A 71,460-nucleotide genomic window follows, 5' to 3' on the forward strand; every position below is an offset into this window, starting at 1 on the left:
GGTGTCCCAGACAACGTGTCGCCATTTTGTTCAGTACCTGGTATTGAAGCCATGTCATCTGTGGTACAGTTTATGTAGTGAAGACTGCAGAATTAAGAAATGCAGCTGAGTAGCAAAAACGTTTATAGGTGAAATACATAAATGAATGAATAATCAAATACATGCCCATCACATTAACCTGATGCAGCTGGTACCGCCTTCTACCCTCGAACATTGACACTGTGGGTTCAAATTTTATTCGCTTATGTGTTATCTTCTGTTTTGTAGGAAGATAATCATCCTCTTACTAAATGTACCACTTAACGATATACAACTTTTGTAGTTGAATCAAAATCGCTAAAAGGTAAACATTATTTCTTAATATTACTCCAAAATAAGGCCCACTCCAAATTGTTTACATCGTTCGTTAAAACATGTAGATCGGTATTAAGAAAACCTTTAAAAATTAAAACACGTGTTTGAGAAGTATAACACAACCATATTAAAGTCTGGAAGAGCACTTAATTTATCAAAACAGTTTTAATTGCTGCAATAAATTCTCTAGCGTTCTGGTGGTAACAGATGATAATTCAAAGAAAAAGATTCTAAAATACAACGTACAGAATGAACTGAGTACATCTGAACTGAATTGATGTAAGCCATCGTAAGATCCATTTGTGGGCTCATGTAATAATAGTAATGCACACTGACGTTCCATGGAAAGAAATCCGTTCATAATTAATATAACCACACACAAATCAATGAAACTCCCGCACCAAAGACACAGTAAAGAAGAAAAAATAAGTAGCAGCACACACGACAGATATGAGAAACGGTTGGAAAATTATAATTAAGAAATCTTAACTGAAAACCCACATGGGATGTTTAGGCGTAGATCGAGGGATAATACCTAGCGAATGTTTCTATTGCGTGTACTGAATTCAGCTGGCTAAGAATAAGGTATAAGCTCCTGTGAATATGGTAATGAATCTTTGGGATCTACAAAAGACAAAGGATTTCTTGACCAGCGAAGGAGACCTGTGATCTAAGAAGTTATGAGTAAAATCGGACTCTGAAGCAGAGTGGAATTCAAAGATGAAATTAACGAACCCAAATGCGATCAGCGCAATGAGCAATTTTCTCATTTTGAAACGTTTCAGCTTCAAGCATGTAAAGGCGGAAACAGACACACAGTGGTACCTGGCTACTGTCCAAAATGATGAGGTGTGAGGATATCTCTTTTAAGCACGTGTTCCTCGCTAAGGCTGTTATTTTTTAATTGACCACGGTTTGGAAATGTTAGTGAGAAAGAGCATATGGTTATGGATTCAGAAGAACACTCCCGCTATCTGTTAGACCTGATCCAGCATTAGCCTATCTGCTGTAATGGTTACGTTACTTTGAATAGCGACAAGTCGTATCCTGGATTTCGAGACGAGTGGAAAATCCTGTACGTAACCACTAATGCTGGAATACAGACAAAGGTAAATGAATTCACATATGGAACTGGTAACGGTAAGTAAAAATAATTAATAAATTCAGTTGTGAGCAATCAACACGCAATGGCACCATATGGGGGCATGGAGGGGAAATTTCATGTACACTTAACCTCAGCCTTTGGTAAACGCTATAATTCGTGTCCTAATACGTGCCATCATTAATCAATGAAGAGGAGACTGATTTCTCTAGAGCTGGTCTGGACGTATTAGCGAAGGTAAACAGTAGTCCCGTCCATGAAATAGAGACCCAACTCTCCTGATCTTAGAGACTTAGTGACTGAGGAAAACCGGCCAAATAATTATGATAAATAAAGCTGTCCCGCTGCACGCCATGGAGGCGATTGTGGGGAGATAAGATACAGCTCCTCGTTCTTGACCTCAGCACTAGATGGAGGTGAGTGGTCAGCTTCATGCTCCGGCCACGCTTAAACCCGAGGACAGGATTTCAAAGCCGGTCTGAATGCTGAGTTTAGAAGAACATCCTTTGTCCCTGCCGGAAATAGAACATCGGTCTAGTCCGACTCCAATAATTAAATACGTTTAGTTATCGTAATTACAGGAACAAAATTCACACAGCCACTAAAGATTTATTTATTACAATATTTTATGAGCGCAGTTTATACAAGAAGAGTCTGCAGGCGACGGAGAAATTTAGATTGAACTGGTGAAGGTAAATGTGCTATCTCATGAACTATTGAATGGAATTCTACGATCGGCATTTCGGATAAACACCAAACTTATCGTGATAACTTCATTTTCACATACTCTGTTAATTATGATCTATATATTGTATCAAACGCAAATGTGACAAAACAGCTTATCAGAAGGTAACGCACGATAAAGGAAAACATGCACTTAAACTACAATGGGGTTAGCTCACAAAACATTCGTATGCCATTCAAATAAAATCAAGGCTAATAATGTGTACGAAACAGCAAGGAATTAATCTGGAAAATATGTTCACTCCACTGGAATATACGTTTTAAGACATGACCTTGAATAACTCATAAAAAGAAGAGAAAAATATCGTTTTAGAATTAGCAGTCTTCTATTTAACAAACAAACTGTGAGGAATCTGTACATTGTCTTCTTTTGGAAATTTTTTAAAGAAACTGTCTACTTCCGCTCTGTCCCCAGCTGAGTCCTGCAATATATCCATCTAATCATCCTTCCAGTGGAATTTAGTAAGAAAAATCTTCAGATTATTAAAATGAATTTCCCTTTGTAAATTACAATATTTCGTTACTTATTCAGTACCACAGGAAGATAACTTTGAAAAACTGAGTCGCTTAATGAACAGTGCAAAATGCGTAGCAGCTGCAGCACAAACAGAAATTCTACCACAAACTGCGGTTAAACCGAAAAGTTTAGTCGATTACATTCAGGCTATTTACTTTTTATCCCGTAATATCCAACGGTTCATACTTTGTACTGCGAAAGCGGACCCTAACAACGTTACAGTCTTACAATTTTCACATTCCTCAGCGAATTTCAACCCCAGGACAATGGTTGCACTGCGTTGTAATTTCCCGTGCTTCGTTCCTTTTACACAGCAACGGAAAAGACTTGAACGCACATCGTTTAGTTCTACGCTTCATCACACAAGTAAAAAGCCCGTTGGCATTAAGCAGGGAATGATACTTTTTAATATTTTAATCATACACCCTTTGCCTTCGTTTCATTAAACCCTATCTCCCGTAGCACATCCATACACATACCTTCCACGTTCCGGCATCTTTTAACATTCTCATATTACCTTGCTAATACATTTTACCTTTATGATCGTACATCATTTTCCATTGCCTATATGAAATTTTTTTAAATTATAATCGCAAGAACTCACAGAATTTTAGCCGATTTATAATAACCATCACCAAATTCTATACTTGAAGGCTGCAGGACAATCGTTGAAATGTAACACGAACAGCGAAGCCCAGGTCAGTGCAGACAGCACAGAACTCTCAGAGTAGCAAACCCAGCAACGCTATAATCTTGACTTAGAATCATGGTAAGCGGCTAAAGTCCTTTAGTGGCCTTTCGGTTAACAATTTGTGACAGCTACTTTACCGATTGTACACTATAAAACAATGGGTTTTGCATAATCAATTGGGTGCAAAGAAAAAGCTTGTTTTCAAAAAGACACGATTTCTCTCAAGCGAATTTGCTTTGACCTATCTCTGGATAACTCGGATCCTGATGGTATGACTCACCCTGTACCCTCACCACTGGTCACAATAAGCGTGTGGACGTCGAGCCCCGCGCGAGGCAGCAGAATCCGATCCGATCCGTCCTCCGCGCTGTGGAAACGCTCACCCGTGCTCTGTGAAATGATTCGGTACTTGTGTAATTGAGCAGCGGGCTGCTATTCGGTCGGACATTATTGAATTGTACTATGTGATGACTCACAGCTGCAATTATGAGTTGGAGTAACACGATTACTATTATTCAACGATGTGCTGTTGACACAAACCTAACGACATGTGTAATAAGCAGGCGCTTCAGTTCAACACCCACATTATGCCACATATTCTGAGGATTAGATACGGTTCGTAGGTAATTTAATGAAGATCTGTCAAACTGAAGGCGGAAGTCACGGTTGAATTTCTTAACATTAATTAGAAGCAGGAGTGATAACCACACAGTAGTGACATTTGTCAGTTCTACTATCCTAAAATAAGGGGTGATGTGAATAAATCACGAAGTTCTTTAAAACTCTTTACAGCCGATAAACTTTAACGTTAATAAATGACAATGTCTTGGCCTCACGGGTCAACAGCTCGTTCAAAGAGAACTGCTGAATATCGAAAAGGCTTTAGAAAGCTGACAGAACTTAATCTGAATACACAGTTTGCTACTGCACATACAGAAATTAAAAGTGATCTAGACGAAACGATATTCGATTGCAACTCAAATTTCACTGCACACAAACACCTGAATAAATACATTCCTTCACAGATGGTCCCCGGAATTGGCCACCGCGGTTACCGGACTTAACTCCTATAAATTTCTTAGGGATAATTGAATAACATGGCGCGTGAACGAAAAGTAAACATAAGAGTGGAAATACATAATCGCATTTTTATGCTGCAAGAAAAATGAATTACAATAATATTATACGTAACGTTCAGATCATCTTGGATTTAAAATATCCGTAGCCTACAAACAGCTGAAAACCTGACCCATTTCCATACGTTTCTGACTGGGACTGACTTTAAAAATAAGATGTTAAAGTACAGACATAAAATCACCGGACATTCTGTATAGTATTATCATCGTCATCAGTAGTGGTAATAATGCTTGGGCCTGAATATTCGAGTATTTTACTCAAATGTAACGACTGATAAAAATTTTTATCTGAAACTAAATGTCCATTAATTTCTGGTTTTATGGCCCAACTTTACTGTTAAAAATGATTCATACATATATCGACTGATATTAATCAGTGTTCCCTGTGTCGTACGGGAAAAAACCAGAGGATGACAGTGGGACGAAAGGTGACGGATGTGGTAGACAGGTGATCTGTCGCACACAAATTTCATGAGTGGTTTTTGCTGTGATAAATTATTATATGCAATTCTCTTGCATGAAATGGGTCATCAGAAATTATATTGAGTCACCTTGCAGCTTCAGTTATTGTTCTTAAAATACCCGGGCTTATCTGTTTCCAGGCAACGTAAATATTTCCTTCCACTGACGTTACGAAATTTCAGATAAATATTTAAAAGTCCTACAAATTACGGGTCGAAAAATTTCTGTGTATTGGAGACAGCAAAATTGCTACTTCGCATTTCCGAGATCCTGTTTAAAAAAAAAATTCCGACCCGATTCTGAAAATTAAACGATGTTCCTTTTGGGCCATAAAGAATTAAAAAATGTGGTTAATAAGACTTGACATACGTGAGTGACAAGTTTCAAGATCCGGCGTCTTTACCCCAGGAAAAGAGGAAACCCCGTGCCCTTGTACAGAATGTTTGATAGATTTCAGAGTTGAACTTCAGTACCCTGAGAACGAGGACGAAGATGCTTCTCGAAACTCTAGTGTTTTCTCCATCCAACCACCTGACACGGCTGGTAGCCCAAGAAAAACTCATTATATACTCAGTCGCCGTGAAAGCTTCAGATCAAAGCATTTTTATTGATTTTTAAAGCAGATATACCTACATACTTCAAGGATTAATATACATAACTTTAATTGTGCATATAAACTGATGTAGGACACGTTGGCATTTGCGAGAGTGGTAAGTCTTAAGGATTACAATCCTGTCAGCTGTACTGTTTAATATAATGTCCCAGCGTCAAATGTACAGTGAAAAAGTGATAAGAATTAATTCCCGTTGTCATGGTTTCATATCTGCGTCAAGTAATTAAATATAACTCACCCACCTAGGAGTTTGAAATCACTCTGATCAGCAGACATTCAAGACACTCACCTGAAAAAGAGCAGAAGACACAAATAAATTACAGTTTTACGTGTTAAAATTTCTACAGTGACGTAATAATGTTATTATAGTTGTACAGTATTTGAAACAGAGTTTGCAACGCGTTGTTTCAGAATTTGAGTAAAGAGCAAAAGTTGAAAACTAGTCCCAACACGCTGCAGGCTGACATAAAGCAGTCAGCGCCAAATGAAATTCGCTCTGAATTAACTCACTAGAAGTTGCATAAAATTCAACAATTAGTTTCGCCATATCTGACCACGCATTAAGTTGCAACTCGAAAATCCTAAAATAATTTGCATAAAATCTGATAGGCTTATTGCGGATATTAACTAAAATTCGTCGACAAACACCAGATCTGATTAAAATCTAATATGAACAAATTTGCATAACTTTTGGATCAAAACTTTTGTAAAACAAATTGATCATTCATGCCCTTTAAACTTTCTCCAACTTTTACAATTTTCCAAATAATTAAAAAAGCTATTTATATGGTGTTTCATCTCATAATTCGGAGGCCAATTGAATGATTTTGATCAAACCACATGAACCCCCCCTGAAAAGGGGACTGCCAGATTATGTTACTGAGGCCACGATCGTCTGATCAGGGGTTCGAAGCCTCCGACTCCAAAGAACACGGAGAGGGAAGATAAGCCACTTCGAGCCATGAGGCATGGCTCACACATTTTGGGGGACCTTGATTGTCCTCCACTCTTGTTTTAAGCAGTCTCTGAAGATTCCTCGCTAGTTAAGAATCCAGACGAAATAGCAAATTGAGAAATTTTCGAACATCTTTCAGGGTTCAAAGGGACAAACTTATTTTGGTCCAAAATTCTTCACGAACAACCCCTTTGGAACGTTTGCACGCCTCTACATCGGGGAAGGGGTGCTCCACAGGTTAAAATCAGTGCAACATAGGCAACACGGAGCTTCTAATCTTGCTCCGTGGAAACATATCACTTCTTGAGCCAAAACCCTGTCCCCTGAGGGGGTCACAGTAGAGAGCATACTGAGGTCTTGGCTAACGTAATCATTAACTGGCGGTAAATTATATTTCCCTCGTAAAGACAGACAAGTAATACTTGAAAGTTTGTTTCAGAACATGATAAAGTCTGTAACGATAGAGCTCAGAGCTCTGTGATTTCTTTTGTTAGATCCCTACTAGAGACTTAGGTTTTGCTTTGATTGTTCTGTGACTCGCCCAAGACACATGAGCGTTTAACACTATTATTCTGGAAAAAGTCTCTTTCTCAGCTGTGAGTTGCCGAGTCAAATGTAGAAAAGGTAAACTTTGTCGGAATGGACGTGCTAAAACAATGTATGAACAGAGAATGAACCAAAGCAAGATTAGTAAAAATGACTTGTTTAAGGAGTCCCAGGGGAGACCATAAGCACAATGGCTAGACCAAGATACAAAAGCTGGTTTGGACAGGGAACGAGAATAGTGGTCGGCAGATAAAATTAAAAAATGTGCAGTTGGTACAGCTGAGACACACAAGCGTAGGAAAGACATGAAGTGAAGGATTTGACCATGAATTACGTTTCGGCAGTGTGTTGTACTGCCATCTTCAGACGATGTGTTTCCGTACTTACACGTTCATATCGTTTCGTTTTGTATTAGATATAATACATGTGAAAAGAGAACATTGGTTGAATGTGTTATGACGTCTCTGTATTCAAAGTATAAAGAAAAATGGATTAATTGCTTCTGGATTGTTGGTGACTTCAAACAGTGACTGGACTGAGTCATAATCTACAGGATAAGAATTGTTTGTGTCCGTCACATTTTAATAATATGCTCGGAAATTATATAGACGCTCCCACGGTTTCGGAAGACCCGGCTTACACAAACCGTCCCATATAGCATAAAACACAATTTTCTGCATCTTAAAATTAAGTGTTTTGTCGTGCGCTGCCAGAATATGATTAAAATGTAAACGAAATTTTGTTTTTATAAACGTTTCCTATCCTTACTAAGGCGTTTCTCCGCGCTAGCTTCATCTTCATGTTTTCATTTCTTTTCTACAAAGCAGAGACATGTAAAAACGCGTATACATACGTACCTACGTATATTACAGCAGCTATTTCGATTTACACAAAATTCGGGTTACACAATACCTTCCAGAACGGAATGATAGCGTAAGTCCGGGAGGATCTGTATTTCGTAACGGAATAAACATAATTTCCTCACGCTTTCCTTACAGCGTGCTTTTAGAGGTACGAACTACGGTGCTGCGATGTGGTGCTCACTATGGCCACCAGATCGCATCACCTCACGAACTTCCTCATACGTCATTTATTTTCATCGCTTGTAGGATATCCAAAAAGTACAATTCTGAGACCGTGCAGGATGGCACAAACGCCATGTAAAATTTTATCGAAATATGTCCTTCTCGAGTTGAATGGATTAGACGGACGGACGGAGACACGAACTTTGCGCAAAGAACGCGTAATAACTAGCACAGACGGGCGTTTGCATGACTGAGCTACTTACTCAGGAAAATAACATTTACTTAACGTGAACGTGCAGAAGGTAAGAAGCCTTCGTTGAGTGGTGGGGCTGGAAGGTCTTGTTAATGTACCAGCGTAACATCTGATAATGTACGTGTTCCTAACAATTACGCGAGCGAGCTTGGAATAAACCATGCATTTAGTGGGAAGGGAAAATATGAACTTGTTTGTTGCCAAACACATTACATAGATTTTCCAGACTGATCTCTTTTCTTAACTTAAGCATACTTTAAATGTATTAATATTGGTAAACTATTGTCATGTTTCAGTAAGTACATATATATCTCATTTCCATCATTAATAATAACACGACAATAACACCAACAGTTGGCACAGTATCATAAAATAAACTACTGAATTAGCTGTCCGTCACAGCTCCTACAAGACTTGTTCGTTAATATTTACTTATTTCTCTCTCCCATTCTTTTATTGCTGATGAGGGTGTGAATAATGACCATCACAAAGTCTAAATTTAAAGGAACGAGAAGGTTGGTTGTCTTGTGCACTGAAAAAAAGTCGACGAAACTCCGCCCTAAGAGAAACCTTGCATAGGAATGGTTTTGCTTTGTACTGCAGACATCTGTTCTTGAAGACGACAAATTTGCGATAAAAACACATCCCACGAGATGTAATTTACACTCCAGTAAATGAATTCTGGTGTGTGTACTCAGGACACTTGTCAGTATACCAGCGCATTAATGGCCTGTGCTATTTAACCTAAAGCTGTGATATCAATGTAGTCACTGCAGATTGGATTCCTAAACCGAATGACCTCGTGGGGGGTGTACAGATTTTCAAACTCTGTATTCCTGAGACAATAATTTTACTAGAGATATTCAAATCCTCCATTTTATTGTGCGTAAGATTTTCACAAAGTAACGAAAATGGCTCCTCAAATATTCATTAAGCACTCTCAAAATTCGCAAAAATATCAATCGGTTTCCACCTCCAAGATTTCTAGGGCACTGGTAAATCCATAAAATTGAAAAAAAAAAAGTACTTAACGTTCAAAAACATATCAATAGATTTCTGCCCCCCCCCCCTTCCCCATAGTACACTGGCAATTAGGAGTTCCATAAAATTAATTCTAGACTCAACTATTAGTGGAAACACACTGACACACCTATCAATCAATTTAAGTACTACTACACTGCGTGCAAATACGTCCACTACAGCTACCTGAAAGCTAAATAGATACGCCATCTGTTGAACAATATTACAGCCTTCACGGTTTATCGGTGATTTGATTTTGCGAAGTTGGCCGCTCTGCAGGAAGCCATCTTGGATCGTAGTTCCGTTTCCAGCCGAGGTAGTGCGAATTTGCGGTCGGACCATAACATAACCTAAAGGTAGATTCCTTTCAGTTCAGAACCTTTTTCTCTATCTAAAATAGTACAATTAACAGTATTCAAAACCTTGATTTTGCCCATAGTTTTTTATGGGTTTGAAGGTTGATCTATAACACTAAGGGAGGAACGTGGACTGAGGGTGTTTGAGAACAGTGGCTGAGGAGAATATTTGGACCCAAATGGGATGAAATGCTAGGAGGCTGGAGAAAGTTCCACAAGGAGAAGAAATGGGCAGGGCATGTAGCCCCAATTTAAAAGACACACGGGGTTTTGGTAGGCAAACCAAATGGAAAGAGACAACCAGAAGATCTAGACGAGAATGGAATGGCATGGACTGGATTCATCTGGCTCAAGATTGGGACCAGTGGCAGGCCCTTGTGAACATGGTAATGAACCTTCAGGTTCTATAAAATGTTTGCAATTTCTTGAGTGACTGGAAAAATGTTGACTTCTCAGGAAGGACTCATCGTTTTGGAAGAGGAGGGCTATGTGACATGTCCTATGATGCTGCCAAAAGTACCTAATGGAGAAGTCCAGGAAGATTTTAAGGAGAATTGTAAGGAAATTCTTTATTGATGTATTTGGATTTAGAAAAGAGAACCATGATAGTGGCAGAACTTTCTTTTACAACATTATTGCCTCTGTAAGTGAATGATTCATAAAAGCATGAAAATATTTAGTGCTTTTCACAAGAGTGAATGAAGCAGCTCTCCATCATCCAATGTTCTTGTAGCGTATCAATCAGACTACAAATGTAACAGTGATTTAAGCGGCACTCATGGTTAAGGTCGATATTGCAGTTATTGTACAAAAGCTGTTCCTTTTAAGGTTCATCCATTCTCCCCCTCCTCATGGTGCTCTGTACTCTCAAAATGTCGGTGTTTACTCCAGTAAACTACCCTACATGGCTGGTAGCCCTAGAAGAATTAATTATAGGCCATAGTCAATGTTGGTTGAAACATAAAACCATGAAAATATGTACCAAATTTATATTTATGTTATCTTTTCAATTATCCTAACTTTTAAAGTTGTTTTCCTGTGATAGCATAATAGCATAGCAATTCAAGTAAAAGATTTTGTGAAACCATATCCATGTTGTGGTGTTTTCTTATGCATGCACATGCCATTGAAAATAGTTGACAGGATCTGCACAGATTGTTGAAGCTTGAGAAATTAGTCTTAACTTCATACAAGGCACATATTTATACATGCCAATAACTTCACTGTCATGAATATTCCTCTTAGTTATATGTCAGATTATTTTCTTTGTACACTGAGATTGAACTTCATGTAGATAATACGAAAAATCTGAGTTTTTGTTACATTGAATATTGTTCCAGTCAAGTGTGTTCTGGCATGCAGTATTCAACTTCTTCATTCATGGTTTATTTAATGATGCTTTCAGTTGTTCAGATTATATACTGTCAGATGACATTGACCTGGAGAGACTGAGGAAAATTATGAAGCACCTCTGTCAGGATAGCCTGCCTCTGGCTGAGATTTAAACTTGGGGTTATCATGAATATAGAGCAGAAGTACTAGCTGATTGACTGCATCATTCAGTGGCTCTCAGTAAAGCTGTTGCATAATATAATGTTATAATTTGTCGAACACTGAAAGTTGCTCATGTAGAATCAAACAGATTTCATCATTAAATTATTTGACTGTCACCCAGCTTGTTAACTTAATTCCTCTTATTGCCCACGTGATAATTAAATTCAGTTACATACTAGCAATGCTTTTTCACTCCCTGTTATATGTTATGGGCATTTCAGGAACATGAACTGTAGTCATTTTCTTTTCCATGTTGCAGGTAGAATGGTTCTAGTGCTGAGTGGCGTGCTACAGGAGGAGGTGCCTCCCAACACGCGGACCTTATTTCACAATCAACCATTTTATAAGGACTCGGCATCACAACTGCTTGCTATTCCTACAAAGGTGGTAGGATCTGTTGGCCTCCTCTATGTCCAGCAAAGGGAATTGGCAGTTACTGTACCCCATGACAGTATGTATCAGGCATTTAAGTGTGCATTGTAAGAATCCTCATAACTTTTATGCTTGAAAAGGATAGGCAGTTTGTGAGAATCAAGAAACAGAATGGGTACAAGTAGACATTATAAAATTCAATTTGAAATGTGCAACAAATTGTAGGATATATATTCATGTGTCTCTGAGTTTATGTTAGCCTGACTATGTCACAACACCTGTATGCTTCTTAGTAAGATTGTATTATTTGGAGCCAAGTGTGAATACGTAGACTTGGTTACGTTAATGGTGGCTTTTATTAACTGGCTATTCTTCCTTACACTTCAAATATGGATGTTTTGGTGGAAAGTAATGTTTTCTTTTATTTTAGTCCTGTTAATATCTGACTGAAGTCATTCAAATGTTTCTTCAGCCAGAGTATGACATATGATTCTTGAAGGATGTTGTGACTTTGAATGATAGAGGATGTTATGGTCTATTTTAAGACTTAATTAGTTAACTTCTCATAGATGTAAATTCACAAAGAACTTCTTTTGTTTTTGTAATTTATTGGTGTGTTTACTACTAAAACTTACTGAAATGCATTGTTTAAGTTAGACCATATTTTTCTGTCTGCCTGTCCACAATTAATGTTCACGAACTGCTGAACAGATTTGTCCAAAATGAAATATTGGGAAATTGTCTTAAAATTTGTCAGCACCTTTCAATTGTTGCTTGTTTCGGACAATATTAACAGGCACTTTGCACATGGTAGTGAGTGGATGTGGAATTCCTCATCCATTCACAATGGCCAAAGGTAAAATTATAGTCATCAGAATTGTTATGTTGTGTATATATTTCCTAACTTGTTTGTGATCAATTTCTTTGGTGGTTCTCTCATAGGTTTGATTACATGTATTTTTTCCATTGTTCATGGTCTATTCTTTGTTCAGTCAGTATTTTGAAAACTTGATTGTGCATACAAATTAAACTTTTCTCCTTTACAGAAAATGTAAATATTCTTGGGTCAGATGACGTCACAACATGCATCGTTGCTCTCCGTCATTCAGGTAAGTGTTTAAATTATAAGTTGCAGTAACTGTCATACTGCAGCACAACATATTAGACAGTATAATATGGAGTAAAATAGGCAGCGGAATTCACCATAAATCTGTCAGTGCCCGAAACATATTTATACTGATCTGAAAATCTGATGTATTGGAACCTGTCCTTTTTGAGATGAATCCAGTTCACATCCTGGTGAGACAGGTAGTAGATGCTGAGGAATAAATTAATGCTGTGCATTTCATTGTTTATGTAATTGTCTTTAGTTAGTGTATCTGGCACAGTCAATTTAGCAGAAACTTTATGTAGTTACAAATTGATACACCGTAACCAACATCCAGCTTCTCCTGTTGAGAATGCCTGTCTCTTCACCTGACCGCTCTTCATTCTTGGTCTTCCAGTATGTTGTCTTGAAGGCGTAGTTAAAGAATGATGACTGGCTGTCATTACAGGATCAGGAGCTGTGGCAGTAGCGCATTTGGATGGTGCTGGAACAGATGAGGGTGTTATGAACGTGATTCATAGAGTCCAGGAATTAGCCTTGGGTTATCCTGAGGGACGTCTAGAATTGCAGTTCATTGGTGGTTTTTTCAGATAGCCATAATTATTCGGAAGGGTTGTTCCACAGTATCATGTGTAAGTCATTATTTATTTTCCTTTGGAACAGTTTCATAAGTGTTGCTTGCCATATACAGTCTGCTTTAGATTTTAAAGGCAAATTGTCAGTGATCACATTAACATATCCAAATTGAATGAAGTTCTTAACATGCTTCCTCCCATATGAAGCTATGCAGACATATAGAAGGCTGTATGAGGGTCACCCCAAAAATAATGCCTATCTTTTTAGGCACATTAAAATCCCTATAGAGAGCCTATTAGAATTACTGTAAATCCATTTGTATGTGTGACAACTTGAGGAAATCTGAACAGATTTTTTTAAAAATTTAGTATTGTGAATTTTAAAAAAAAAATTGTTGAGCAAGTTCAGTTTTGGTTTGAAGTGAACATTGATAATGATCACTGTATATTTTCTATGAAAGATGTGATTACAATTGAAATTTGTGGTTCTTATCACATTTTAAGCAGGGCGATGTGATAACATTTTTGATTGTGAAGTGATAAGATCCAATAGAGATGAAGTTGTATAGAGATGATGGTGATGTTTGTGTGCATACAATAGAAAGATTGGTACAAAGCTCGGGGTCCACAGTGGCCGTGTCATCTGAGGTGTGGGCCTTGTTCCGCTTGGTTGCTGGGACCGTGGGTTCGAATCCCACTCAAGCCATGGATGTTTTTCCGCGTTTTTTTGGTGTTGTGCTGTCCTGTGTACAGGTAGAGGCCTTGTGATGGGCCGATCCCTCTTCCAAGGAGTCCTACCGAATGTCTATAGATCAAGCCAACGAAAAGTTGGGACCTGCAGTGCTCAGGCACTTGAAGAATGGGTCGTTTCCAGTATCCCCAGTATCCAGGTACAAAGCTCAAATTGGTAACAACTTGGACCTGAATTATAATTAATATTAATTTTATCATTAAATAAACAGATCTGAAATATGTATATTACCTGATAGTGGTCATATGAAAGTCCAATGCATTGTAAATAATTCCTCTAAAGAAATTATAAGAGAGTTGTAATATTTTTAATCACTTTTTGTTTCTATGGCATAGAACTGAAACACAGACTTCTTTCTGTTTCTTTATTTCAGCATCTAAAACATAAAGAGAAGTGTTGGTAAATATCTGGTGGAACATTTCTTCAGCAAGTAGCATATAAATGTTACTGTTTAAAGAACATGTTAAAATTGATTGCTTTTATTTATGGTTTGGCTGTTTTTCTGATCAGATCAGTGTTGACTTTGTACCAGCCAATATATTACTTAATTCTCATGACTTTATCACTATAATTTCCTTAATTGCATAATAGTCCTTCATTTTTCTGACAGAATATGCTGAAATTATATAGATAAAGCTATGTTAGAACAGAATAGAGAAACAAATTTTCTTTTGACTTATAGGAAGAGAAGTTTAGTAAAACCACTAAAGGTACGGCCTAATACCTGACAGGATTATGATGATGGTGATTGATAACAATATTTTGTTCTGTTTCGGAGTTACTAGACTTTTTAGGGCTTAAATGCATTGTGACTGCCTTTTTTACCCCAGAAGGAAAACTGATTTCTTTTCATGTTTATGAACTTGACAGGAGGTCAGAAAGAGGGCCTCATGTTATCATTATGTACAATGCAACTGACTACATCATGATAGCCACGATTGTGCGTCAAGGAGAAAAGCAGGACAGTAGAAGTTAATGTACAGTGGAAGCATTATGTTATATAGAAAATGTGAGATCATGAAGTGTTGTTAGACTTTTATGTATTCCATCATAATATACTAGCCAAAGTACATGTTGGCTTGACTTTTTATTTATAAAATGCAGAACCACTCTTTTCAGTAATGAAATAACAGATTTTACATAAAATTGCAGAAGAAACTGGAAATACTGCATTAAAAGAATGAGGATCAGAAAAATAAAATTAATATGTCAGTTCAGTGAAGGGAATTAGTGACGTTGACCCCTAAAGTGTTCGAAGCTTTTTTTGATTTTGATTTTGGTGTATCCTGTAATTTGTTTTGTTTGCTGACGTGGTATGCCTCTAAATCATGATAGATCCAAATATCTTTTTATACTTATTTTGCTAATGCAGTATTAAATAATCCACTGATCTGTTAGGCAGTCAGTCATGTATGTGGCTCCAATGTGTGACATTCAGAAAGCCTTAATGTACTTAATTAAATGTAAGTGGTTGCATAATATATAAAGCAAAAATCTTATTTAAATATTTTGGAATATCTCGAGATATTCCAAAAGCAGGGAAACTTGTGAATTAGAAGAGTCTGAACGTTTTTTGTTCTTTAGGCAGTGTTCTGATTAACACAGGTACTTCCTTTCAGATAAAAGAAATTACTCACTACATGCCCAATATAGTTATGATCAAAATCACAAGTCCATATTTGATTTTACTAGTGTGGTCTACTAGGTTATGTCCCTGAAGATAAACATGATATGTTCAAAATTATGTGGAGTAACATATTATCTCCAGTTTCAAGGTAGAATATTGAAGTGATATATTATTCCAAAACCATACAACCATTTACAAGACTGCTCAGCATCCTAACCTAGAGGACCACAATCCACACTGTCACCACTCTGAAAACCTAAAGGTTCATACAAAAACTGCTGATTTAGCTGACTGAATTAATTGAAGAGTTTGCCCACAACAAAACTGCCTTAAACAAAAATGTGTTATAAATACCAGATTAAGGAATCAAAGTTTGTATTATGTGATATTTAAGGTTCTCACAGTGGTGGGTATGAAGATGACTGTCTCCTGGGTTGTTGCACCACGTAATGTTGTAGACATTTACCAGTGTTCCAGAGGTACTTGCTGCCTCCATCATCAGGGTTGATCATTGTGATGATAAAAGCAGCAAGCACCTCTGAAACACTGATAAAATTCTAGCAGAGTACATGGTGTAACAACCCAGAAGATCGCTGTCTTTGTACTTGTATTATCTTTGTTAAACCAGCGTCTGTGAACTATGCTCAATCTTTAACTCCAATATTAGCCGTGCATCACAGCATACTCACTGTCCAGTTGACCATTCATCAGAGTAGTGTACCTCTAAACCATTAAACCCCAGGTACAAGGTTTGAAGTTCCCTTTTCTCCTACAATAGAGAATAAGTGGTTACTATTCAGACAGTCATATGTTATAATTGTTACAGATTCCTTCCATAAGCAGTTAGTAGAGATTGATTTGATGCTTGCCTGTGTGGGAGAACTGAACACTACAAATTGTGGTGGTATTCATTGGTCAATACTTTACGGAGTTGGTGAGTTGAACAGAAAACAGTCCATCTTTTTTATTGCTCATTATGTCCAGTTGCAGATAGTTAAATTACTTTCTCTTACGCTCAGCAGAATATAGGAATAATCAAAATCTTGGTAATACTCAAGTATATCCAAAGTACCAATAATAGAATCGTAAAAGTCCTTATTTTGCCATGAAGCATGGAATTTGGTGTTGCATCCTCTAAAATATGTGATAACAGGTAAGAGGCTCCAGGAAATGAAGAAAAGTGAAAACATTTGGATAATCAGTTCATACAAATGTCTTTGTTACTGTCTTTTTTACATTTTATAAGAAAGCACAGAATGTCTGTTCCCTTTTCTCATTTATATTGGAATTTTTAATCAAGTATGACCCAAAATGATATATTTTGTTCTTGTGTTTATATCAAGTCCGTTCAGTACAGTCCTTGACAAGCTAATAATAGTCACTAATCTCATCAAGAAATTCCACACTTTTTATGGAACCTGATGGTTCATTACACTGTTGCAAGAGCCTGTAATTGATCCCTGTTCTGAATCCCGTGAGTCCACTCCATATCCTCATGCCTTACTTTTCTGAGTTTCATTTTAATGGTATACTTACACCTACATCTTGGTCTCTCAGTGGTCTCTTCCCTTCAGATAACCAACTTATATTCTGTATGTGTTTCTCATAGCTCCCATCCATGCTACATGCCTTGCCACTCTCATCCTACCTGATTTGGTCATCCTAATAATACTTAGAGGAGATAAGACTGTCACTCTGAACTTCCTGTCTTGTAATGTTCATCATCACATATGTATTTTAAGAAGGGAGATTAATCATGTGATATAAAATTCCAGTCAGTGAAGAACTGATTTTGATTTTGCTATAATTTATATAACAATTAAATTGACACTTCGTCTACTTAAAGCAGGTTTTTGTACCCATTCTCTCAGTTGTGAGATATTATACCATCAGCTTGTAAATTCCTATGTTTTAAATATTAATGTTTAATTTTCTTTTAGATTTTGGATGTGTACGATTGTCAGCTGGGATTGTTACGAATTGGACCATTTAATTATGATCCTCTGTGAGGTGTTGACCTCTGGTTAGAGCAGACAGATGATTTCATTTTCCAGCATTTGTCCACAGCACCAGAAGTAGAGCCACCTCATTTTGTCATGCAGTAGAATGTGTATGTTTAGCTTAATTTAAAATATAGTGTATTTGAATTACGGCGGTATAAAGCAGTGATTATGGAGCCATCCACTTAGTTGTGAAGAGAATTTCTTTCCCAATACAAGACTGCATTCAGAAAATAAACAGATTATCAGAAGGACAAGTGAATCACATTGTATATCAGTTGTATTTATAATTTTTACTGTTTGCACATTCAAATTGTCATATGCCACACAGTTCAATTAAATTTCTCTTAATTTCTTTATACAACATTTTAATTGTTAATAGCAGAGTTTAAACTGTCTGAATTAGAAGACGTACGTCTTTGTACTCACCATCATGAGAACCTCAGACCTTACATTTGAATTTTATGTAGCAGAAATGACAGGAGCATTATCAAGTGATAATAAATCAAAGTACTGAAAGATTAAGCATTAGATATCTATAGACTAAGTAATAAAATAAGGATTACTAACTGGAATTAACCTTTATTCTATTGTAATAAGGGATTTGCTGCCAGCCAGACTTGAACTCCAAAGGTTAATATTTGAGTGATAGGCTATTGTAATATGAGGTTAGTTGGATCAAGTATGTAAGACATAACACACAGACCATAAAGATTAATAGCTTGTATTATGCTGACAGGTGCGGGCAACATTGAAGTACATCCAAGACCATCCATTCCCAGATCTGACAGTGTTCTGTGATAAGTGGCCACTCCACTACTGGAGGGATGAAAACAGTGGAACGTGGGTTCCGATACAATATCGAAACACTAGTGTAAGAAACTGGACAAATTATCACTTCTTTTAACTTTGTTCCTGTAATGCAAAAAAATATATGAACATAACCTTATTTGTAAGTTAAAGTTCTGTAGATCAGACTTTCAGATATCTTCCGCTTCTTTGTTCGCTTCAGTCTCCAGGATGGTATGAAAGGTAATTTCTCTCTTTAAATATTTATTTTAAAAGAGGATGGGTTGGTTTGTTTCACTGCCACCAAGACTAAGGATGCCGCCACCATACGCTTCCTGGACAAATATTTTAAAGGAAGCATTGCCTCATGATATCATTAAGACGGAGTTAATGAACAAACACAATTAAATCTCTTTTCTTTAGAATGGTTCGCCCAGCCGCAAACAAACCATGACGAAGGAACTTGTAATGTTGATGAGGGGGTTCGAGGTGAACAGTCTGAGCAGAATAAAGAAGCAACAGGGGAATGACTAGTTATATTTTAAAAGAATTTGCAACTTGGGACCACTTTCTTAATTAAAGAAATATCAATTATATACCTGAATTCATTATGTTGTTGATGATGGTATCATTGATTGGTAATTACCACACAACACTTCTTCTTTTTCAATATTCCACACAATGATGTTACTGTCATCAAGACCACCCAAAGATATCAGACATTCACTGTCACAGGGAAAGGCAACTGACTCCACATGAACTTTGTGGATGTCATATTTAGATACAAGGTGACTAGTCTCAAAGCTCCACAGGATGACAGGTGCCAGACCAATGAGTAGCAAAGAGTGAAAATGGAGGAAAATCAGCACCACATGAACTTGAAGGTGGACATCAACGTTCTTAGGTCCTGAAGATTGAGGTAGCATGTTCCTCTGAAACACTGGTATCCACCCACAAGTTCACGTGGCATTACAAGACATGAGGTGTAAAGTGTTAAGAGAAGGCACAAACATGCAACATGTTTTATTTTTCAGTACATTCTGCTTCTTACGCTGGCCACACAGGTCTCATTCATAAGCAGTAAAGTGTTAATACTCTCCCTTAAACAATTCTCTCATCTCTCATACAAAATTCCCCCACTTTCTATGGGTTTCCTAAGTTACAGTAATTACTTTACTGAAAAAACCCTTTTATAGAAATTAGATCTAAATAATTAACGTCTTCGTCAACCATAATTCCTTAATATTTAAATATTCGGCAACAAATTATATTTGTCTGCAATATAATAAAACAATCAGTTGGGAAATAAAGTAATTATACCCCACAGTTATACATATATAAACAATTTCAAACATCTTTTGCAGCCATAGCAACGGAACAGTTGAATTCACGAACTATTTCAATGACGCCAATTCATGAAATCTAAATAGGGAGGATTGTTTTAATCAGTGACTAAGTAGATGATTCATAGCTATTACTACGTTATAACAGCAGAATTACACATAAGTGTCCCCTCTTAACCATACCATTTTGAAGGGTAAAGCGCTTTTCTTATTTTACATATATCTTTGAAAATAATCTCACACGCTTGTGTTGCGATGTTGGTAATAATGTGTACCGGGAGAGTTGTTTTGTTTTAACTTAACCGAAACTCAGCGGATACATAAACCTATTACTTACTGATTCTCAATTGTATTATAACTTCAATACCGACGTATATATCACTATAATAATGGTGGAGTGTTATTTAAAATTCTCAGTGCCAGAGGCTTACAAGATACCTCCGACAAGAAAATTATAACCTATATGGTAGCTTCCGTAACGTCATTGGATTTCCAAAACGAAGAAGAAATTAATAGGGCAATTGAAACTATTCATATAACGAACATGGTCAGTTAATGCTCCTGTAAGTAATTCTGGCTTGTTCTTAATATAAAATCCACGTTTTCCTTTTCCTTCATATAATGTTACAGATGGAGGTGCCTGACTTGGCGACATACATGCTTGAAGATGAACGCCTGGGAACGTTCAAAAGTTGGCCATTTAACGAAGATACTTCATGCAATGCCCGGAAGGTACAATATAAATATATTTCGTTGTAAACATATAAATTCCGGCCTGAATAAATATACAAACAAGTGTAGCAATGATTTGGAGGTGTGCTATTGCCTGCTTTTAGATGGCTGAGGCAGGTTATATTTTCTGCGGCTCGAAGGATGAACCTGACCTAGTTCAATGTCAAGTGTGCCTAAAGAAGCTGGATGGCTGGAAACAAGATGATGATCCCTGGTATGTGGAATTTTATTTTGAAAACTTGGTGAAAAGGGAAGGCTGGTGATGTTTCAGAACATTTGTTATGATACTGCTGGGTACAGCTGGATGCCAGTTTTTTGTTTTCATGTTGTTGCACAAACAAATACTTTTAAAAATCAGAAGATCACAAAATGTACATTTTTAATTAAATCAGTTCAGTTCAGTGGCAGCCATAGGCTGCAACATCAGTTCATGACCACTTTGAGGGAGAGGGAGACTCCAGTTGCAGTATGGCACTGCCACTGCCCAACTCTAACTTTTTCTGCAAATGTCTGGCAGTTGTTTCCTTCTTGAGCTGAATTGTCTCAACCAAAGTACTAATATCACTTAAGCCACGTGCCCTTCCATGTTTTGGTGACATTGAAGACAGCCGTAAGAATGTAGTCAGCAACAGCTATACTAGTAGAACTGTCATTCTCTTATCTGATACCCTTCATAAGTGAAACAGGATCTCAGAAAAGACTGAAGCCATATTTAAAGTATGGATTTTATGGCAAAAATTTAAGTTAAAATAGGTATAATTCACAATGCAATATTTCCTAACGTTTCTTGCTCTTTCTAGGAATGAACACAAGACACATTCTTCCTCTTGCTTGTTCGTCAAGATTGGGAAGAAAGATGCCGACTTGACAGTCTATAATCATTTCGATTTGTCCCTTGAAAGGACCAAAAATATTATGGTTTGTATACTTTGTTTACTTCCTGCATGGCAAATTTGAAGCAGTTGCAAAGTTGAACTGTTTTACAGACTGCAATCAAGTGTATGTACTTTTTATCACATGCAAGGAATTCAGCACCAGAGCATGAATTTCTGCTGCTAACAGAGTCTGGCGGCAAGTACATCTATAACTTTGGTCTAAATGTTAAAAGAGAATAAGCAAATTCTTTGTAGTGTTCATTGGGACTGTGAAGTGCTTCTGTTTTTGACTAAGCAGTTTATAATCTGTTCTTTCAGAAAGCAGAGCATGCTGAGCAGCGAGCTGCCTTCATAGAAAAGGCTGAAGAAGTGAGGAGGAAGATAATTAAGTTACATGAATCAAAAAAGTAAAATTACGAGTCACAAGAGACAGTTGAAATTCGGTAAACACGGGAAAGTAACTATTCTCTGTGCTTGAAATGAAATTTATTGCACCTGCCCTTACTTAAATCATTTACACATAACAAAATACTGTACAATTTTCTCTCTGAATAAAAATTTACTTGGATATTATCCATCGTCTAGTAAATATCCAAGTAAATTTTTATTCAATTGACTCTTCACCATCATCAAGAAGTTTCAGATTTGATAATTTTCTCTCTCTCTGTCACTTTTGTTAAAGTCAAATGTGCTCCTGACAGATCGGAAATTCTAGCTTTATAACCGTGATCTAGTGTCATCAGTTTTTGTTGTCTGAATAAATACATGAACTTACACTGGAGGGGCCCAGTTCATATTAACGGGTCAGTTTTGAAATAAGTAAAGAAATTTTGAAGCACCTATAATCATGAATGATGCAATTGTCCTGATGACAAAGCGTGCTGAACTTATTCAACTTCTTTTTTTGAGAACGTTATCATCAGTTTGTAGGCCAAGACATTTTGTCGTTCTGCTCGTTCAGTTGCTTTACATTTCTAGTGAGAGACGCTCCAGAAATACACAGTTAAAGCATGCCTAATAAGAGTGATAATTGTGCGGATTAAACATTTCTAGAGAAACAATACCAAGATAGATGTTAATGCCTGTTCTATCGGCAAATCATACAACAAGAATTGTTAAATGGTTTGCCTGAATAGAAGGTGAAATGTGCAGAATAAGATATTATTTTTGAAAATGTTCCAAATATTTGGCATGAGAGTAAATTGATTTGCTAGTGAAAATTGTGTCTGAGTTGCATGTAAAAGGGCTAATAATAAATTAAATAATTTAATTTGTAAATTCTAAGTAATAATAACTCAGAGTAACTTAGTTAAGAAATTATTTGTGATACTTTCATTGCAATAATACTTCTTAGATAATGATAAAATTTGACTGTGAATCATGAACATAACCTGAGAAATTCCAGAAGCAGAGTACAAGTTTTTCTAACGATTTTTATAACTACCAAAATGTTGAAACATTCTCTGCATTGTTTAAATTATGTGTCTAGTCAGTCACTTTGTGTCATTTTATAATTTAAAATATTGGAAAAAATACTGTGATACCAATATTACATGTTCCAACCTTAAACAAATGGCATTTTTAAGAAAGTTTCTTGTCCAGAAGTGGCCCATTAGACCTAACACAGTAAGTTTGTGGATGTCTGTTGTGCTTGGAACTGTGATTCCAGGAAATTTATGATATAATTTTCTCTGGCACTTATTAGTTGAACCAAGTTCATACTGAAGAATATGTTCAAAAGAAAATTGAATCATATAAGCACATAACATTTTATGTTAGAAACAGTTGCACGGCTGTGTGAATAATTTTAGTGGTAGTTGCTGTTAGTCCTTGGCAATGACTTGCAGTTACTGCAAGGAGCATTGGAAACAGTGCATATTCATAAATTGACATGTTTATTGATCACCCTTGTGTTTTTAATCCTCATCTTCTCTCACCAATTTATATTTGAAATGTTAGTCTACTATATTTGCTGTCGTGTTTCCGTATTGGTCTGAAGTGTAAGAACATTTTGTCCAGTTTTGCTTCTTAAGGTCATCTTAACAAATGTTTAGGTCAGTTTCTTTATAAACAGAATGAATTTGTTGAAATTTCTTTCGAGGCTCATAAATTTTATTTGTTATGTATAATAGATTACAGTTTTACATGAAAGTCTGCAGTTTTAAGTGGGATTTGTATTTCAGCAATCCTTTTTTACGTAAAACTGCTACCCATATTTCTAAGAAGAAAGGTTTTATGTACATATGCTTACTGGTTGTCCCATAAGTTCAACACCACAGGAGAGCTATGTTATTTGGCTGAATATGGAAAATGTAAAGACGAAGAATTGTCGTAAATCTTGTGTTTCCAATCTGAAATGCTGCAATTTTTTACCTAGGGCGAGCCGTTACTGTGCTACACTCTGCATTATCGATAGTAGAAAGTTATGACAGTGTTGCCACATTGACATGACAGCGAAAGGGGAATGTCTTCCCAGAGTAGGGAAATGCTGTAGTGAAGGAGACATGGATATTACAGGAAATACAAATGAATGAACTCAGTGGTGAAGTGTCATGTCAATGTAGCAACATTTCCGTAACTTTATTATTGATGATATAAAGAATGTTGCACCATAATGGCTTGTCATAGGTAAAAGATGCCAACACTTAAAATTGAAAACACATTATTTGCAACAACATTGTCATTATTTTTATTATTATTATTTATAGTTCTCCTATGGCCAAAGACTTATGGACACACTGTATTGAATCACAGTTCTTACAGACTGTTCTAGAGAAGTGTTGAGTGACAAGAGTGGGCATTAGTAAGATTGTAATAGTGTGGAATGTGTTTAAAATAAAATTTCCATTAGTTTTTAGATATCCAGGGTTTGTTTTATATTATTTTATATCTGTGGAACAAAGCTCAGTAGAATCAATAGTTTCAGAGTTTTAATATTTGTTTTGTAGGGGGACAATTCTTCCTCTAATGTTGTTGTTTGAGAAATATTTACTTGTTTTCCTTTAGAGTAAACAATTGCTGCAGTATGTTAGAAGTTCACAAACGTTTCACACGTCCTTGCTGCCTTATCGTCAGGGCGATCGCAATAGTAAAGTTCTACCAGACTACACGGCGATACAACACAGAAGACAGTTATCTTCTTACATCTTACTGGTATGTTGAACATAGTCTGAAGTACATTTGTTGTTCACTGATAAAAGCTGAACATAATGTCACTTACCAGCTCCAGGCAAGAACTGTCACTGCATGTAAGTTTTTATTGTTTTATGGAGTGATGCTTGACTCGTATCGGGAAATCCACGAAGTTTTTGGCGGTGAGTCACGCAGTTCCAACCTGGAGCCGGGAAGTGACACGTACGTTCAGATTTATCAATAAACGCGCTTTACAAAATGGATAACGACTTGACTGTGCTGACGTCTTCGTATCATTCTCCCCCTCCCCGACTAATAACAGACAAAGCCCAACACCATTCTGAAATAAGAATCAACAATTTTCACTATTTCATCACAGACCAGAATATTTCCTTATCACTTTGTCGTCAAACATTTGTAGTTTACGTTAAAAACCTCGGGACAGGAGACAACAGGCAAAGCGATTGGTTAAATTATTTTTAACGTAGGCCGTATGTATTTCGAAAAGCAGGTAAGTCAATGATAATTTTGACCCAATTCTGAGTTCAAACGGATCTTATTTTCGAGTGTTTTATTTACCCTTACAAACACGCACAAAACAAAAAAAGAATATTTTTTTTGTACAGTACAGTCTAATTATGCCCCTCCATTCCCACTACGACAGACAGGGGAAGCAAATTAAGCTTAATTTTTTCTCCTGTAGGTTCATAAAAAACAAGATGTCAGTTTTAGGTTGGCATATAAATTTAACTGCTGTCTTTGAAATTTGAATGTTCACATTTGGGCTGAGATGAAAATAAATTGTTTACCGCTACTCCAATTTTCTAAGAAATGTAAAAAGCTTCTGGATAATTAGCACTGGAATTGAATGTGCCAAGAACGCAGGACCATGACACAAATGAAACATCGTTCTAACCGGCTGGACATTCATTAAAACAGAAATTCACAACCCGAGGCCCGCCGATATATCTTGCTCTCATCGTCATACTTTGTTGATGTCATCAGTATATGACAGGAAAAGCTGAATGAGGGACTTCTAGTCAATACCTAGAACGCGTCTTAATGATAAGCATTGGAGAAATGCACTGGAAAATCGCAACAGAAATTAAAACTTAAAAGTTGATTTTTGTTTGAAAAAACTTTAGTAGCCCCAATTTAGTACAAATTTCACGTTTCCATATCCCCACAGCCTGAGAATTGATAAGAGGGGACCAAATATGATCCCAGGCCTGAGACCCTCATCTCATAATATTTAGTCTTTGTCTTAGAATAATAGTGGTTTCAAACTCCTGTACTATAGGAATTTAATACTAGGTAAATGGTTTAACAGTAAGCAACTTCAAAATATGGCCAGCACAACAACCCAGAAGACAGAAATCTTCAGCCTCTCCACTGTGAAAACCTCAAATCTTACATCAAATTTTTTACATTCTCCTGATCCTGTTCAGACTAATCTTTAGTGACTGATGTACCTCTTTCTACTGAACCCAGCTAAGTAGACTCTCCCCACTTTTTTACGTAGGGATGGAATGTGCAGTTTCTGAAATTGTGTGTTCTGTTCAGATTAATAGGTGACGTACAAGTTTCAGAAACTCAGTACGACAGGAGAGAGTTAGGGGTGAATTAACTGTTTAACTGAAGAGTTACACTGAGTTCTGGCACGATACACAATATTTTATACGAGAAGGAAGTTTCAGCACTGGGTTCTCAAGTGCAGAGAAGAACCATTTAGAACCTTCTATTTGTACTTCATAAATTCATGGATTTGCTGAGAGCGATGTAAGTGAATTACTTTCATGAACTTAACTATTTGCGTTATCTCATGTACTGTGCTTTGTCGAGGGATACAAAACCAGAGATTCTGTATGACTGTCACTGTTTTCTGCATTTCACGAAATGGGAGAACTAACAATCAATATTCAAAATTTTGATAAAGTATAACTTTAAAAGTGGCTTATGGTCAGTTCGGTTACATCTTCGAAGATAATTCTTATGGTGCAGGAGCTACACGTGTATTAATACATCTATGAAGTTCGTGCGATTCCGTAAAAGTCTTCAGTTGGCAAAATAAAATATCCATATTATGTGATACATGCCATTACGATTGTAGAACAAAAGCATTTATTTCTAAAGACTTTGCCATATATTGACCAGTGGGACACAACTTGGGTTATGTTTTCTGAAAACCTTTTCCCAAACCTTTTCTACAAAGTGCTAGGCCAGTTTCAGGTTTAACGATGCCTATGAATCCCATGTTTCCATTCCTGATGGAAGTTTATTTCAAAATGGCTGTCTCTTCGCGTGTTTGACCACGCAGTCTCCTGAAATCTGTTGACGGAGTGAGTAAGGAGCTCCAAAAACTTCCCAGAAGGGACATTTCTTCATACTTGTTTGTGCAAGAGCCAGAAATCCCACGGAAATTCATTTAATTTTTGGTTTGTGTCTGTCTTACGTGTAGCAGAACCTCTCCGGATATATTTTTGTTGGGACAAAATATTTTTTGGAAATATTTTGCTAAAAGAGGGAAATATTGTCATGGGCGCGTGTCTCAAACAAGACGCGCTTATCTCTCCAAAGAAAGCTTGTGATTAAATTTATTTTTCTGACCTAAGCTAATGGCTTAATGAAATGTACCAAACGTCGCTAGCCAGAACACAACTCATTTGACAGCCTTTTAAAATAGTCATAACTTCTCCCTCCACTTTGATGTGATAAAATGTTTTACGTTATAATAGCGCGTTGGCCGGTGTTCTACGTGCATGAGTGAAAGAAAGATCACGTGGGAACTGTTCTCAAATATGGTGAGGCAATCGTGCGTCGTCAGACAGAACACTAAATAATAATAATAATAATAATAATAATAATAATCGTGCATTGAATTCCGATTGGGGGAATTTCTGTTAAGGTTGTCAGGAAACAAATTAGAAGCAACGACATTTCGGTGGAAGCTGTGCCCTTAGCTTCAAGCAGTTTCCCATTCTACACAAAGACATTGATATTTTTAGGTCAACACATTTTACGACTCACAAAGATATTTTTTAAGAATATTGTTAAATTTTACATAAATGCACTGACATTCAAATTACATTTCTATTACATTTGTATTAAAAAATTATTTATGGTAGAAGAGGCTTCCTTCGTAAGTTACATCATCTCATGTTTTCTGTACCTGTCAGTGAAATGTGATAAAATTTGTCTTCAGTGTAGTAAATACTGATGGACGATGAAAGATTATTTTCACTTTTAATATTTCAAATTGCAGGTACCAGGCGGCAGACTTGAATGTTTATAGATACGGAATTTCGACTTGTGTCATCGAAAACCTACTGAATGCAGGCGATTACGCCTACAAACACAGAGGCAAGAGAATCGTAAAGAAAAGGAGGAGAAAAGTAAAGTAAATGTTAGATTGGGAAAATCAGTAGTTTGCAGTTGATTACAACCACGACGAACACATTAATTTTAATTACTTTCCTTGCGAAAATTATGTAGAAAACTAGGAATTGATGTAGGAGCTACATAAAGAAATATTGTTTGCAGGGAAGAAGGGAAAATTATTTCTTCTCGTTATTTTCTGTTCAAGAAGTCTTATTAAAATTAATTATTTTACAGACGTCTAATTTTATCTAAAATATTACCATCCATCAATACACAACAGTTTCACCTTACGTATTGTATTAAATGAATCCACTTGTGGCGACATGTTTCGAGTTACGAAACCGTCTTCATGGTATTAGGGGAAGATTCATGAACATCGTTTATAAAAACGTCATTATTAAGGCAACACACTGAGAATTTTGTATCAATTTCTGATCTACGTGTGATATTTAAAAAAAGTTGCAAATGTACGTTTAGCTGAGTTGCCCCGACATACCGCGTAATTGTGCCATGTGCCTGAGGAAGAACCAACCTTTACAATACAAATGCCGTGAAGAAACAGACGATGCTTCCAGTTAACAGATTATTTATTTATTCACGGTATTTTGTACGGTACTTTTAAGTATTTTAATGAATAAATACATAATATTACCACAAAATACACAAAACTAGGAACTCGAATTTAGTTAAGATACATACAGAGTAATGGAAACATCTGACAGCCCTAATCAAACGGGGAACTCAGAGCATGTTTCCGAGGTAGAATCAAATACAGAATCAGCTTAACAGATCATAAGCCGGGCATGAAAGAAGACTTTACGCCTTATAACTGCGTGGTACCTGGACAATACAGCACTAGAAAGTGTCATTAACCAAGACGTGGTTAACACAACACATCATTTATTCCCGCCCGAGACATTTTGTTAAAAGACTGCAGATTAATATCGAATTTAGACAATCGAAATCCTGGTGTTCTTGGACAGTGACTTCAGAAGAAATTAAGGCCCTTAGAATATTTGAAAGGAGGAAGATTAGAAAAATCCGTGGTCCCATAAGAGATGGAGAAACCTGGAAAAAAACTCATAAGGAGATAGAGGATATCATATATTGTGAAATTTATAAAACCTCTGACAGATGACGTGGACATAAAGGAAGAAGGAATTTGCGATAGACCACGTAAGAGATGTAGAGATGAGGCTGAAGAGGATTCGAAAATCGTGGGAATACGAAATTGGTAAAAAGTGGCTAAGGACCACCAAGAATGTAGGGAAAATGCACTGAAATCCAAGGTCCTCAACGACCCTAGGGCTTGAATCGAAGAAGAATGTTGTCGAATGTTCTTATCAGATTACTCTTATATATTAGAACGAAGGTATTGTTTTTTATATACCTTCGTTCTAATATATAAGAGTAATCTGATAAGAACATTTCAATAAATTGCATAACATTGGAAATGATTGTAATTCGAGTTTTAAATTTTACCAATCTAATTTATACCTAAGGACGGTTAAATATAACCGAAACATGTCGTAAGAGACGTTCCAATTTGTAAATCGATCATTCGATGCGGAACGTGAAGTGATATTTTAAATATTTTATATTTTATTATCTTATTAAAATTGTGATTTGACGGAAAATATTAAAATATTAACCTAATTCACAATATGACGCAAATATACTACCTTACATTGTAAAACAAAGATTTTAAGCCTTTATTTGTGCATATATAACAGCTTTAACGAAATATTCTGAATATTAGTCTTCTCATGCTAAAGAGAGTGTATTTCGCTTTTATAAATAACAATAACTTTTTAAACAAGAAGTATACACATTTCTTTTAAATTTAAGTAAATAATGCTGTGAGATAAAGTCACATGTGAGACACTGCTAGTCGCTGAGTTGGTCGAGAGCTTCCTGCATGCCGTGAGACATGAAGACACATTTTGTTTTTATAAGAGCTGGTCAATGAACTCTGTCCAGTCTAATTCACACCTGATTAATGTTTCCAACGAAGCCTTCTCATTGGAGGCGAACTAGTGAATATTCTGATTAATAAGTGATTATTTATTTAACAACGCCGGACTTTGCTTCTATAGCCTGGGAAAAACCACGAAGAGATTCGTCATATTAGCAGGTCTCAGGGCAGAGGAAAGCCGCTAATGAATATTTGCTTATACATTCCGCTTTTGCTGTGTGTAAGCGAGCCATTTTTACTTCACTTAATTACTGGAAGGAAAAAAAGAAAACTAAGTTCACTAGAAAATAATTTGCAGGCGTGCCCTGGTAACTAACCTCGATTATTTAAATACGCGTCAATACAACACGTTTCGAAATAAAAGTTCACAACCATGTGTTACGTGTTTATTAATTAAACGACATGAAATACAGTCTTAATATACCTACATATATTTAATTGACGTTAGAGAAATAACGTATTCAAATGGCCAATATTGTTTTCTATTTCTAGTGCTTCGTCGAACAGAATGAAAGTTCCCAGACAAAACTGAATTTAATTTCTTTAGAGATGGAGGAGGAATGTAGAAAGTTTCAGCTTCTGTATTACGTCACTTCAGACCTTTTTCCTCCCAACCATATTAAAAACAACTTTTAAACTGTCCTAGTTTCTTAAGATTTTCACATCTTGAATATGCACAAATTTTATCTCGAAGTGCCTTCTCCGCTAGCGAAGGTTGGCGATCACATCACTTAACTTTCCACGATCCCCTGCTTGATGGATCAGCCGCACTTTGGATCCCGGTTCTTCCGTAACTCGGGGCCATGATTAATGTGAAGTAGATGTGATTTTCCTCGGGAATTGTAGTGCGTTGGTTTCCATACTTACCTTATGCACCGCAGTACTGTAGTCGCTTCGAATTCATTATTCCCTCCTACAGTATTCCAGTCAGAATCCGGGCTGAAGACTCATCTTCATCGCCTTCTCCTGGTACTAGTGATTACTTCTACATTTCACCAGGAATGTTTATTGACTTCCCAGTCTACATCCGTAGTGTTTTGTAACAAGAGAAAGTATTAATCATTAACCTTGAGTGCATTTGTACTGAATCTACCCGAAACTTAAAGCCACGCTGCCGTCTTCATTACTTCGCAAGTGGCCAGCTTCGGTGGTCGGTGTGTGGATCTGTTGGCGTTCTTGCATTGAAACTCTCCTTCCTTTGTCCTTGTATCACGTGATTAAAACAAATGATTCCATTACTGAGAGCATAAAATAATGTATCCGTTTAATGCCAGACAAGGGTCAGAGAAATACACTGGCCAATGACTTCAACTCTGACTCTCACCTTCACGTGGTCCATCCTGTTAAGCTGAGTAACTCACTTGAAGATTTGGTGAAAACCCCAGATAACAAACGAGAGTAAGGGGTTTACTGAGGTGCCTCGGATAATCTGAAAAGCAGCTTAGTTCGCCATGTGTTAATAGTGCAGGTTAATTCCTCAGGACCGCGACGAAACATTGGCGTCAACGTCCACGTCCCTAGTTAGTTGGGACATTGCATCTGATGTTGGACAGCGGCGGGATCAGTATCGAGCCAGGGCGAAAGGCGACTGACTCCTTTTCCGACCTGGTGTCGATAAGTTGAAGACACGGCCCGTATGGCTTGGTTCCAACACCGCGGGGCAGAAGAGAGAGTGGCCTCACTGCACTATGGACCACATGATCACCAAAACGAGATTAAAAGCCGATGAGGATTTTGTTTTGTCGAGCGACCCGACCGACGATGCTTTAAGTGAGACGCACTGGAGGAATTATGGTCATTTTAAATCTGATAATCATTGGGTTTATTTCTCAGGCAAAGCTGAAATCAGCCGCAACGGAGTCGCTATTGTGATGAGGCAGTAATTTCCTCGTCATGCCAGAATTTAATTGTGACCTTCGAGCAACAGAATGGTGTTTGACGTTCATCGTCTATATTCGGTAATTTCAACTTTGAAACTTTTCTGGGGGGAGGGGGAAAATGCCGTGACGCCGCCTCTGGACACGCCGAAATAAGGCATTACCTCTTATGCAACCCTTTTATGACTCCCTGTGTTTAAGTTTCAAACGAGCGTCGCTGTTAAGAGGACATAAATCACGCTTCTTTTTGGAGGACGTGTCCTGGACCGCAGACCGGCTCTCCTGATTCAGACTACCGGGGGTTATACCCTTACAGACTTCCGAAATGTCAGCGAGGGCTTCAGTTCACACTACAAAAACGCGCGTTTACATGTGATCATATTCGTTATAACAGGAACGGATTTGTTGTTCAGGAATTTACATCGAAACTTGTTCTTAGTAAGCTGTCCAACCCATAATTTTATGTTTTTCATGGAACTGTTTCATAAAAGGACCGCGTTTGAAGAAATGGGTTTTTAAAATTAAATTTGCTGTTATAAATGTCTGGCGAATTCAGTTTTGGTCAATTACGGACACATACAGTCTACTTTACGAAACACTCACGACGAACTTTCTGTAAATTTTTACACGACATGAAACGTCAACAATTTTCAATTCAGACATTTTTTTAGTTATCTAAAGTGTTTGAAGAAATATCACGTGTCCAGGTGTAAGATAGCCTAAGATTTTAAGGAACTTGTAATTTTATTTATTCATAACATAAAAAGGATGCTCTTGAGTAAAATTCAAAGCATTGCCGCTGTTGTAAACTGCCCTATCACCATTAAACCAGGTGTCAAAATGGCTATTAGTCTCACACTAACTTGTATTTGTAAATTAACTCTGTTCAAATGTAATTTAATTTCATTACTCTCTTATCTGCATTCACTTCTCGCTTTATCGATGGTCTGACACGCGGTAAAATATGACCCTATTAATAACTCTTCATAATCTGATGCAGTGATTATGATGATTTTTGTTGGGCCCAAAATGGAAGATTCCTCCGAAATGAAAATGGGACACGGTCGTCAACAACAGAGCTAATGGAGGTTATTCTGCAAAACAACCTGTTAATTAACAGCACACCAATCCGTATAAATAGGCAATGTTCCAGTCGAATGTAAGCCGAGGAATGTTGAAACCACATAATTTATTTCAGGAATATATATATATATATATATATATATATATATTTATTTATTGATCTTACCAACCAAAATAAGAATTTTGGTATCTCCATTATTCAGTTATAAAACACTTTCTTTTCTTGAATACTTTAGTTTTATAAGATTTTGAATGGACCAGAGGAACGCGCTCCTTTCGGAGCGCATTCTCTAATCTGATATTTCACTTCTTTACCACGCTGTTCTTGGTAAGTCAACTTTCTACGACCAACTCCACCCTTGCAAATGTTCGTCTTTTTTTCCCCTTCTGTTCTTGTTAAATAAGTTTTTCTACGTTATAGCTTCGCTCCCTGGTAATCACTTGACTCATTTCAGGGGTGTTAATGGCATGTAACTCCCGACAACTAGAAGCTTCCTTTATCGCTGAATATAATACTTTATTTATACACAATTTAATTATTTAAGAATAAATAAAGATGTGCAGATGATAATACTTGGCTTTAGCCACAAGACGATGATCTCAGACTTGTATTGGGTTTGCGGGCGGCTACCTCGAAAGTTTGTTGAAGAGTTCCCCCTCAACCTATTTAATGCGTAAGGTCCAGCAACATTATCTGCTGAGTGACAATGAACCATAGAGTCTAAACTAACTTTCTACATATTTCCGCCATAAATGTTGAAGTATGACACTTGGAACTACAACCAATTCACGACAGTTTATTGCCCTGGTGTAAAATCACAAGACTCATGTGAACCGAAGGTCCTCGGATGTCTTTGTCGTAAACAGTTAGGTATATGCCATGAACTAGAAGTAAACATCCCAGTATTACCCTCGAAACACAACAACAAGTTAGAATTTTGAAACGAAAATTAAAAAGAAATTCAGCCCAATAAAATAATATAAAAAACTAAATGGTATGATCAAATTACCTAAGCAGAAGATGTAATTTGGACCGTTACAGACTTCCACACGAAGCTCAACTTCTGATCCACATCCTTACACTGCTCACACACAGGGCGTTATTTGTTTACTCGGCATTGTTGTGTTCCACAACAATGCCGAGTAAACAAATAACGCTTCACAACAAAGAAATCAAAAACTATCAAGCCAGTCGCATTATCACTGCTCCAGAAGCAGCACATCGCCTCCGAACAGCGACATAAAACTATTCAGGAAATGAAGGAAAGTGAAAGAAGACGTTGCCAACACCAAAAAGGTAATCTGATACTAATAATAATATTCAACCAAAAAGAAACTAAAGTAACCCCCCTAAGGGGGTTACTTTAGTGCCTTACTCAAGATTTTAAAACACAGTTGAACAACCCTCCCCAAAACGTGGGTTGTTCAAGTGTTTAACACCCATTCGGGGGACTTAGTTTAGAGTCTTACTCAAGATTTTAAAACGTCTGACTGACCTAGAAAAGTTGTCCTCTGTACTACGACGTAAAAACTACAACATCAGACATATTTAAGAAATAAAGAAAAGTGAAGGAAGTCTTACATCGATAAACGTAGAAAAACGTATTCAATAAGAACAGAAGGGAAAAAAAGCAGACGAAGATTTGTAAGGGTGGGGTTGGACGTAGAAAGTTGAGTGACCAAGAACAGTTGGCCTCTGAACAGCGACGTAAAGAACTACATCATCTGACATTTTTAAGAAATAAAGAAAAGCGAAAGAAGAAATACATCGATAAACGTAGAAAAACGTATTCAACAAAAACAGAAGGGAAAAAATCAGACGAAGATTTGAAAGGGTGGGGTTGGACGTAGAAAGTTGAGTGACCAAAAACAGTTGGCCTCTGAACAGCGACGTAAAGAACTACATCATCTGACATTTTTAAGAAATAAAGAAAAGCGAAAGAAGAAATACATCGATAAACGTAGAAAAACGTATTCAACAAAAACAGAAGGGAAAAAATCAGACGAAGATTTGAAAGGGTGGGGTTGGACGTAGAAAGTTGAGTGACCAAAAACAGTTGGCCTCTGAACAGCGACGTAAAGAACTACATCATCTGACATTTTTAAGAAATAAAGAAAAGCGAAAGAAGAAATACATCGATAAACGTAGAAAAACGTATTCAACAAAAACAGAAGGGAAAAAATCAGACGAAGATTTGAAAGGGTGGGGTTGGACGTAGAAAGTTGAGTGACCAAAAACAGTTGGCCTCTGAACAGCGACGTAAAGAACTACATCATCTGACATTTTTAAGAAATAAAGAAAAGCGAAAGAAGAAATACATCGATAAACGTAGAAAAACGTATTCAACAAAAACAGAAGGGAAAAAATCAGACGAAGATTTGAAAGGGTGGGGTTGGACGTAGAAAGTTGAGTGACCAAAAACAGTTGGCCTCTGAACAGCGACGTAAAGAACTACATCATCTGACATTTTTAAGAAATAAAGAAAAGCGAAAGAAGAAATACATCGATAAACGTAGAAAAACGTATTCAACAAAAACAGAAGGGAAAAAATCAGACGAAGATTTGAAAGGGTGGGGTTGGACGTAGAAAGTTGAGTGACCAAGAACAGTTGGCCTCTGAACAGCGACGTAAAGAACTACATCATCTGACATTTTTAAGAAATAAAGAAAAGCGAAAGAAGAAATACATCGATAAACGTAGAAAAACGTATTCAATAAGAACAGAAGGGAAAAAAAGCAGACGAAGATTTGAAAGGGTGGGGTTGGACGTAGAAAGTTGAGTGACCAAAAACAGTTGGCCTCTGAACAGCGACGTAAAGAACTACATCATCTGACATTTTTAAGAAATAAAGAAAAGCGAAAGAAGAAATACATCGATAAACGTAGAAAAACGTATTCAATAAGAACAGAAGGGAAAAAAAGCAGACGAAGATTTGAAAGGGTGGGTTTGGACGTAGAAAGTTGAGTGACCAAGAACAGTTGGCCTCTGAACAGCGACGTAAAGAACTACATCATCTGACATTTTTAAGAAATAAAGAAAAGCGAAAGAAGAAATACATCGATAAACGTAGAAAAACGTATTCAACAAGAACAGAAGGGAAAAAAGCAGACGAAGATTTGAAAGGGTGGGTTTGGACGTAGAAAGTTGAGTGACCAAGAACAGTTGGCCTCTGAACAGCGACGTAAAGAACTACATCATCTGACATTTTTAAGAAATAAAGAAAAGCGAAAGAAGAAATACATCGATAAACGTAGAAAAACGTATTCAACAAAAACAGAAGGGAAAAAAAGCAGACGAAGATTTGAAAGGGTGGGTTTGGACGTAGAAAGTTGAGTGACCAAGAACAGTTGGCCTCTGAACAGCGACGTAAAGAACTACATCATCTGACATTTTTAAGAAATAAAGAAAAGCGAAAGAAGAAATACATCGATAAACGTAGAAAAACGTATTCAACAAGAACAGAAGGGAAAAAAGCAGACGAAGATTTGAAAGGGTGGGTTTGGACGTAGAAAGTTGAGTGACCAAGAACAGTTGGCCTCTGAACAGCGACGTAAAGAACTACATCATCTGACATTTTTAAGAAATAAAGAAAAGCGAAAGAAGAAATACATCGATAAACGTAGAAAAACGTATTCAACAAAAACAGAAGGGAAAAAAAGCAGACGAAGATTTGAAAGGGTGGGTTTGGACGTAGAAAGTTGAGTGACCAAGAACAGTTGGCCTCTGAACAGCGACGTAAAGAACTACATCATCTGACATTTTTAAGAAATAAAGAAAAGCGAAAGAAGAAATACATCGATAAACGTAGAAAAACGTATTCAACAAGAACAGAAGGGAAAAAAGCAGACGAAGATTTGAAAGGGTGGGTTTGGACGTAGAAAGTTGAGTGACCAAGAACAGTTGGCCTCTGAACAGCGACGTAAAGAACTACATCATCTGACATTTTTAAGAAATAAAGAAAAGCGAAAGAAGAAATACATCGATAAACGTAGAAAAACGTATTCAACAAAAACAGAAGGGAAAAAAGCAGACGAAGATTTGAAAGGGTGGGTTTGGACGTAGAAAGTTGAGTGACCAAGAACAGTTGGCCTCTGAACAGCGACGTAAAGAACTACATCATCTGACATTTTTAAGAAATAAAGAAAAGCGAAAGAAGAAATACATCGATAAACGTAGAAAAACGTATTCAACAAAAACAGAAGGGAAAAAAAGCAGACGAAGATTTGAAAGGGTGGGTTTGGACGTAGAAAGTTGAGTGACCAAGAACAGTTGGCCTCTGAACAGCGACGTAAAGAACTACATCATCTGACATTTTTAAGAAATAAAGAAAAGCGAAAGAAGAAATACATCGATAAACGTAGAAAAACGTATTCAACAAAAACAGAAGGGAAAAAAAGCAGACGAAGATTTGAAAGGGTGGGGTTGGACGTAGAAAGTTGAGTGACCAAGAACAATTGGCCTCTGAACAGCGACGTAAAGAACTACAACATCTGACATATTTAAGAAATAAAGAAAAGCGAAGGGAGAATTACATCGATAAACGAGACCATATTAACGACATTTGTAGAAGAACAGACGAAGATTTGCAAGGGTGGGATTGGACGTAGAAAGTTGTCTGACCAAAAACAGGTGGCTTCTGAACATCGATGTAAAGAACTACAACATCAGACATTTTTAAGAAATAAAGAAAAGCGAAAGAAGAAATACATCGATAAACGTAGAAAAACGTATTCAACAAAAACAGAAGGGAAAAAATCAGACGAAGATTTGAAAGGGTGGGGTTGGACGTAGAAAGTTGAGTGACCAAGAACAGTTGGCCTCTGAACAGCGACGTAAAGAACTACAACATCAGACATTTTTAAGAAATAAAGAAAAGCGAAAGAAGAAATACATCGATAAACGTAGAAAAACGTATTCAACAAAAACAGAAGGGAAAAAAATCAGACGAAGATTTGAAAGGGTGGGGTTGGACGTAGAAAGTTGAGTGACCAAGAACAATTGGCCTCTGAACAGCGACGTAAAGAACTACAACATCAGACATTTTTAAGAAATAAAGAAAAGCGAAAGAAGAAATACATCGATAAACGTAGAAAAACGTATTCAATAAGAACAGAAGGGAAAAAAAACAGACGAAGATTTGAAAGGGTGGGGTTGGACGTAGAAAGTTGAGTGACCAAAAACAGTTGGCCTCTGAACAGCGACGTAAAGAACTACATAATCTGACATTTTTAAGAAATAAAGAAAAGCGAAAGAAGAAATACATCGATAAACGTAGAAAAACGTATTCAACAAAAACAGAAGGGAAAAAATCAGACGAAGATTTGAAAGGGTGGGGTTGGACGTAGAAAGTTGAGTGACCAAAAACAGTTGGCCTCTGAACAGCGACGTAAAGAACTACATCATCTGACATTTTTAAGAAATAAAGAAAAGCGAAAGAAGAAATACATCGATAAACGTAGAAAAACGTATTCAATTAGAACAGAAGGGAAAAAAAGCAGACGAAGATTTGTAAGGGTGGGGTTGGACGTAGAAAGTTGAGTGACCAAGAACAGTTGGCCTCTGAACAGCGACGTAAAGAACTACATGATCTGACATTTTTAAGAAATAAAGAAAAGCGAAAGAAGAAATACATCGATAAACGTAGAAAAACGTATTCAATAAGAACAGAAGGGAAAAAAAGCAGACGAAGATTTGTAAGGGTGGGGTTGGACGTAGAAAACTGACTGACCAAGAACAGTTGGCCTCTGAACAGCGACATAAAGAAGTAAAAAATCAGATTAGAGAAAGTGCTCCGAATAAGACACTAAATTAACACCCCAAAGGGGGATAGTTTAGCGTCTTACTCAAGAATTTAAAACGCAACCCATTCGGGGGGTTAGTTTAGTTTCTTACTCAGGGGTTAAAACACTTGAATGAGACACTAAACTAACCCCCCCGAAGGGGAGTTTGTTTAGCGTGTTACTTAAGATTTCAAAAAGCAATGGTCAATTGTTTTAACCCTCAATTCAGGGCGGTTAGTTTAGTTTCTTACACAAGGTTGGTGGCGTTTTACAAACTTGACCAACTCTCCCTAGGAGCTCCGAAAGGAGCGCCCTGCTCTAGTCTGTGTACAATAGGCGGAGACAGAAGTAAGAATATATCGTTTACGCTTACGAAGAATTTTATTTCAACTTGTATTCTAGGTAATAAATGTGTGAGATACTGAAGAACGAACCCTGAAGACATGTAGGAAGCTTTATGAAACAGTTCGAGACTGTAACTTTGGTTCAAAACACGTCTCGTTGATACCGTTTTCTTCTACAAAAGTTACCTTGAAAAGACAGTTAACAATTCCGAAGAGTCTCAGAAGGTAGATTAAATTATATTCGTCTCCTTACGAACACACAACTGAAAGAACTAAGTAACTTACTAATTAACTAACTAACTAGATGGCTTACGGAACCAGAAGGTTCATCGACCGAACCAACCAAATCCCTCCACCGGACTCTGTCCTGGGCCAACAAACTCCAGTCTCCTTCAACTCCTATCTCCCATAGATCCCGCCTGACATTATCCTCCCATCTACGTCTAGGTCTCCCCAGAGGTCTCTTCCCCTCAGGCTTCCCAAATAGTGGACCCAACCAACCAGATGGCTTACAGAACCCGAAGGTTCATCACCGAACCAACCAAAGCCCTCCACCGGACTCTGTCCTGGGCCAACAAACTCCAGTCTCCTTCAACTCCTATCTCCCATAGATCCCGCCTGACATTATCCTCCCATCTACGTCTAGGTCTCCCCAGAGGTCTCTTCCCCTCAGGCTTCCCAAATAGTGGACCCAACCAACCAGATGGCTTACGGAACCCGAAGGTTCATCACCGAATTAACCAAAGCCCTCCACCGGACTCTGTCCTGGGCCAACAAACTCCAGTCTCCTTCAACTCCTATCTCCCATAGATCCCGCCTGAGATTGTCCTCCCATCTACGTCTAGGTCTCCCCAGAGGTCTCTTCCCCTCAGGCTTCCCAAATAGTGGACCCAACCAACCAGATGGCTTATAAAACCCGAAGGTTCATCACCGAATTAACCAAAGCCCTCCACCGGACCCTGTCCTGGGCCAACAAAATCCAGTCTCCTTCAACTCCTATCTCCCATAGATCCCGCCTGAGATTTTCCTCAGTATTTTGTTTCACAAAACTCGCTTAGCTTTTGTGTTACTCCCGTTAAAAGTGTTACACAAAAGCGACTGCTTAAATTGTCATAAAAGTGACGTGGTATTAATCCTCACAGATGAGTTACATTTCCGTGCTTCTGCGTCGGGACAGAAACAATTACACGACCTGTGAACGTAGGGATTTTCGTCTACAAAATTCTGTTGCCCATGAAGTTATTCTTATTAGCGTTATTAATATTTAATCGCATTTTTATTTACTGTATTTGAGGTTAATTGATGGAAACTGAATGACGCATTGAAGCAACCCTTCTTGCCACCTCAAAGATTTTGCAATTATGGAGAAGAATCTTCATTCCAAATTAAAACAAATATATTCTGCAGAGAACTTGTGAGACCTACTGATGTTTTAATACTCCAATTTATATGATGAACTATCATTATTTATAAATTAACAATCATTCCATTTATTTAACTATTTCCATGCATAATTTATCAAATTTAACTTTAAATTCACATAATCTCTATGTATGCTTTTTAACCTATGAAAAAGCATTTTTTAAATATATATCATAATAGAAAATTTCAAAGCCTAACTCCACTAATCAAACATAAAAATGAAAACTAAAAACTAAAAGGTAGATTTCCTGTTCCACATTCTAACAAATATGCAATCTGAATATTCTTCAAACATGGCCACTCTCCAGCAATAAAACTTGGTTTCTGGAGACCACAGCCCAAAATTGGAAGAAATCTGTACAATATTTATGACAATGGAAATAAAACAATTATATCAATTATTTATTTTAATCCGTCTGATCACAATATAATTTTATTTAAAATTTATTATAATTAAGATAAGAAAATATCATTCATGTTCCTTATCGATTGATCGATTTACATTTCGGAACAAACAAACAAACAAAACAATTACTTCTTTAAAACAGGGAAGGAAAACCCTGACAGAAAACCAAGGGTTGAAGGGGCTGCATAGGAATAGAGAAACCAATCCTTCTAAGGGAAAGAACCCGGAATAAAAACTTCTGGAGGACTATGGGGGTTGGACATCGGGCTAAGAACCCAATTCTGGAAGAAGCTGACACACTGAAAGGGCCGTAGTGGTAAAGAAGAAGAAGAAGGACATGTAATGAATATCGAAACTTTCATTAGGTTTGTACGTCTTCCTCCTCTGTGTGTGTGTGCGCGTGTGCGCGCGCGCTTGGGTGTGTGTGTGGCGTGTGGGGCGTCTGGGGCGTGGTGTGGGGGTGGTGTCTTGTCGTGTCGTGTGGTGTGGTGTGGTGTGGTGTGCAGTCGTATAGTGTCGTGTCGTGTGGTGTGCTGACGTGTCGCGTGGTGTGTCGTCTCGTGTGCAGTCGTCTCGTGTGGCGTCGTGTCGTGTGGCGTCGTCTCGTGTGGCGTCGTGTCGTGTGGCGTCGTCTCGTGTGGCGTCGTCTCGTGTGGCGTCGTGTCGTGTGGCGTCGTCTCGTGTGGCGTCGTGTCGTGTGGCGTCGTCTCGTGTGGCGTCGTCTCGTGTGGCGTCGTCTCGTGTGGCGTCGTCTCGTGTCGTGTCGTGTCGTGTGGTGTCGGCCCACACCACAGTACACCACACGACACGACAGCACACGACGACACGACACGACGCGACACGACTGCAGAACACACCACACAACACACCAAACCACACGATACAACACGACAGGAAACCAGGCCCCACACGCCCCACGCCCCACGCCACATACACACACCCAAACGCTCGCGCGCGCACGCAGACACACACAAAGGAAGAATACATACAAACAAAATGAAAGTTTCGAATTTCTTCATTACATGTGCGCTTCTGCTCCAACCTCTTCTTCTCTAGCACTACGGCCCTTTCAGTGTGTGAGCTTCTTCCAGAATTGGGTTGGTAGTCCGATGTGCAACCCCCCCCCGTCCTCCAGAAGTTTTTATTCCGGGTTCTTTCCCTTAGAAGGATTGGTTTCTCTATCCCTATGCAGCCCCTTCTACCCTTGGTTTTCTGTCAGGGTTTTCCTTCCCGTAGCCTTTGGGGATTCCTCCCCTACCCACAAGGCAGTGGGGGCACTGAGCTCATGTGGTATTTGATGGGTGTAGCCTGCCACCAGCTACACTCCCACGCTCTCCGGTCTTGCCGCCTCGGTCCGGGACTGCCCCTTATTCGCAGCTAACCCTCATATCACTATCCGCCACCTGTCGCCCGCCCAGTAGCTGAGGCTCGCCCTGGATTACGACTGAAATAAACAAACACGACGTTACGGATACGGATCCTACACATCTCCGTTACGCTTTTTTGCCGAATGTCCCTTCCGTGTAGACGTACGTCAAAATTCTTGCTTTATATTATGGAACTCTAAAGGTTCATTGTCGTGTTCAGATCATCCACCTACCTAAAGTCAATTGAATCTGTTAAATTTTGTGCGGTTCATGTCTCAACCATCTCATACTCCTTGAATTAATCACTCTAAAATGTTAAATTGAATCATAAGTATGAAGTTCCCCATTGAGTAAGAAACTAAACTAACCCCCCCCCAAAGGGGTGGTTAGTTTTGTGTCTTATCTAAGTGTTTTAACCCTTGAATGCGCAGTATGACTTGAATGAGTATTATTATCAGTATCAGATTACCTTGTTGGTGTCGGTACGTCTTCTCTCACTTTTCTCCATTTCTTAAATAGTTTTCTGTCGCTGTTCGGAGACGATGTGCTGCTTGTAGAGCAGTGATAATGCGACTGGCTTGGTATTTGTTTATTTATTACGTTATTTGTTTACTCGGCATTGTTGTGTTTCTATACCAACACAACAATGCAGAGTATAAACAAATATCTGTTGACATTGTTTGAAGACGTCACCTTCTGTCACCGGGATCTAAAAGACACACAATTGAAAATATATAAATCACTTTTATATTACTGTTAATTAAATTAAGCAATGAAGCTATAACACACCCATCAGTTATTTACCATCACAGTTTCTAGAGTTCACCTCAGTGAACAATACAAAACACATACGGATGTGTTCAAGGTCGTATTTTTCTGTGTTCATTGTACACGATTTTCAGATTCTGTAATACTACAGATTCAGAAATATAAGATATGAAATGTTGACAGAGGAACCACGGTTCCGGAGAATCTGACGTAAATACGTCTCTATAATGTAATGTAATGTAATAATTCTTACATAAGATAAGTACCTGTGATATTCTAAAACGTTTTTACCAGCACAAAATTATCTATTCTACGACGCACTTATTCTACAGCCGATTCACAGCTCAGCGCTTTCCGCAATAACGAAAGCGGATTGTTGACGGCAGGAATGTAACACAACAATGCCGAGTAAACAGATCACGTAACAATTAGTTTCTTAGGTAACATAACTTCATTGTTATGTTACCTGGGAAACATCAAACTTCATTGATATGTTACCTGGGAAACGTCAAACTTCATTGATATGTTACCTGGGATACGTCATCTGTTTATCAACAAATAAACAACAATGGTTACCTACATAGTTACCTTACATTACATTACATTCATCTACCACAGACCCATCTTAAGCGTAACTAATTCAAGTTAAATAAGCAATGTCTTAATCAAACTTTACTCGATTGTAAAACAGGTGTGACGTATTTACGTCAAATTATCCCGAACCATGGTTCCACTGACAACTTTTTACATGCAAAACAAATTAATTAGAATAATGGCCGGTGTCAAAAGCAGGGTATCTTGTAGAAAATTATTTCGTAAATTTAATATACTTCCACTTGCAAGTGAATTTGTACTCTGCTGTCTATCATGTGTGGTGGAAAACTTAGATAAATTTAAAATAAATACAGATGTACATAATTTAAATACAAGATGGAAACATGATCTCTATGTGCCAAATCCTAACCTTACTAAATATCAAAAAGGAGTCTACTATACAGGTATAAAGTTATTTAATAATCTTCCACCAACAGTTAAAAGTCTAAGTTATTAAATAAAGGTATTCAAGCCTGCATTGAAATATTACCTCTTCACTCACTCTTACTATTCAGTAGATGCTTTCATCTCTGCTGAAAATTTTTAAGCTTTATGTATATCTATAATCTATATGTAAAGCAAGTTTTGCATTTATTTTTAAAATTTAAAATTCTGAGGTTTTTGTATATTAATTTGTTAAAATCTTTAGTAAAAAACTAAACTAACCCCCCCCCCAAAGGGGTGGTTAGTTTTGTGTCTTACTCAAGTCTTTTAACCCCTTCCTTTCATTGTATTTATCGCGTAAATATAATTTAAACACAGAGGCGTCAGTTTTCGTAAGCAGTTTGACTTGAATGAATATTATTATCAGTATCAGATTACCTTCTCTCACTTTCCTTCATTTCTTAAATGGTTTTCTGTCGCTGTTCGGAGACGATGTGCTGCTTCTGGAGCAGTGATAATGCGACTGGCTTGGTATTTGTTTATTTATTACGTTATTTGTTTACTCGGCATTGTTGTGTTTCTATGCCAACACAACAATGCAGAGTATAAACAAATATCTGTTGACATTGTTTGAAGACGTCACCTTCTGTCACCGGTATCTAAAATACACACAATTGAAAATATATAAATCACGTTTATATTACTGTTAATTAAATTAAGCAATGAAGCTATAACACACCCATCACAGTTTCTAGAGTTCACCTCAGTGAACAATACAAAACACGTACGGATGGGTTCAAGGTCGTATTTTTCTGTGTTCATTGTACACGATTTTCAGATTCTGTAATACTACAGATTCAGAAATATAAGATATGAAATGTTGACAGAGGAACCACGGTTCCGGAGAATCTGACGTAAATACGTCTCTATAATGTAATGTAATGTAATAATTCTTACATAAGATAAGTACCTGTGATATTCTAAAACGTTTTTACCAGCACAAAATTATCTATTCTACGACGCACTTATTCTACAGCCGATTCACAGCTCAGTTCTTTCTGCAATAACGAAAGCGGATTGTTGACGGCAGTAATGTAACACAACAATGCCGAGTAAACAGATCACGTAGCAATTAGTTTCTTAGGTAACATAACTTCATTGTTATGTTACCTGGGATACGTCATCTGTTTATCAACAAATAAACAATGGTTACCTACATAGTTACCTTACATTACATTACATTACATTCATCTACCACAGACCCATCTTAAGCGTAACTAATTCAATTTAAATAAGCAATGTCTTAATCAAACTTTACTCGATTGTAAAGCAGGTATGACGTATTTACGTCAAATTATCCGGAACCATGGTTCCACTGACAACTTTTTACATGCAAAACAAATTAATTAGAATAATGGCCGGTGTCAAAAGCAGGGTATCTTGTAGAAAATTATTTCGTAAATTTAATATACTTCCACTTGCAAGTGAATTTATACTCTGCTGTCTATCATGTGTGGTGGAAAACTTAGATAAATTTAAAAGAAATACAGATGTACATAATTTAAATACAAGATGGAAACATGATCTCTATGTGCCAAATCCTAACCTTACTAAATATCAAAAAGGAGTCTACTATACAGGTATCAAGTTGTTTAATAATCTTCCACCAACAGTTAAAAGTCTAAGTTATTATATAAAGGTATTTAAGCCTGCATTGAAAGATTACCTCTTCACTCACTCTTATTATTCCGTAGATGCTTTCGTCTCTGCTGAAAATTTTTAAGCTTTATGTATATCTATAATCTATATGTAAAGCAAGTTTTGCATTTTTTTTAAAAATTTAAAATTCTGAGGTTTTTGTATATTAATTTGTTAAAATCTTTAGTAAAAAACTAAACTAACCCCCCCCCCCCCCAAAGGGGTGGTTAGTTTTGTGTCTTACTCAAGTCTTTTAACCCCTTTCTTTCATTGTATTTATCGCCTAAATATAATTTAAACACAGAGGCGTCAGTTTTCGTAAGCAGTTTGACTCGAATGAGTATTCTTATCAGTATCAGATTACCTTGTTGGTGTCAGTACGTCTTCTCTCACTTTCCTTCATTTCTTAAATAGTTTTAAGTCGCTGTTCGGAGACGATGTGCTGCTTGTAGAGAAGTGACAATGCGACTGGCTTGGTATTTGTTTATTTATTACGTTATTTGTTTACTCGGCATTGTTGTGTTTCTATACCAACACAACAATGCAGAGTATAAACAAATATCTGTTGACATTGTTTGAAGACGTCATTTCCTGAAGACAACGAAAATCAAAAATTTTTATAGTAGACTAGAGCAGGGCGTTCCTTTCGGAGCGCGTTCTCTAATCTGATATTCTACGTCTTTACGTCGATGTTCTTGTTCAGTCAACCTTCCACGTCTATCTCCACCCTTGCAAATATTCGTCTTAAAATCGATCATAATAGTTTTCGCAATCGTAATATATCGAATGAGTATCAGTTTACCTTGTTGAAGTTGTTGGAGTCGGTACTTCAAATACTTGATGACGTCTTCTTTCACTTTTCTGATGTTTTAAGCCAACTGTCAGTCGATAATCAAGAATGCGGTCTGCTGCTTCTGGAGCAGTGATCATGCGACTGGCTTGATAGTTTTCGATCTCTTTGTTGTGAAGCGGTATTTGTTTACTCGGCATTGTTGTGTTTCTATACCAACACAACAATGCAGAGTATAAACAAATATCTGTTGGCATTGTTGATTGACGACGTAATTTATTAACGACGACGAAATCACAAATTTTTATAGTACTAGAGCAGGGCGCTCCTTTCGGAGCTCCTACGGGGGGGTTGGTCAAGTTTGTAAAACGCAACCAACCTTGTGTAAGAAACTAAACTAACCGCCTCGAATTGACGGTTAAAACATTAGGAGGTTGGTTGCGTTTTGAAATCTTAAGTAACATGCCTAACTAACTGCCCTTCGGGGGGTTAGTTAAGTGTCTCATTCAAGTGTTCAAATGTTATGATAAATAAAGTATTTTAGAGCAAAAGTTAAAGGGACACTAAGAAAGTATTACCCCAGGACGAACACAACAGCGGTATTTAACTCCCCGTGCTGAAGGTTGTCTTTAGAGCACTTTCTAAAACACCTGTGTAGAGCGTAAAATGCGTGTCGAATATTTCAGCCACCCAAGAACACGTCCATAATTTTAACACCTTCCTCGTATTAATTATAGATTACTTTTATTAGCATCGCTTTTTTACAACGTTCCTTTATCCTTGGAATTGTCTTAAGACGTGATTTTATTTGAGAGGACATCTAAATAACAAGCAGTCCTCCTCTTTACCTGAAACGGAAAATTAATGCTAGAACAAATAATGTGATATGTGATACATATATAATTATTTAAAGGCTCTGTAAATTGTCTCAAGTCTGGGATCATATAATTCTACGCGGCAGATGGGAAGGCGTTCTGGTTTAAAGACGCCATTTCCAGGGCAGGAGCTGTTAATGGCCTTATATTTTTAAGGGTTCCTGTAAAATAGCGTGTACACATATCTCGGAAGATTGCGGTCTTAACACTGAATTGGTACCATATAAAGGCAGAACAAGGAGAAAACGAACTGATGATAGGCGTGAGAATAAAAAAAAAGTTTGGTTAGAATGTCTCTTCCATTCGTAGCACGTGACATCGAGCGAGCTACGAGCTAGTTCGGTAATACCAACCTGACAATACTCGGCTTTATTTAGTTGTTGCAGGTTTTTATGGTGAGCACAAACTTAAATGTTCACTCCTCGGTCGGATGGATCATCGAGACAACAGGACAATAAACAGTAGGAGTAACAGGAACACATGAAATAGAAGCGTTAAAATTATATTTCGAATTTTTAGATGGCTGAAAGTTTCGATTTAGATATTATAGTATGAAGCTGGACGGAATAAAATCATGTGAGCTTCTGGGACTCAGTCCACTACACTGTTAACAGTGTGGAATTAACTTTATAAAGGAAAGAAAGAACGTGTGTATCTATCGGGGTTGAATGTGAGATGCCTTGTACCGTGGCATCACTACAGTAAGACTCCAGTAAATTTCTTGTTTCATCAACACAAGGTTAATGAATGTTCTTGCCGCACATTGCATTACAGCAGTTTCTTATATTCTGGAAATTTTTATGTGAAATTGATTTGTGATATACAATTTTATCCTGAATGTACTCAATATTAGTTTGAGGGCACCCCATATTCTATTTCAGAATATGCTATTGTAGATTCCCATCCAGTTTATACCTGCATTTGATGCATATCATCTCAAGGAATTTATATTTAACTCGTAATTTTACAGCAGAATATTGATAAAATCAAGATAGAAAATGACGTGGATGTTCTGAGAGAAGAGGATTCCGTTGGCGTGAGAAATGATGAGGTTTACACACCATCAGCTTTTCCCATAATGAAAGATGAATGGAAGGTAAGCCTCCCTTTAACCAAATTATTTATGGTTCTTATCTGTTTGAGTGTATGTACAAATGTATCCAGGGATGGATGAGAATTCAGGGATAGTTGGCATACGTGACTTTTCTTCTATTCCGTGCAGTAGAATTTTTTATTAACCTCTTAAATACGAGGTGCGATCAGAAAGTTTCGAGACTGCGCCTATAAAAACCCGTACACTTATCTCAGGTATTAAATTCATCCATCACCCTCGACGTAGTTCCCCTGGGAGTGAACACAACGATCCCAGCGCCGCTGCCAAGCCTGGAAGCATCCCTGGAAATCTTTCTTTGTCAGCCTGTCAAGCACCATCTGCGATTCTGCCTCAATCTCTTCTATCGTCTCAAATCTCCTTCCCTTTAGCTGAATTTTCATCTTTGGCATGATGAAGAAGTCACACGGCGAATAAGGAGGGTGCGGGATGACGGCCATGGTGTTTGAGGCCAAAAACTGCCGAACTTTGAGGGCGGTGTGCGCTGGCGCGTTGTCATGATGCGTCGCATGTGGAGTTCTTCCTTTAGAATCAGCTGACAGGTCCCATAGCCTATCCCAACAATGTCGCACAAGTCGTTGATGGTACGACGTCGATCTTCGTGAATGGCCTGCCGAATCTTCGTAACATTTTCGGGCGTTGTGCTCGAAGATGGTCGTCCAGAACGCTCGCCATCATCGACAGAGGTTCGGCCATTTTTAAAACGTGAATGCCACAAAAACGTTTGTGCACGACCCATTGCGGACTCCCCAAATGCTTGCTTTAGCATTTCATAGGTTTCCGTAGCCGTTTTGGCGAGTCTTTGGCAAAATTTGAAAATCCGCCATTCCGAAATCGCAGGAGGGTCGGTGTAATTCACTACCAAAACTCCCGTAACTAAGAAACAAATGCTAATTCGATGATGCCGGTTGGCACACTGATTCACTATGAATGTAGGCCGCACCCCCTAGCGGCAGAAGCTCGTACTACATCCGGTTCGCCCTATATTGACACAGTCTTGAAACTTTCCGATCGCACCTCGTACCATGCTATCATTTGGGAGTCCATTTGATATGTATCCGAGTTCAGGCCTGATAAGAAACCCAACTTTCTGTTACAAGTATCAAGGAACTAATTGAACTAACATCCGACATCTTCCTATCCCACTGCATCTAGAGTAATATATTTGCCAAGTTTGTGTTCACATTTTAATACAGTGACCTACCATTCAGAGTTAGAACACGTTATGCGATGTAAGACCAGGGGCTCCAAAATATTTAATCTCTTGCTATAAGTAGCCATCAAGTGATTGAACCAACAAATTTACGTGTAGCTGTCCCACTGTGTAAAAAAATGCATGTACTATGGAATTCAGATCCAACCTGGTACAGAGTAAGAACCAAGATAACTGAGTGACTTGGCATTTATTGTTTGAGTATGATGTTAAATTGGGGGCATGGGCTCCAGATTACGTCACATACCTCAGTGAATTAACTGTTGTAAACTGCGATGTGGACTTCAAATTCTTGCACACCTTCCACTAAATTTGGGTCAGGTAATCGGATTTGGTAGAAAAAACTTTCGTGTTGCTTTCAATCTCATTCTTCTTCTTCTTCTTCTTTATGTTAACTTTATCATAATTCTTTCCTCATTTCTTCAGCAGAGTCCTCAGAATGAACATGAACTTGAGCATGGTGGGGGACATCCCAATTCCTGTGATGCATGCAGTAAAACATTTCGTTGGCCAAGTGGTCAAAAGAGACATCAACGCACACATAGTGGAGAGTATCCTTGTACCTGTAATGTGTGCAGTAAGTCGTTCCGACAGAATCATCATTTGAAGATGCATAATTGCACACATAGTGGCGACGTCCATATTCCTGTGACGTGTGTAATAAATCATTCAGTCAGTGGAGTCATCTGAAGACACATTAGAGCATATAATATGGATAGTGCCCATGTTTCTGTGTGTACGTGCACTAAACAGAGTGATCTCGAGAACCATTAATGTATGAATTGGTGTTTTTCCTGTTGTGTGTAATACATCGTTTCATTGCCAGGGTACTCCGTGGAGACGTAATTGTACACAGCATCCGTATCACGTGATTTCTGCTTTGAGTTTCTGAACAAATGTCATCTGATGTGTGTGTAAGAACATGTTCTGGAATTGGTGTAACGTGTTGCAAAAGAGGAATTGGTAGAAATGAACAGATCTAAGAATTTCAGTAAAACTCGTCAACATTCACAGCCTAAGATCTGTGATAAATTTATTAAGAAGGATTTCCAGTGAAGACTGGAAATAAGACTTAAGTAATATTAATTACTTTTTTTTCTTCCTCCCTCAGCCGACTTTGGTTTAAACGATGTACGAGGTTTGTGTTTGAACTCGGTACACAAAACTAAGAGCACAGAGTATTTAACGTTGTCAGTCAATATGTTTGTTTGACAATGCTGAATTTTGTGCTTTCAGACGTTGTTATGAAGGTGTTAACTTTTACTATACTCTTAACTTGTGGTTTTACCAGTGGTGGCCCCTCCATAAGAGCTGCAGAGTTGCAGCACCCCTTATAATTTTTCAAAAATTTAAAAAAAATATTTTTTGTGTTTATATAATTTGCAACACTTTGTTTCCTCTATATCATTATTTTAATATTTCCGGCTGCAAGGATTTCAGCGCGGCTGGCCGGTCTAAAGTTGCGAGCGCAGTGTGAGGTGGAGTGAGGGGCAGTTCACTGTTACAGCGCGAATCAGAGCTGCGGTCTCCACAGCCGGCTTTTAGTAACATTGTCTTTTACTGAAAAAAATGATGTAGGAAATCATGGCCTCCGTCTTCAGGACTTACAAATAATTAAAACATCATCGAGTTTTCTCCTGATGTAAATTTACTTTTCATTTATTTATGTCGTTTTGTGTTGTAAAACTATCCTGATTATTCCGCTTTGAGCAGTACTACCACTGCTCAGACTTAGGAGCCGCCACTGGCTTTTACTTTGTTGTTAATAGGACAGCGCTTCTTTTATTGAGTTATATTCCTCTGTTTTCTGTTTAGCTCCTCTGTGCATAAAATGTTGTTAATCTTGATAAAATTATTTATGGTGTCATCTTTATTGTTAAACACAATAGTATTAATAGTTTATGAGTAAAATGTAAGTGCGTAATTTTACCCAGGGCCTTGGCCAAAAATAACACTGGGAATTTTATATTGTTTATGTATTTTTAAAGAATGCCCATAGGAAGATTAATTGTTTATGTAACGGACATTTCTTCATACTCCAGACAGTACAAAAAGCACGTAGTTGTACATTCAGAGGTCGCAGTTAATGTGTTAAACTGATTTTTATTTACAGTATGTCATTTTGAGTCCATATCCTCTGTGGAGGAACCCAAGTTATCTGGCAGCTGAACGCAAATATCATTTCTTGTTGAAGATGAATGTCTTCTGGGTGTGGTCTGGTAGAAGTTTGTCGACGATTGCTGATTCTGCCCTGAAGATGGAGGCAGCAAGCAAATGTGAAATTCTTGCCGCCTTTTTCCAGACTACATGACGTGTTCGTCTAATACTTGCTACTCTGAGAACCTGAAATATGACGTTTGCTGTTGCTGGCAGCGTAAATAGTTGAGTACGCAGCAGAAAATAGGTAATGAATGAAGTTGAGAAACATTGCGTGTGATTATACATACAATGCGATATTTGCTGTGTTTGTATCTTTGTAGGAGTGATGTAACATCTGCACTAACGCAGTTGCACTTTCATTAAGTGAATGCTAAGTCCAGTTCAGAATCACAAAGAACCTGTTCTAAAAGTATTTCATGCTGGAATGTAGGACCTGTTCGTCTGTTAGTTTTGTATTTGGTTTATGCTGTTACAACAAAGTTTGTTAGGAAACGTGAAAGGAAGATCTAGATGTAGATGAATCTTAATGAAGCAAGGTGGGAGTTTTGAGTCTGGATTTATCTGGCTCAGGATGTGGTCCATTGGTGAACATGGTTATGGTTTTTCTTTGTTATTTTTCTGATACTAGAGCAACAACAATTTTGAGGCATTGCGACAGTGGGAAAGGCCGTGGTGGGTCCTGAACTGTAAACAAGCGAAATTTGATTTCCAAGCAGGAAACCTATGGATCAAATCACGATTTCTGGATTGAGGTGCACATTTACTACAGACCTCTCAGGATACACTTAAGGCCGTTCTTTTGTTTATTCCACGGTCCTTTGTGACGACGCTGATGCTAGTTTCTGGGTTGATGAGTGTCGAACGACGTGTTGGTGAATGAGTAATGAATTGGAAATGGTGTGGAAGGAAGTGGTCGTGGCTTAATTAAAAGCGGCTTACAGTCACAGCATTTGCCATGGGAAACCTCAGTGTGGCCTGTTTCTGGAACCTCCACCGGTATGGAGCAGAAATACTAAGTCTGAGAAAAGTCTCGGTTAATTCTCATTTCGGATAGCAGGTTCTCCGCGTGTGATTGGAAACTGCAAGTCATGACTCACAAACTGTCTTTCTGTTTAGTCAGCTAACGCGGAGACTAATTCTGTGGAGCATAAATCTTCCTGAGATCATTGTAATGGAGAAGTGTTTTATTTCATGTAGGAGCTGTATTTGTGAGCATTATTTAGAGGAGCCTCGGGATTCAAAGTGTGAATAGTCGATAAACTGGGTACGTACACAGACCTTGGACCTGTGCGAATTTCAAGGTCTGACCTTTGATATTTCAGTTCCCTCGGCAGTGTAAATTACGGAGCGCTGTCTATCCTGGACTCAGTGCGGTAGAAGTTTACTCATTTCAGAGGTCCTTGCTGAATCCATCATTAGGGCAATGCTGCCTCCATTATCACCCTGATGATTGAGGCAGCAAGGACCTCTGAAATATCGGTAAAATTCTACCAGACTACAAGACACAACAACCCGGAAAACAGCCATCCTCAGACTCCCTGCAGTGAAAAGCTTAAATCTTGCAAAGGTTAAATTGTCCCTGGCACTTAATAAAGTACCACGCCATGCAGATTTATTGTGAAGATAATTAAAAGATGCAAAGTTTGGGTCACCTCTCAGAAATGATCCATTCAATCTGTTAATTAATTCAAAAGTTACTGGAGGAGACAACACATGAACAGATGAATACTTTGAAATAAAATCATAAATTTATCTTTCGTTGTAAAATTTGTAAAGTAACCAAACTTCCTTCAGCAACTATGGAAAACGAAGAAATTCTGGAATGATCACTCATATAGACTACAGATTTATGTCTACTTACTGTTTTCATTTCCAAGTGAGCCAAGCTAGAGCTGGCTCTGGTGTTTGAGGAGGAACTGATGCGTACCAACCTTTCTCGCCAGAACACAGAAAGAAGTCAGTGAGACACTCTCTCTGAGCTGGTCAGTAGCTGCAGGTCGGTCGACAACCCCACTCCGGCTGGGTACGCCCTGTGAGGTGGTATTGTATTTTATTGTAGTAGTTGCCCGTCCTGTTGTTTTGATGTTAGTTGACGGGGCAACTGCCGTGTGGTTGATATTTTTGGTCCCTCGGGGTGGTCCCAGCCGAAGGAGACGTAGGGGTATTACCAATAGTGAGGCTGTTGTGTGGGCCTTGATTGTATTAGATATTTTTATCTTGATTGCTTTGATTGTATCTAAATAATTTTAATCAAGATTTTGTTGGTAATCGTTTTGTGTTTTCAGTGGCCCAAGTAATATATATATATATGGCATTCATATTAAGTACTGCATTGATGTGGCACTTGTTTGAAGTAATTAAATTCATTGCCTATTGGTTGTATGGGCGTTTGAATACCTTATTGTCTGGGGCGTGGGCCAAGCAAACCTACGACACATAGAACTCGACACCTCCTTCCCATTTTGACTGCGGTGGAGAGGGTGGATCAATAGAATATTTCTTATTAGTGGTTTGTGTTTCCACCAGGGTAGATCTCTATATCTCTCTCTAAGTGTTTGTCTCGCGTCTGTATCGGCTATGGCGATGCACCGATCTGAACATGGCTAGAGCCACAAAGCAACCGAATCTGACACCCTTATAGCACACACTTCTGACTTCTGATTTGTTTCTTAATGAACTTTTAAGCTATAATTTGGAAAGTTAAATAAGTAATTTACCGGCCTCCACTGTAATGGATTAAATTTTGATGAATTTAAATCGGGAGCGCTGCATGAGAAGCTTGCAGTGGCAACTTGGGAACCAGCTCAGAATTTGCTTAAAGACAGAGGAAATCTAAGAAAACCTGTGTCGACGTTCGAGGGAGTCCCTGTACTAAAGTAGTGAATTTATCAGTCATTCTGTCCATCGCATGAACTGAAGTTTCTGGTGTGATTCTGCTTTGCTTGCTATGTTGTCCTGAACAAGAAGGAGTAAGAGTTCAGCGTCTACGGGACCCAGCGGGTTGGTCTTTGTCTTTGCCCGATAATAACGAATTATCTAAATGTCTTGAAGTGTTCATAATAATCAGCAATATCTGGGGTGAGGTTAGATCAATGAACTGTACCGCGTGGACATCGATTTAAATACTTTCGCCGGTGGAATCCAATCGCAACCGATCTGGTTGAAATTCGGTCGCTTAATGTGGGAATCGGATAATCGAGGCTCGGTTAACAGAGGTTTTGCTGTATGCAGAAAAATGTGGGGCTGAATGTTGATTTTGGTGTTGGGAGGATTATGTAAGAAGCAAGGAATGCCGCAGAGAAAGAAAGAAAGAAAAAAGGAAAGGAAGAGAGAGATAATTGTGACCCTGCATTGTGTCGCGATTTACGTTATACATGGTGAAATTATTCATCTGCTGTTCATAATGACGATCAAAACATATGCAGTTAATCAGAACATTTAAATTTCAAGGACGTTAATAACAAATTGCAAACGCATTATATTTCGCACAGTCCTCAGTCAGAGGCTTTAATCTCCGACACGGCACTCGGCTGCTGTCTTGAGTAAAGTTGATTCGCTCCAGCGACGAAGTCTGGCGTCACAGCAAATGACAAATGAACATCAATTACCTTGCGAACTGCATGATGCTGACACAGTAGTTGGCGTCCATCTCGTCCATCGTGTTCATAAGGAAGTCGCGACAGAGTTTAGGAACTTCCGGTATAAGCAAGTAATCAGCCGTCACAAGCAGCTGACACGCGTTTTCGGAGCGGATGACCACCTCTCGAAAATACATCCGAGCTAATTCCGTGTACGAGAATGTCAGTCTGCAGTGTTGTTGTAAAGAGAGTCCTGAAACGTCACGAAACAGTCGTCGATTTGGAGAAACGGCGAGCAGAAAATTACAAGTCATGCGCATCAATTTTAACCTTTTATGACTCACGTAGCCAAATAAAGGTATCCGTTAGTCAATGTGGTGGATGAATTTTTGCTACCTGAATACTTAAAAGACTCCCAGAATGTGTACTAATGGGACCAGATTAACTGCGATTGGGTGAAGGGCCTGCGTAGGCTTAACAGAATTTAACTTAAAAATCGGATAGCAAGCAGCGAGCATTTGTACTATAGAATGGTCACCTCGTGTCTTACTTACCCTTGACTCCTTCAAGAGAAATCTGAGATTATAACAACTATTGCAGAAATTTTAAAGCCAACGCAAATATTTCAACACACATCGCAGGCTGTACATTCCACTGATTGATCAGTTCGTAATATAAAATTATTTGTTCTGCAAAAACATTTTCCTGACAATAAACAACTTAAAAGAAAAGCCGATGTTTCTACGAGGCCTTTAAGAAGTGATCACCAACCAGTAAACAATTTCCTATTACAGATTAAGAGTTTCGCAGTGCAAGACAAACGGAAAGATTTGATTGTCGGAAAACTGTAAAAGAGGCACAGCTCGTAGCAAGACGTGAGATACGTCTTTTGGAAAACAGAAGCAATGGCTCGTGGTTAAAATTTATTTCTCATTTCGAGATCGCACCGCGTCTTTATTTAAAACACAAGAAAATTACCGTAAGCACAAATTCTCGAACGATTCTCCCTAACAATGAAACAATTCTCCCGAACGTCTTTGTTACAGTTTATTTCAGACAGAGCGACACACAGCAGCTTTCAGTGTTCCGGGCATTACCAACTTTCTTCTGGACTTTGTCGGTCGTCTTTATGTATTAAAACGAAGAAGTTTTGGAAATGGATTCTATTTCTCCCTCCAGATCGATTGACTGTCACCTCGGTACAACCGCACTTAAAAATTAGTACAAAAGGCCACGTACGTCTTCTGGGCTGTTGTCCCGTAGAAATTATCGGACGTTTCAGAGGTGCTTACTGCCTCCATCATCAGGGAATGAAGGCAGTAATTACGTCTGAAATGCCACTCGTTTCTACGGCGCAACGTCCAGAAGACATTCTCCTTCTTCCTCCTCACCGCCGCACAGTGGGATAGATTGCGATTCTAGCCGGAAAAGAATAATTTTTCTCACATTTAAATATGTCAGTATTTTTGCTTGGATTCTGTTAATAAAGATCCCTTCTATAAGAAAATGGCATGAATACATGTTTAAACAAGACTAGCGCACTCCAACTTCTCTTATCTGTTGGTGTTGACGGCGGAAGAGATGTTTATGTTGGTAGTCGTGTTCCAGACAGCTTGGAAGCAAAATCCTTGTACCAGCAGACGAAAGAAATATCTTTTGATATTTTAAATGGACGTTATTGAGGAAGGTGTGTAGTATATTTTGTAATAGGTTTTGTATAAATATCTGTATTCTTTCTCTACATATTGCACGCTAACTCAATTATGGCGCTTTTACTGATCATTTTTCATCTTTCCGATGTTCACATAGAATTTTAGTTGCGAGAGTCACGACCAAATTCACGTAAAAATATAGAACAGAGTATGCACTTTACGATGAGGCCTGTTTCGATTGCTAGTTTTTGCTAATGTGAGTGTCGTGAATTTTTTCCAGAATTAGGAGAAATATTTCCGTTGTGCAAAAGGAATACAGATTGTGATGAACTTTATGCTTATATTCTTAAACGATTAGATATTGTAGAATGTTCTCCCGAAAATAGAAACCGTTTAAGAGTGATTTTGATGAAACTGCATAGCATTTTTAATAAAACGTGAGTACAGTGACACTGCAATAAGAATTTCTTTTTAGATAAGAATTCTAACTGGTTAGATGTGAATTTAAATTTGCCAGAAACGTTAGTAGAGCAGATAAAACAAAGGAAAAGGGATGAGCCATCAACAAGTGCGGTCAGGGGTAGGCGAAGAAAACTTTTTCAAGAATGTAATGATGTAGGAAAACGGAAAAAAATTCAGCCTTTAGTGGAAAATCATGAAGTATCGGCGAATATTTCTGGAATTAATGAAGATCTTATTCACCGATTTTCCATAATTTTGTGCACCTTGTCCTGTGGATACACAGTGAATGTTGAGGCATTTAATAAATATGCCATGGAAACAGCAAATTTATATGTTAATTTATATCCATGGTACTATATGCCTGCAAGTGTCCACAAGATACTGATTCATGGCGGAAAAATTATAGAATCTGCCTATCGGATTGTTATCTGAAGATGCCCAGGAGGGCAGGCACAAAGATGTGCGAAGATACAGACTCGATCACGCCAGGAAATGTTCGCGCGAACGAAATTTCGAAAATGTCCTGCACATGTTACTGGTTTTTCTGATCCTTTAATACCGAAGATTAAACAGGCCTCAAGAGCGAGGAAGCCACATTTACCTTCTGAAGTACTCAAATTATTGAAGGAACCGGATATTGATACCGATAAGCAACAACATGAGGACGAGGAATGATACAGCTCTTCGGATGCTTCGGATGTCTGTTCCGATTAAGAATACTGACATGAATAATGCTCTGAGTTAAATATTTATGTATTAATGTTGTGTTTTCGAAAGTAGAGTAGCTTTTATAATTATATTTGTATTGTAGTGATATTTGTTTCTACTAACTTGACTTGAATGCATTATTTTCCCGTATTTAGAGGCGTATTTCGCCCTTTTTACACATAAAACTACTTAATATTTATTACAAACTAATGTATCACACTTTTTGCTGTCAGAATTTTCATTTTCAATATTCAGATTAAAAAAAATCAAATTTCGATTTTTTCCGGCTAGAATCGTAATCTATCCCACTGTGCGCCGTGAGATTTCATGACAATGAACAAATAACAAAAGACAAATAGCCATATAACAATGCGGGTTTCTGCAACAAAGGGGATAAAACGTTTCACATACGAACTGACGTCTATTGTGTCCTTATTTTACATGATAATCAGCCACGTCGGTAAATAATCATATCTGAAATATTTGCTGTGCATCAAGAGAATTAATCTGTGGACTGTAAAGACGCCGCCGTCGTCCAACCTCAACACCGCGTCACAGAAGAATAACACTCATCGAATACCTTCAAAACCAGTGGTTAGTAATTTTAAACAATTTTTTTAATTTTTATGTAGTGGTGGCTGTTTTGAACATAGCATCATTGAGTTGTTTTGTTGTTGGTCTGAATTCAATGTTATATCCCACGTTTGCTTTATTGTTGGTGGACTAATCGATGTTAATGTTGGCATTGTATTCAGAATTTCAAATACAATGTAATTGCCTATATTCGGCTTTTGGTTTAAAGTTTGATATCTACCCATTTATCCCGCGTATATCTCTGTTGGGCTAGGTTAGATTGTTAGGGTAGACACGTGTGTCTACATAAAATTTAGGCTTTCTGGGTGGTCAGTTCTTGGTTCATTTGCATTAGGTAAGCACCTGCACATCGGTCTATGACGAATTACTGCACATATAATAGGATTTGTTTCATGCAGTGTGCACGATGTATACAAAATGCCACGAAGTAAATCTAATAGGAAGCCGTTTGTATGTCATTTTCGGCGTTCTCGTCTATTAATTTTTGGCTTCTGTGTTTGTTTAATTCGGCGGTTTATAATTTAGTTTAATTTAGACATTACGCTCATGTCATCATTAGATCATTGAGGTTATAAGATTCTGAAGAAGTTAGTCATACTGCGTGCGCTCTGGTGGCGAACGTTATCTTGGGGCAGCTGAAACTTTTTCGATCAATTTCAAGCCACGACCTGTGGCTATACTAGTATCCCTGGTTTGAGCGGTAATGGTGCCGTGTTGTTGTTAAATCCCAACAAAATTGTAACTTTTTAAATTAGGTGTGTAATACTGAGTGTGGATAATGATTTTATACTTTATTATGTGTACTTGATTTGTAAGAAGTGCGTAATCATATTTGTAACCTTTTTTATTGTCCAAAGCCTTGTGGGAGAACTTTGAATATTCTTTTGTCCTCAATTTCTTCATGAAGCAATTTGACAAACCTGTCTCTATATCTTTCTTATTTCCCTTGTGGGGGATAGCTCAGTCAGTATAGTGACTAGCTACGGGCTGGACGGCCGGGGTTCGATCCTCGACGGGGGCAGAGGATTTTTCCTCTAGCCTCTGCGCCCAGATCGGCTCTGGGGCCCACCCAGCCTCCTCTACAATGGGTACCGGGGTCCTTTCCCGGGGGTAAAGCCGGCCGGGGCGTGATGCTGACCACTCACCCCCATCTAGTGCTGAGGTCAAGGAAGAGAGGAGCTATACTCCCCCCAAGCGCCTGCATGACGTGTAGTGGGACAAACTTTACTTTACTTTACTTACTTGTGGGGGATACAGTTTGTCGGGAAACTTGTTTTATACAGATCAGTTATGAATGGAATATTTAAACCTTAGAATCAAAGTATTTTCGGCTAGTAGAAGTAGTGCCCATGACCAGCTTTCATTTTTAAAAAGCCCATTCTGATTAGGGCTTGCTACACAAAGAAATCAGTACCGTATGAATAGTTGTATACATATACTTCAGTAAAAATAGTATAAGTATCTGAGAACATTGTGGAAGTAAAACTTATAAAAATGCAAAGGTATTTTTAGTGCATTGTAGTAAGGTAATGTCTTAAATTTTTATGGACATAACCCAGTCATAAGAATAATGATGCGGTTGCCAGAATGAGGAATTTTGCATTTGAATGCATATCACTTGACACTGCAGACTTTAACTGAACCATGCCAATGTGGCATGAAAAAGAGTTTTTATAAATATTTTAAGTCTGTAGTGCTTTGTGTTTTCAGGTGATTATAGTAACAGTCACCTAGGATGCAGCGATGAGGAGGGAAGCGGATTCGGATGGATGATCCTCCACCACCAGAATATGAGTCACCAATGACACCACTAGATGGAAGTGGGACAGAATTGCAGGAGCCATACACCTCTTACACCCCCTACAGCAATCAGCCTGCCACCCGCTGCATACAGGGCATGTCAGGAATTCTTTTCTTTGTTTTTTATTTCCAGTTTCCGCTTAATTTTATTACTTGATAAAGCTTATGTTGCATCATGTCCATGTGTTTGTGTGTCTCCACTTAATGGCTTTATAACCATTTTGGATATATTCATGAAACTAGGTACAAACTTCATCCCACTAGTGGTCATTCTTCTATATGTTTTAATTTCTTACCATCAGTTAGATGAACATGAGAGGTGGAAGTAGTGATATTACCATGCCAGGTAGTGGACATTCTTAATGTAATGGATGTGTAATGAATTATAAACCTTAGGTGCCTATGTTACAGGTCTGATATGTATGGTAATAGTGAATACAGTGAAGCAGCAACAAACGCTTTCCAGCTATGATCAGACAGGCCAGTATGGTTACCAGAGTCCGTGTAACATGTGCACGTGTGTGTGCGGCAGCATCTGCTGCTGCCCCACCTCCAGCCCCTCCTCCAGGTTTGTACAGTCCGATATTACTCTGGTGTACTTTTTGTTTATCCTCCTGTAATTTATGAACAGGAAAGAAATGCATGTGCTCACTTTTTTGTCTTTCCCACCTTTTAACTTTTGAACTAGATGAGATGTGAGGTTCTTACAGATGGGTATCTTTTGGGATGTGTTGAAGGCAGTGAGCTTTTTTGAAACATAAACTATTACCTACCAGACTGCATTTTGCTACATTCCAGAAGACAACCATCTTCAACTCTTGAACCAGTTTTGAGAATTTTGTGAAATGTGGTATGAGCATCTTTGCATTGAAGCCATTCCCTTTCTTTAGAGTATCCATGGTGGACTTTTAAAGATCAACAAGTGAATATTTTATTTTTGTCTTGGTGTTACGTTGGATTGTAGCACTGAAAGAATTAGTCTGGAAATGTGATGGTATTTTATTGTGTACATTTACAGTTGCTCCTGTGCTTGAATGTTTATGGAGGTACAATTCCTTGTATTTTTAACTTGATAATATGTGGACATGATTGGTCATCTTCAAGCTGTCGCTATTCTTACCCTGGGGAAAGAACCAAAAAACCTGTTAGATAGAGGGCTGAATGGGACTCAGTGTTATTGTACTGACTGAGCTCTCCTGGGTGTACTGTATACTTGTCTGAATTTTACAGCTTAAGTTTGTAGCCTATATTAATTTGAGTGATTCTTTCAAGATTTATGACATTTGTTGTTTCATTATATGAATACTGTGTTCGATATTGTCCATTGTCTTAGGTGTATTAGATATTTTGAGAGTTGGCTGTATGCCAAAGACATAGTGTTTGTCATATATACCTGGATAATGGATGATGCCTAAGGTAGAATTTGTATAACTAACTCAAGTCTTGTTCTTCCTCTAACATTATTTTGTTCTATACAAGTTGATGGTGTCTAGCTGGAGTCTTTGCATGTTGCTGGTTCAGTGGCTGGATTAAATGTATTGTGTTGTCATATTTCAGCTGCCCCTCATCGCCAGTGACAACTTCAGTAGTTACCGTACGGCGAGGCGATCTGTCAGTGGAAGAGCCAAAACAACGACGCCCTGGAAGAAGACCCATTTCAGAGTTGATGGCTGAGGAAGAGAACAGCTGTATTACATTATCAGATAAGGGAAATGGCTACTCCACAGGAGAAGGCAGAATGTGTATCCTGGTTTATCGACAGAAGATCAGATATGCAGGTGCAGCGCAAGTTAAAATATTTGTGATCAGTATCTGTCAATAATTTAATTAGTATTTTAAATATAATGACATAAGTTATGACATAAGTTATGAGATCGTGCGAGTGCAAATGGGAATATGTAATGTTATTACACTGAGGTCCTATTTGGTGTTATCCAAGACCCAAGAGGATGAATATTTTGAAGGATCTGGACGAGCATATTAATAGTACTGAATACCCAACACATACAATTGCACAATACAATTTCTGCACTGACTTCTTTGACTATGACTCCTATTTGCTGTCTGGTTATTTTAAAAAGATACTGCAAGCTTGTAAACGAATCACCAGTAGCATAAAAACACTTCAGCTGACATGCCAAAAATAATTCTGTTCGTGACCAAAGAAGTTCACAATCTACACTTTAAAAATACCAACTGAAGTCGCTTACCTCAACATGCTCTCTCTTCTTGGCACTAGGTTTCCTGTCACCCACAGGAGTGCCAGGTTTCTGGTTTTGTTTCTCCTTATTTGTTCCTTCCCTCGTTTCCCCATTATCCTCAAAGTCAAGAACTAGGTCTGGACAATCAAGGTTCTCCTGAGGTTCCAATGTGTTATATTCACTGTTTGGATACAAACACATAATCTTGTGAATGAGAAATGATCTATGGGTAAGATTTGAGGTTTTCACAGCGGTGAGTATGAAGATTTCTGTCTTCTGGTTTGTTGCGCTGTGTAGTCTGGTCGATGTTTACCAACATATCAGAGGGCATACTGCCTCCGTCACCAGGCCGATCGCCCAGATGACGGAGGCACAACAACCCAGAAGACAGAAATCTTCGATCCATGGGTACTTGGAGTTCTAAGTGTCTTTGTCTTAATTTAAAACTACTCGCTATACATGTAGTAGAATATGTAGGACTAAAACCAGGAATTTTTTCTTATAAATTAATTAAGAAAACTTACAATTTACTACAGTTGATAAAAATGCTGGTCCAACCAATTCGTCATCAACTTTTGCCTTTTGTAAAAACGTAATGACAGCAAAAGCAACATTTTACATTTCTTTCCAGATCTGTCAAGTGTGGGAATCTATAAACCTGTAAGCCCCACCTTTGAATACAACTCTGTAAATAACAGTTTCTAGTCCTGTATAAACCTAAGTAGCTTTTAAAACCAGTATTAGAAAGGAAACAGTTCTATTTATTGGAACAATCCAATAAATTATTCTGAAAAGACCTAACGTCTCTACCAAACTACTCAAACCCGACCCCATCACCAATACCAGGTCATTCCAATTATGAAGTACAGTACCTGTGAGAACAGGACTTGCAAACTTTATTTCCACAAGAAACTAACTACAGTCACTAGGGATTTACAATTAGAAATATTTTATCCCTTAAAAAAGTAAAAAGTACTTTGTAATTTGTATAAATTTTAATAATTAAAAATATTTTAATTGTTTTATTTTATTCAAACTTTTCTAACAAAATAGTGCTTGTGAGTTTTCTAATTTTTTATGTATCGTTTGTTACACACAGAAATACAGTATATAACATCCTATTTTATCCAAAGTACAAAATTTTCCGGGTTTTGCTGGACATTTTTGTATAACTTGCATGTATTTTGACACAGTAAGCATATAGGATTTTACTGGCCCAGGACAGGGATCAGTGGAGGGCTTTGGTTAATTCAGTGAAACAATAAAAAAATTCCTTAACATTCCAAATTTCCTCCGAAATCCATGCCTGTATGTGATACGGGTAATGAGTGTGGATGGTGATAGGTTCACTGTGAGAGTTGTCTCATTTTTACATGCACATTTGCTAAGTTATGACACCAATTGAAAGCTGCTTCTGTGTTGGTACCTGAAATCCGTACATGGATAAGAGATTATATGGCATGACAAATAATATAAATAATGTGAGTGTGTCATGTGAATGCTATAATTTCAGATAAATGTGTCCACTTGTCAAAGGGGGATGTGGGTATTTTATTTACAAACATGACTAACCCTTCACCAAAAGGTCACCTTTTTCTATTTCTGCAATATAAGTTATTTTTAGTTTAAAGAGACCGTTTTGTTGTTTTGTTCACGTGCGTTATGAGCAACTTGTTTGTGGAGTTTGCTTCATGAATAGATGTTATTGGAGTTTCATATTGAAATATTCCATTAAGTGTAAGTTTGGAAGTGGAATATTATGGTCATTTTGGCCGATCAGAATTTTTGCCTTTGTTTTTATCTTGTTAAGAACTTCAAGGTATATATAACAACTTGTACAAGATATTAAATATTTAAAACAATTGTTTCAAATACAATTATGTGATATAAGTACTCTGGCCACTCAGTAACTACACACCTCAGGGCACCAAGGGTTTGTCTTCGTGATAATTTGAGAATGTAATTTCTTGATTAGTCACTGATAATCACAAGGTGCGTGGTGATTTCTGTATGAACCGAATTTCTTCCTAGTGCTAAGGTAAGGAGCTGTAAATGTTTAGATTATGATCAGATGTCAAATTGAGGGTGTTCTATATAAATAATGGTAACGTCTTGTAACAAAATTACTTGTTGCCTATTTCTTAGACAGGCTATTTTTGTGATATTTTAGTGCCAAAAAATGTTATTAAAATGTTTTTATGTGAGAACACAAGCTGTAAATCCATTCATAATGTAGTTATTTAACTTATGGTAATTATTACTCTTCTGCTAGAAATTGTAATCATCTTGTTGCTTATCTCCAGAAAAAAGGTTGGTGTTCCCTGATCCATGCAATTAAATCGGTCACACTGAATCATATATATCATTCGACCGTGTATTAATATTTATAACCTTCAAAAGCAGAGTTATCTTGCTGTCCTTGACTGGATACACCATGTGTATTAGTAGATCTTCCTGAACCACTTCCTTGACTTGATGTACCATATGAGTTAAATGATCTTTCAGGATTGTTCCTTTGTAGTCCACGGTTACTGTTATTGCCATCCTGAAGTCTTTGATCGAACACTCCTTCCTGATTAGGGACTCTGTACTGACTTGAGAGGCATCCAGACCCACTTGGATCAGAACTTCTTCCTGATCCAGGGGATAGGTAGGTATTAGATGGACAAAATAATGACCCTCTGAAGCCAATATCATCATTACTTTGACTGGCAGTGCCAGGAGAGTCACAGTTACTGAATGGACTGTCAAGTGACGCACAGAAATTAGTGTCAGTAATAGTATTTGGAGGTCTATACGAACCAGATACACTGCCAACATCATTTCCTCCATGTCTCAGACCACCAAAAGTGCCACTTCCAGAAGATCCCTGATAATTAAAACTGGAAGTTGGAGGTAGATATATGCATTAGAGGGTCCATTAAAGCCACCTGCAATGCCTGTGAGTGTACTTGGTCCACAACTTGGGCCACCTGCAGCTGTGGTCCAAATAATTCTGAAGGTCTCTGTACACTGAAACCACTACCATTGCCGCCAGAGAATCTTCCTAGTTCCTTGCTTGGTCCACCTGCATTTGATGAACTGTACGTTCCTGAAAATTGTTTCTAGATGGTCCGTGACCAAGTAAACCACCCGATGATGGAAGGTATGTGTTTGACAGACCATTGGGAGAACCGTTATATCCTCCACTCAGTCCTGGAACTTCATGAGAGCTAAAGGGTATTCTTGAACTTGAGTGTCAAAACCACCAGAAAGTTCTGAAGGCTTTCCCACACCACCATCAGTCGGTAAGTAAATATTTGAGGGATCTCCAGAACTTGAGGATGGAGCTCCATCAGCACTCAAAGGCCTTCCTCCAAACCGTTTTCCTTCATAAGGTCCACTGAATCCACTACCTCCAGAAGATGTTGCATCATACGTTCCTAAAGGTTCTTTCCCAGAAGATCTTTGACCACCAAATCCACTACGTCTAGAATCTGGTGCACCATACTTTGCAGAAGGTCCTTTTCCACCAAACACGTTCATTTCGAATGCTGAGGAATCGTAAGTACCAGGTTCCTTGACCATATCTCCTACCTCCAGATACTGGCACATTAACTGGTCCACTAGGAAATCCTTGGAAAGGTCCCAGACCAGCACTTTGATCAATGAACTGTGGCGCGCCATTGATGATATATCATTCTAGACTTGATGGTGTTTGGTTACCAAATTCAGTACTTTGAGGTCTAAAATCTCCACTGTTTCTACGTGGTGGCAGGTATGCATTGGATGGCCCCTAAGGGGAACTGTCAAAACCACCACTGAGACCTCCAAATGATGTTGAGGTCCTCAACGATGGTCAACCGAATCCACCGCCTCTTGCAGGACCTAGAGAACTGAATGAGCCCATAGGTCTTTGGATGGAAAATTGGCCGTTTGGAAGCATGTATGCGTTAGAAAGTCCTGTGGCAGACCCCACTTTCGGGAAGAGTCCAGTAACATTGAGACAGATATCAAACTGCTCCGATTGCGAACCTATTTTTGTTACAGTAAATGCACATCATGAGGGTATGTAAACAGAACCATAAGTTTTCTTGCCGACATATCACTTTTAGTTCTTAAAAACTTAATTTTTCTTCATTCGAGGCTGGTTGACGGATGGAGAGGAAGGCTTTCAGACGTGGAGGGTAGCTATTGAGGAAGGCTGACAACGAACGAAGGAGGCTGAGGAATCAGTATTTACGAAGACACAGGCTCCTGTCTCCGGTATGTCCCTATGTTTTGATTCCACGTCAGAGATAAGACAATTCCAAATGTTTTATCATCAGCATAGTGCAAACCTGTAATACATTAAATGAAAAAGTCCGCGAGCCGGTGGGAGAGCTCAAATCATTATATTGAACTAATATAATAAGTAATTTAAATTACTCACTTAAACTGCAACCAGGAATACAGTTTAAATTGAAGTTTCAAAATAAGCTATACGTAATAATATCAGCATTTAAAAATATGACATGTTTGCATGTTTGTTATTTTGTTTTCAACATTCTGTAGTGGTATTTTGAAAGTAAAGAAATCTTTAAGTCAACCCTAAACTGAAAAACCACTTCTGAAATTCCTGACCAATTTGTCTCTACAATTACTTTGACCATAATAGTAACATTAAAGCTCTGAAAAAAAGCGTGACCACAAATTTGCCATTGTGGACCTGGTAGTTCAATCAGTTTTCTGTCAGGCTATAGGCTGGGCGATAGGGGTTTAATCCCCAACAGGAACACCAACTTTGATGATAAATTGGCACAGGACATACATGGCGACCGGACAACCAAATACTGGAATGTAATTTTTAAGGTCACACACATGAGATTTGTCATCACTAACAATAAAAGACAGGGAGAAAATATTTGAAGGTTACTTTTATCATGAATTGTAATACTTAAATCAAATGGAAAGAATATTGTAATTTCAATGTACAGAACTGTAGAAATTCCCATAAATAATCAAGATTTTTAATTGCCTGCAGAACATGAAAAAGTAACATGGATGTCAGGAGTGTGAGGTGGTGGGTCTACCTAACCTAACAAATTATTTTTCCACCTTGCATTGTCGTTGACAGCCATATGATCACCTGGGACCAGCTATATTCATGAATGGGTTTCATCTGAACGTCTCACAGCACAACACCTACTGCGAAGCATAATCACTGTAAGATTTATTTCTAAATGCAAAATGTATAACATCTCTGAACATTTGTATGAAAGGCTGCCAGGGCATTATTGCTTCATCATGTAATAGTTTTCAGCTACACAGCATGAAACTTCTGCACATTATCAAAAACATTACTTTTTGTGCTTGTTAACATGTAGCAGAGATTTAAATAAAAATCTTAATGTTGCATAATAAACCCAGAATTATTTCACATAAAAGTAATATGGTATGAATCATGCAATGATACATGAGACCCAAATTTCTACAGTGACAATGTGTAGGTTCTACATTTTGAGAAACCCAAACTTCCAGTGGATTAGTTCTTCTCATGATTAAGAAATTCCAGAGATATAAGATAAACAAACTTTTTATTTGTTTTACCATGAAGCCTTCCTACTAGAAAAAATAATATTACACTTCCTAAACAAAGATGACCTGCATTTTGTAAAGAGCTCTTTGTAGAAGATGAATTTATAAGAGATTGTGAGATTTGCAGTTCTCTCACTGGTGAAGAAGACAATGATGTTCTTATGAGTTGTGAAGCTGTGTGCAGACTTGTAAGTAATTACCAACACTTTTGATAAACATACCATCTTCATCTTCAAAACACTGGGATCTACCTACAAGTTCATGTAATGTCATAACCCAGAAGAACAGCATTATTATAAAAGACATGACCATGTCCATGTGCCTATTTAATATCCTAATAACTTCATAAATCATAAGAGAAACATGGTATGCAGCCATCACTATATAGTAAAATGGTGTTTCTACAGTGCCAGTACAGTGTAACAATTTAATCGAAGCAAGGTAATTTGCTTAGAGTTTGTTACTGCCACTAGAGTTTGTATGTAATCTGTTAATAAAGACTGTGATACCACCAATAAGTTAAGTGGATGCACATCTAGTTTTCCGATTAAACATGTAACTAACTATACGCAAAATAAAGAATACCTGATTACACAAAAAATAGGCAATTACCGAACAAAAGGGATGTACATATTTAGAGCAGGAAGAGTAACGATCCATTAACATAAGTATTGCACCTGAAGTAATGTGAAATTACAAAAGTGGCTAAGGACAGCATTATAGTAGACTTAGCGCAAAAGTCGATCATAATACATGAATAACTTGGAAGACTGAAGTTAGGAGAGAGCAAAAATACGTTCAAGGAAACTAAGAAATAAAGAAGTAAAGATTCGGAAGCTGCTGATGCTTTCAGTACATTAAAAGGGGTAGGACTTGCAGCTTTATATTTAAAAGATTCATGTACCTTTAAATGCCCATTATTGTAATTATCCCATCTACTGAAGCTGAGATAAGAATGTAAAATGAATTACCTAAAATCAATCATATAAGGTTATGATGAAATAAGATGACAAATTTTGAAAGCCTCTTGATCTCTGTTTATCACCCATTAAGTAATATCAAATAAGCAGATACAACTAGTGTGAAAAAATTATCAAATTTCAGTAGTAACTGTGTTTCCTGAAGCACTTGAGAAGGTTATGTACAGTAGGTTAGGCCATGAAATGAATGTTAATAACATAACTGAACATATTGGGCCCGGGACACTTTGGCTTCAAGGTACATGCACTGAAAATAATACCTTCATTTTGCCACAGATGTATTTATCAGTTTCCAGTGGTTCCTAGAGTAAGCAGCTGTTATGTCCTTAATTGCCACTGACCGCTTGCTTATTGATGGTTATGAGTTGTGATTTATTTGAGGTTATGACTGAATGCTGAAGTGTTTAAGACTAGATTGTGCTTGAAAGGTTAAAGAGAATTGGGTGGTAGCCTTTGGACTGGATTCATCTGGCTCAGGATAGGGAAAGGTGGCATGTTAGTGAATATTTGGGTTTAGTAAAAGGTGGGGAATTTCTTGACTTTCTGAGGGACTGTACTTTGTACTTCCTGTCATGTCAATTTCATTTGCATTTAACGGCTACTCAAGTGCCTCAGTCCATGGTTCAAATATTTTCTCTTAGCTGTATAGAGTGAATGTGAAAGACAGTAAAATATTCTTAATATGTAATTTAAGAAATTAACAATTTAAATGTAAACATCTTAATTGATTAAATAATTAATTAATTTGTAGTAGACATAACTGCCTAGCTGGCCATGCTTGCTGCTTCAAGGAAGTCAAAATATTTCTATTTGAGGGGCCTCTCCTAACCTCATAACTTCACCAAAAAATGAAAAATACAATGGAGAAATGTTTGGATGATTGAAAGGGTTGCCTGTTGCTATTTAGAGGTTACTGTCAATCTGAATCACTCCTTGATAGAGGCAACTATATAGAATCTTTGCAACTGCTATAAGATTATAATCCTCTTGTGACTGACCACTTAGAGGCAGCTACTGTTTTCAAGGGCACATCTTCGGTCTTCCAGAATAATTTCATTAAAGCCGTCCACGAAGTGATGCTAGATGGCATTTTACAACAAATATGAGAACCACTTAATAATGGATGAAACTTCTGATAATTATTTCATATTGATGTACATTCATGAAGGCAACAGGTTTATCTGCTTAAACACTTTGTTCCTTTAGTACTGACATTTTGTTTCATATATTGCAAACAGACGGTGTGAGCATAGATTACATTCACAAAATAAGAGAATTTCAGTCACGACAAATTGCTCACACTTCAGTGACACAACTCAAAGAAATGAAGAGGGTAAAATCTCACATGGGATAATCTGTAGGGGAAAAGTACAGAATACTGTTTCACAAAATTATTGAGAACGAAATCAGTCATCTGTCATCTTCTTTCTGAAGCAGTGAAACATTTAATCTTTCAGTTTCCTAAATATGTAGATTAAATTATCCAATGGCAGTAGCTTGAGTGGCAGTCACTGCGGCACTGCATACACTAACATTGCAGTAATACGGGGAAGATTAGCGTGGCCCCTGCACAAGGATTACACGCAAGATGGTGAAGTGTTTCATAATTTTAACTTGTTCTTAAAACATCCCAATGTTTACAATGTTTAGCATTTCACAACAACAAATGTAACTTTTAATTGATTTTGTTAGGCGAACGTTCCTTGCAGTAAGACCAATGAATGAGAGCCTGAGTGACATACTAGTACAGTATTGTCCAAAATAGGGTGTCCTTTCTGATTCATGACTTAGAATCATCCTACATCATCTTGTTCATAATATTCCTCAGTCATGAGAAATTCCAGGAAAACACCTTAAAGTAGGCCACACCTGCTGCCTCTCGCATCCCAGACATCTTTTCCTCAGAAATTTTCAACCTCCACAAATTACCTGGACGTCCAGATTATTGAGTATTTAGAATTGCCGCATTTCCACACTGGTCAGTTTTGGCCTCACTATTAACTAATGCGTATTGTAATTACATCCTCCATTTTCTCTGTACTTCAACGTTAAACACTACACATCAGCTTTT

General features: G+C 37.8%; 3 protein-coding genes, 4 long non-coding RNA genes, 1 other non-coding gene and 1 pseudogene across 21 annotated transcripts in view; 4 read left to right on the forward strand and 5 right to left on the reverse strand.

The window, feature by feature from the left end:
• Positions 1-10,175: 10,175 nt before the first annotated feature.
• LOC110841009 (protein N-terminal asparagine amidohydrolase-like) lies at positions 10,176-18,128 on the forward strand (annotated as a pseudogene).
• LOC147870967 (uncharacterized) lies at positions 13,164-19,841 on the reverse strand. 2 transcript variants are annotated; one of them, XR_015533007.1, is made up of 4 exons: positions 19,150-19,841; positions 16,451-18,676; positions 14,366-14,510; positions 13,164-13,292 (listed from the first exon to the last, which is right to left on the reverse strand). It is a non-coding gene; the product is annotated as an uncharacterized LOC147870967 (long non-coding RNA). The 2 variants fall into 2 exon arrangements; XR_015533006.1 differs by lacking the exons at positions 13,164-13,292; positions 14,366-14,510 and having other exon boundaries at positions 15,903-18,676.
• LOC147870968 (baculoviral IAP repeat-containing protein 5-like) lies at positions 18,507-24,361 on the forward strand. 3 transcript variants are annotated; one of them, XM_087341580.1, is made up of 5 exons: positions 18,507-18,635; positions 20,524-20,625; positions 20,730-20,839; positions 21,426-21,543; positions 21,819-24,361. In XM_087341580.1, the coding sequence occupies exons 2-5, from the start codon at positions 20,524-20,526 to the stop codon at positions 21,909-21,911; spliced, it is 423 nt and encodes a 140-aa protein (XP_087197706.1). In that variant the 5' UTR covers positions 18,507-18,635; the 3' UTR covers positions 21,912-24,361. The 3 variants fall into 3 exon arrangements, with proteins under 3 accessions (XP_087197706.1, XP_087197707.1, XP_087197705.1); XM_087341581.1 differs by lacking the exon at positions 18,507-18,635 and adding an exon at positions 19,957-20,087; XM_087341579.1 differs by lacking the exon at positions 18,507-18,635 and adding an exon at positions 20,186-20,440.
• A 5,996-nt stretch (positions 24,362-30,357) lies between these two features.
• Positions 30,358-34,031, reverse strand: LOC110830679 (uncharacterized). The gene is made up of 2 exons (XR_002543410.2): positions 33,956-34,031; positions 30,358-31,671 (listed from the first exon to the last, which is right to left on the reverse strand). It is a non-coding gene; the product is annotated as an uncharacterized LOC110830679 (long non-coding RNA).
• Positions 34,032-41,039: 7,008 nt separating this feature from the next.
• On the reverse strand, positions 41,040-46,644 carry LOC147870969 (uncharacterized). 2 transcript variants are annotated; one of them, XR_015532988.1, is made up of 5 exons: positions 46,512-46,644; positions 46,074-46,300; positions 44,450-44,670; positions 42,735-42,974; positions 41,040-42,342 (listed from the first exon to the last, which is right to left on the reverse strand). It is a non-coding gene; the product is annotated as an uncharacterized LOC147870969 (long non-coding RNA). The 2 variants fall into 2 exon arrangements; XR_015532987.1 differs by lacking the exons at positions 46,074-46,300; positions 46,512-46,644 and adding an exon at positions 44,982-45,080 and having other exon boundaries at positions 41,043-42,342.
• A 5,050-nt stretch (positions 46,645-51,694) lies between these two features.
• Positions 51,695-53,799, reverse strand: LOC147870970 (uncharacterized). The gene is made up of 2 exons (XR_015532985.1): positions 53,720-53,799; positions 51,695-52,041 (listed from the first exon to the last, which is right to left on the reverse strand). It is a non-coding gene; the product is annotated as an uncharacterized LOC147870970 (long non-coding RNA).
• A 4,908-nt stretch (positions 53,800-58,707) lies between these two features.
• LOC147870971 (uncharacterized) lies at positions 58,708-66,099 on the forward strand. Of its 5 annotated transcripts, XM_087341523.1 has the most exons (5): positions 59,513-59,607; positions 60,563-60,747; positions 61,064-61,220; positions 62,210-62,430; positions 65,962-66,099. In XM_087341523.1, the coding sequence occupies exons 2-5, from the start codon at positions 60,618-60,620 to the stop codon at positions 65,970-65,972; spliced, it is 519 nt and encodes a 172-aa protein (XP_087197649.1). In that variant the 5' UTR covers positions 59,513-59,607; positions 60,563-60,617; the 3' UTR covers positions 65,973-66,099. The 5 variants fall into 5 exon arrangements, with proteins under 5 accessions (XP_087197646.1, XP_087197649.1, XP_087197644.1 ...); XM_087341520.1 differs by lacking the exons at positions 59,513-59,607; positions 65,962-66,099 and adding an exon at positions 58,708-58,852 and having other exon boundaries at positions 62,210-65,211; XM_087341518.1 differs by lacking the exon at positions 65,962-66,099 and having other exon boundaries at positions 62,210-65,211.
• Positions 61,632-71,460, reverse strand: part of LOC147870972 (uncharacterized) — a 10,086-nt gene continuing 257 nt past the window's right edge. Inside the window, exons 1-4 of one of the 6 annotated variants that reach the window (XR_015532972.1) lie at positions 69,650-70,119; positions 62,863-63,034; positions 62,046-62,322; positions 61,632-61,773 (exon numbers count right to left, since the gene is read on the reverse strand). Coding sequence is in view for 3 of the 6 variants with exons in the window: in XM_087341525.1 (XP_087197651.1) it covers positions 63,032-63,034; positions 65,245-65,685 (444 nt within the window). In the remaining 3 variants the exon portion in view is untranslated. Of the gene's footprint in view, positions 61,774-62,045; positions 62,323-62,632; positions 62,717-62,862; positions 63,055-63,377; positions 63,393-65,244; positions 65,965-69,649; positions 70,120-71,460 lie in introns of those variants that run through there. The other 5 variants (XR_015532974.1, XM_087341525.1, XM_087341524.1 and 2 more) reach the window with 5 other exon arrangements.
• On the forward strand, positions 70,894-71,000 carry LOC147870973 (U6 spliceosomal RNA). The gene has a single exon (XR_015533013.1). It is a non-coding gene; the product is annotated as a U6 spliceosomal RNA (small nuclear RNA).

This window comes from Zootermopsis nevadensis, unplaced genomic scaffold, assembly GCF_977971745.1.
Source record: "Zootermopsis nevadensis isolate Lab colony 2312 unplaced genomic scaffold, Znev_1.0 Znev_ptg000082l, whole genome shotgun sequence".
Classification (NCBI taxonomy): Eukaryota; Metazoa; Arthropoda; class Insecta; order Blattodea; family Termopsidae; genus Zootermopsis; species Zootermopsis nevadensis.

What these genes read in the sequence shown, in the direction of transcription:
- LOC147870968 (XM_087341579.1), top strand. Translation starts at nt 20,357, where the DNA reads ATGGTAGCTTCCGTAACGTCATTGGATTTCCAAAACGAAGAAGAAATT. An exon ending in CTATTCATATAACGAACATG is followed by an intron (nt 20,441 to 20,523) that starts GTCAGTTAATGC and finishes ATAATGTTACAG; the next exon opens with ATGGAGGTGCCTGACTTGGC. An exon ending in AAACAAGATGATGATCCCTG is followed by an intron (nt 20,840 to 21,425) that starts GTATGTGGAATT and finishes TGCTCTTTCTAG; the next exon opens with GAATGAACACAAGACACATT.
- LOC147870971 (XM_087341520.1), top strand. Translation starts at nt 60,618, where the DNA reads ATGGATGATCCTCCACCACCAGAATATGAGTCACCAATGACACCACTA. An exon ending in TGCCACCCGCTGCATACAGG is followed by an intron (nt 60,748 to 61,063) that starts GCATGTCAGGAA and finishes CCTATGTTACAG; the next exon opens with GTCTGATATGTATGGTAATA. An exon ending in ACCTCCAGCCCCTCCTCCAG is followed by an intron (nt 61,221 to 62,209) that starts GTTTGTACAGTC and finishes GTCATATTTCAG; the next exon opens with CTGCCCCTCATCGCCAGTGA.